At 41.6% G+C, this 72,089-nt stretch overlaps 1 protein-coding gene across 3 annotated transcripts; it reads right to left on the reverse strand.

Moving 5' to 3' along the window:
* Positions 1-459: 459 nt before the first annotated feature.
* RPS6KA1 (ribosomal protein S6 kinase A1) lies at positions 460-51,546 on the reverse strand. 3 transcript variants are annotated; one of them, XM_081335040.1, is made up of 22 exons: positions 51,466-51,546; positions 40,511-40,561; positions 27,810-27,926; positions 27,583-27,664; positions 27,170-27,250; positions 25,523-25,602; positions 23,257-23,363; positions 20,912-20,949; positions 20,623-20,765; positions 17,741-17,811; positions 15,977-16,065; positions 15,537-15,601; positions 14,672-14,774; positions 13,826-13,953; positions 12,821-12,946; positions 11,171-11,260; positions 9,633-9,791; positions 8,643-8,804; positions 7,052-7,128; positions 5,123-5,240; positions 3,239-3,376; positions 460-1,529 (listed from the first exon to the last, which is right to left on the reverse strand). In XM_081335040.1, the coding sequence occupies exons 1-22, from the start codon at positions 51,490-51,492 to the stop codon at positions 1,407-1,409; spliced, it is 2,175 nt and encodes a 724-aa protein (XP_081191166.1). In that variant the 5' UTR covers positions 51,493-51,546; the 3' UTR covers positions 460-1,406. The 3 variants fall into 3 exon arrangements, with proteins under 3 accessions (XP_081191166.1, XP_081191165.1, XP_081191164.1); XM_081335039.1 differs by lacking the exons at positions 40,511-40,561; positions 51,466-51,546 and adding an exon at positions 35,722-35,956 and having other exon boundaries at positions 14,672-14,771; XM_081335038.1 differs by lacking the exons at positions 40,511-40,561; positions 51,466-51,546 and adding an exon at positions 35,722-35,956.
* Positions 51,547-72,089: the final 20,543 nt, after the last annotated feature.

Here is a 72,089-nt window from a genome sequence, read left to right on the forward strand (position 1 = left end):
AGACCTCTGATATAAAACAAGGGTTGGGGTTTGCTTACATTAAAGATTGACAGAAATGAGAAAGCAAACTTAGCCTTAACTTCAGGCATCATTGTTCCAGCCAGAGTGGAAAAAACATTGGCTGGAAAGTTTTGACAAAAGCAGGTTCCTTTCTCTCCCCCACGTATGGGCAAATTAGACAGCCAGACGATTAAACAAACCATACTTCTTGCATCTTTTCTAGTTCAGGCCATATCGGGGAGGGAAATATTTTAGGACATGCTTCATTTTTCTATTGAAATGTCATTAAGGAGTGTGATTTACTATTGACACATGATACACAGGGACCATAAATGGAGATTGTAAGAATATGACCATGTACTTAGAATATAAAATATTATATTAATATAAGGAGCCCAATAGCACAGATAATCATCCAGACAGGGAAATGCAAGGTTAGTCAGTGAAGTAACTTCAAGCTGCATGATATGATTTATTTCAAAATTCAGACAGAAACCCTGAGTTACCAGCTACACAATCAGTTAAATTAAAAAAAAAAGGAAAAGAGCAACAAAGACTTTTTTTGGTTGGACTTAGCATCATGGAGATGCTGGATTGTGCTGTTTGGCAGAGTTTAAAACAAACAAACAAATAAAGAAACAAACATAAACCCTCTCCCCTTTCTCCATCTAGAAAATCTCACCACTGAAAAAGCATTTTCTTTCGTTACACATTTAAAAGCTAGATACAATCTGGCATAGATTTCAAGAGTCCGCAGGATTTGAGGATTTAGAAAAAGTATATAATTCCAACCCGTTGGGATGGAGTCGTCTTCAGTCGCGTGATGTTGAAAAGAGAAAAGAGGGAAGAGATGAGTCAGAGTTGTTCAAAACCATCTTGAGTAGCAGCCACCTGGCTTGGATGATAAGGAGCAGGAAGTTCAGCTTGTGCACAGGTGAACTCACAAATCATGTAAAAAGTGTGTGTGTGTGTGTGTGTGTGTCTATACAGAGGGGCCTTTTAAAAACAAACAAAATGAAAACATCTCCACTGGAGTGATCTCGATGAGAGAAGCAGTGAGAGCACACTTTCAGCTGTTATCAAGTTTGAGTTGCTGAGATATCAAGTTGTCTAAGGCATTGCCATTTGCAGGTAGAGGTGTTTTGCAGGAAGATTACTGCATGTTCATCTTCTTACCTACATCTACATAGATTCCTTTTTAAATGGACTCTCTGTTCGTTTAAGAACAACACATCACAACAACAAAAAAGACATCCATGAGGAGAACAAGAGCTAATCTTTCTGAAGGCACTTGGCCCTGATGGACTTCTTGGTGGAGTGACACTTCCCTGTGCCTCTGGAAATACCAGGGGAGTTTGTGCAGAGTCATGACTTGGGGTGCTGGAGAATTACCCTGCATTCCCATATCACAGAGTGGTAGATGGGAGCTTCTTAACCCGCCTCTGGGCCAAGAAAGAGGCTTCAATAGGCTTCAGTTGGGGACTTGGCTTTGAGTTGTTCAGTGCAGAGTATGTGGCAGCCATGGCACCCTGGAAGAGAAACGAGCCACAGGGGTTTGCTTAAGAGACAGACATGTATAAGATGCATGGGCACCAGAGTTGACATCACTACAAAAAAATTATTTGCTGATCACTTAAGACCCCAAAGCACTAAACCATTCACTATCCCATCTAGCCATGCTGTTTGGAGACACAGCATTTTCACTCCAACGTAGAACTAAGGTGAAATTAATCAGTGGAACGATTTGCCTCCAGAAGTTGTGGGCGCTCGAACACCAGAAGTTTCTAAGAAGAGTTTGGACAACCATTTGTCTGAAATGGTATAGGGTTTCCTGCTTGAGCACGGGGTTGGACTATAAGAACTCCAAGGTCCAATTCTCTTATTCTGTTATTCATTCATTTACACATTGTCAAGAATCAAACCTTTTCCTGCTGATATCTGGAGGCATCAATTGGGGAAGGTGGCTTCAACATATCACTCCAAAGCGTGCTGTCTCAAGGCCCCACCTCAACAGGCAATGATGATAGGGACGATTGAGAGACAATTTGCTACTTCTGAGGCTCTTATTAATCTGAAAGGTTATCATTATCTGTTTCACTATCCATGGAAAGATGAACAATTTTATTAGTGCTAAGCCTCAATTGAGAAAGAGCAATTTAATCCTGCTTAAGGGAACAAATCAAGATCTTGAAAGAAAGCAATGATCACTTATGCGGTACTTTCTTCAAGGAAATATTGGTAAAAACAAGAATGGAGCCAGAATGTTTGCAGATGTCCATGGAGTAATGAAGTCCACTTCTCTGGGAGTCACAACTAAATTGGAGTTTCCCCACTGAATGTATCTGGGGTAGGAGAATCACTTATTGTGTGAAACAGCCTGACGTATTCTTAAAGAAATATAATGGCTAGAGTTCCTCAAAGGGGTGCAGCTTTTTTTTAATGCTTTCAAGTCAATATTAATTCTAGCAACTGCCTGGACAAGTCATTGCAGTTTTCTTGATAAGATTTTTATAAGTGGTTTGCCATTGCCTCCTTCCTAGAGCCGAGTGTGTTTGACTGATCCAAGGTCACCCAGCTGGCTTTGTACCTAAGGCAAGACTAGCCTGATAACTTTAACCAGTAGACCAAATTGGCTCTCTCTGCCTTCCATTTACAGACTAGAATTCCTTCTCTCTCTGACTGGTGTTTTCCTGCTAGAAGAAGGAGATTTAGCCAATTGGGAAACATTTCCCAAAAGCTGTATCTGGGAGTTTTAATCTAAACAATCTGAAGCAGCTTAGATATATTATAGAATGTCTGAAGAATTATTTCCTAAGGCTTTCCATCATGTACATGCACATACATAGGACAGGGAGAGAGAGAGAGAGAGAGAGAGAGAGAGAGAGAGAGAGAGAGAGAGAGAGAGAGAGAGAGATTTGCTACTCCTGATGAGTTTACTCTAGTATTTTAATTATTTTTTAAAATACTGTCAGGGTGTAGGAACACGAAAGTGCCAACTTTAAAGGACTTCTTCAGCCAAACTAGTATTGTGTACTTTGGCAGCAGTTCTCGTTTTTTCCCCCTTCTTTTCAAACATGACATGCCACAAATGGACCATGGATTTCCCACATGTAATATGAGTTGTGCCAACCTCTCTCTCCCATATTGTTTCTCTGTTTCCTCACTGACCCAAGGATACTGAGAGAAAATTAGGGTCGTATGACAGGATATGGCAGGAAACATGCAAAACTCTTCGTACCTTTACAAGCTGTACATCCTGGTGACTTAATTGGCTCTGAGGCAACTTGTCCTTCTGCGTTATCCACGGGTGTTGGAGTACCTGTTTGGCGGTCAAACGCTGATGCGGATCAACATGGAGCATCTTGGATACTAAATCCTGCAGTAAGTATTCAGAAAATATAGCTGCTGGATATCTTTTTTCCCCTTGCCAGTTTCTTGGCTACACTGAAGAAGACAGTGCTGTTTCTTAGTTAATTTGAAAGTTATTTCCAGATTTGTCATATCAGGGAACAACAGTGCCTAGTCAGCCAAGAGTGGTAAATTAATTCTTTAATTCCTTCTTCCTTCCTTCCTTCCTTCCTTCCTTCCTTCCTTCCTTCCTTCCTTCCTTCCTTCCTTCCCTCCCTCCCTCCCTCCCTCCCTCCCTCCCTTCCTTCGCTACATTTGGATATCATGTCTGAATCTAATCTATGGCTTGTTCTTCTTTACAGGGCAGTCATAAACTAGGGTTTGTTCTCTAAATAAACCATCATATGGAATCTCTAATTTGTTCAGGTACTTGTTCTAGCAAGAGAAGCCAAGGAAGCACAACCACATGGCAGGCATTGACATCCTTTTCATTCACACAACAAGGTGCAAACAGCTTAAGGAATCCATAGTTTTCTTCATTAATAATTCCTCTTATTTCTTTCCTTATCACCTTGGTCTGGTCAACTAACTCCAAAAATTAAATCAGAGGAGTTAGCTTTAGACTCAATGAATTCCAGGGCTATTGCAGCCTGAATTAATTCCTGGTCAGCTCAGAGTTAATGGACTGTTGAGTCTCCCTGTTTCTGAAACAAAGACGACCTGCAAAAATGGGGCTTTATGTACACCCCTTTTTTTTAATTTTCCATCTCCCACCTTCACCACAAGGGGATGGAAAGAGGACAAAAAGGAGAATAAATAAAGCCTCCCTCCCACAAATCTGACCACAATGAGGCTCACCCCAGTTGGACCATGATGATAATTTTGCTTTTCTTTCTTCATTTGCCAAAAAGGGAGAGAAAATGAACCCAGTCAAACTTTGGAGCTGCTGCTGGGCCTTTAAAAATAATTCCTACAGAAATGACCAGCTCATTTGCCATCGTGCACTGGCAATCAGGAAGCTGAATTAATTGCTCTAGGAGGAATAACTTTAGCCCATCATGTTATCCAAAACCAGTATCTCTGGTTTTCTATCTCAAAAAGAAAGTGAGTGAGTGTATGAGTTTGGGGGTAAACAACAGAGCTATATAAAATTATATAGCAGGTTGGAAGTTTTTTTTTAAAAAAAAAACACCGTTTCCCTCTCTCCCAAAATTAGACTCATTCAATCAAACTGAATTGTGAGAGAATTGGGACAGATATATAACTTCTTTTGTTATGGCAGAGCATAATTTAATCTGTGGGATTGGTTACCACAAGGAGGAGTAAAAACTGTTTAATCGGGCAGTTTTAGCATTCCTGGATGATGAGGTTATGAAAAACTCATAACCATAACCCCAGAGTCAAAAACTCAAAATTTTTAACCATATCGGAATGGTTAAAAATTACACTCCAGAATCAATGTTCCACATGAGGGTGTGGCGGCTCTCCTAGAAGCATCTGGCCAGCCACTGAACAAAAGAAAAATGGACTATTATAAACCGTAACGTTAAGCCAGAGGACTCTTGTGGTCGTCTGACTGAAGGTGGAAGCTGCTTTGTCACTGCCTGAGTTTAAGAAGCTAAACCAGGGGTCTTCAAACTTGGCCCTTTTGTGACTTGTGGACTTCCAACTCCTAGAATTCCTCAGCCAGGCACGCTGGATGAGGAATTCTGGGAGTTGAAGTCCACAAGTCACAAAAGGGCCAAGTTTGAAGACCCCCTGAGCTAAACCTTACCTTGGCTGCATCGGAAACGGTGTTCCAATTTCCTCCTTTGAGGGAAAACTTTCCTCCGCCTATCCGAACAAGGATCTCTTCAGGGGTATCACTGGGCCCATTTGCAAATGGAGTATACCTGCAAAAGGCAGAAGGGGGCAGGGAGAATGACAACAACCACATATTTAATACATGCAATATCAATGTCAGATGAAAGAGAACATCTACAGAAAGAGGTCCCCAACCTTTTGGGCACCAGGGACCGGTTCCGTGGAGAGAGGTTTTTCCGCAGACCGGAAGGTGCGTGGTTTTGTGTGCTGCCTGCATCCCATGGATGGGGGCTTTGCTTGTTTGTGCGGCCCGGTTGCTATCATGCCACGGCCTGCTACTAGTCCACAGCCCAGGGGTTGGGGACCCCTGATCTAAAGCATGGGGTGAGAGTAGACATGGATACAGAAGACAGGAGGACTGTCAAGGAGAGAGATTCCTCACTAACATCTCAACAGCATCCAATTCCCAGAAAACTCGTTCAACTGCTGGTAGAGATTTAAGTACAGATTATTTTCGCTATAAGGTTTGGTTATGTTTTAACACAGAGATCTACACATATGCTCAGCAGAAGCTGGGATTCTCAGGAGACAGAGACAGACTCTGAACTAAGAGATTTCATAATTCATTATAATTATGAGCATGTAATAAGTCACAGTGCCCTATTATGGAGCTGAATCATATGGTCTAGTCTGTTAATGATTGGTTGGGAATGGAAGATTTGCTGTGGGGCAAACAATTGGCCGGTCTGACCCTCAGGTTTGTTACAGTTCTCTAGTTTAACAGTGACGGCTAATAAAATGCCTATAGCAGCTTGGAAATGTACAAGCGTTGCCTAATTCTTAAGCAATATTATAATGTGCCTGGCTGGATTTTAGTGATAGCCAATGTAAGGAGAATTTTGCCCAAAGAGGAGAGAGTGAAAACTCCAAGTGAATCAGTTTTTTACTCATTGATGGGAGAGAATGGCTTAACATGTTGCGTGAGCTCATTTGTGTATAAGTTAAGTCTCCACAACATGTTAAGCCAAACCTTCCAAATATCACTGTGTCTTTTGTGACTCTAACTATTGTGCTACATAGGGCATGACTGCTACCTACAGGTGATGTGAACCCAGCAATTTTAACATACCCAACAAAACAAACTTAAAGAAACCATGGCTTAATAATAGCGAAGTTGTCAGTAGCAGGGCAGAGTACAAAATACAGAATACCAGGATTGGAAGGGACCTTGGAGATCTTCATGTCTAACTGAGAGACCCCCAACCTTTCTAGACAAATTGCTGTCCAATCTCTTCTTAGAAACCTCTGGTTATGGAGCACAGCTTCTGGGGACAAGCCGTTCTACTGATCAATCGTTCTCATTGTCAGGAAATTTCTGCTTAGTTCTAGGTTGAATCTCTTTTTGATGTTTCCAACCATTACTTCTTGTCTTGCCCTCAGGTGCTTTGGAGAATAAGTTGTGGTCCCCCTCTTCTTTGTGACAGCCTCTCAAACAATGGAAGACTGCTAGAATGTCACCAATTAAGAACGCAGCCCAAGAGGAGACAGATTCTAACCCCATGCTCAAACAGAAGATTCACTAAGCAATCGCAAGATCTTACTTGTGTTCATATGTTCTCTGCTAAGCATGGGTTGCTGGGTTCACATTGTGCATTAGACCATGACTCATAGGTTCACATAAAAGATTAAACCAAAGCTAAGCCATATGATGGCTTAACTCAATCGAATTATCTCATCTTATCCCGTCTCACAGAATTACTGTGAGATAAAAAGAAGAGCTAGAGGACCACCAGTCTCTCCAGCATTCTTTGGAAGGGGAATGGGTGGAATGAAAATTTAATAAGTTTGTTTAATAAACAAAATTCTTGTTCTCCCAGCAAACACAACGCATCCATCTTACCCTGCTAGCATTGTGTAGAGAAGGATTCCTAAGCTCCAAATGTCACAGGCCTCATCATAGCCTTGGCGTTTCAAAACCTAAATAAGAACAAGAATGGATATATAATTATCAACTGTAGGAAGAATAGGAAAAAAACATTAACAAAAAGTGAAAGCAATGAAGCTGATGGTACTCCTTGCTAATTTTCTTGGTTCTGGAAAAAAAAGAAAGAAAGGAGGAAAGAGGCATGGGTGACATCTCCAGCAATATAAAAACCACGAGGTATAGAAAGCAGCTCAGTTTTGAGTTTCTCCTCTCTCTTATCACTCCTGCACATCCTATTAAGGAGATGATCAGTACTTGTTGGTCGTCTTTACCTTTCCTTATCCTCTTTCCGTTTCCTGTTTGTGTCATTTAAGAAAAAGACACTCAGTTCCACTAATTTCCAGCCATTGGCTGTGCTATTAACCAAGAGTGCTTTAAATACTGTGTAGTTACAAAAAAGCAGTTGGTCTAATTAGCCATCTTATGTATGACTAATTTCTAAGCAAGGAGGACAACATTCTCCATACACAACCTTCCCCACGGTGGATCTTCCAGTTCAGGCCTTGAGCCTTTCGGAACCAGGCTGCGGAAGTGGCGGGCAAGCATGTGCACGGTCCATTTGTGCGAGCATGCGTGCATGCCATTCATACAAATGGAGCTGTGCATATGCACTTTCCCGCTGCTCGCACGGAACCATCCCCTCTCCCCACCCCCACCCCCAGGCTGCAAAGCCAGAAAGCTTGGGGAACTCTGTTCCAGATGAATTCAGATTGCAAGACCAAAGATTCCTAGGATTTATTCCTAGGATAAAATGGGAGATGTTTCACTCCATACATAAAAGGTCCTCCTTGCAACCGCAGAACATCCCATTCTTGTCTCCTAACATCACACTTCCCCTTTCAACATTCTTCTAACAACTTTTCTTGGGAGGTATGGATGACATCCCCTCAATACAGAATGATCATCATGTTGTAATCCTCTAAAACAATCTGGAGGGAGTCTGCTTGATGGGAGGCCAAGACCACTTCAAAAGGGTCCCCCATGCCTATCAGTTAAAATACAGGTAGCATTTGGAATTCCAGGTATATTCTGGCTTTCTTACCTAGAGGACTCTGTGAAAGTGCAAGAAAGGAAGCCATGAGAATCTGAGATAGTTACTAAAATTCAGATGCAGTTAGGAACAATCACAAGAGAAAAGATCCAATTGTTATGTTGGTCTGTATCCCCAAGCCAAACACGCTAATGGTGATGATCTGGGGGAAATCTGCGGGAGGAACATAACTCGGGAACTTCAGAAGATTTAGCTAAGAGCAAGAGTAGGCTTTCTTTCCAGTAGGCTTTCTTTCCAGATGCCAAGTGTCCAAACAACCTTTACACTTGATTCCATTGTAGCAGATTCTCCTACAGATATTTGCAGACACAAAACTACCAAACAGGTCTTTAATTCAGCCCAGTTGGGTGGAGAAAGTGATTGCAGAGACTTTCCTGAAATGGATGAAATTAGTAGAACAAGTATGTTTTACTTGGGGATTTAACCTCAACAAACTCAGGATTGTGAGCTGCTTACCTCTGGAGCAACAAAGTTGGCAGTATAGCAAGGGGTCATGAGGAGCCCATTGTCTGCCCTCAGTTGCTTAGCAAACCCAAAGTCACAAATGCGAATACATTCAGGGTTGCCAGACTCATCTACGTAGAGGATGTTGCTAGGTTTCAAGTCTCTATGGACCACCTGCAAAGCAAAAGTGGAAATTGCAGGTCATGAGTTTGTCACTGCTTCCTTTCAATTTACAGATATGTGCTCCAGTTCCAGATGTTAAACTTCATTCTGATCCTACAACTGCTGTGTATTTTATTTTCCTGCTTTTGGTTTACAGAACCCCTAATAAGGATGACAAAAACATAAGCAGAAAAAGTAGGGAAAAAGGGTGTAATAAAACAAAAGTCACAATACATTGATAGAAAAGGATTGCTAAAATAATGTTGCAATGGAGACTAAAATCAACCTGAGACTGAACCCACAGATGTTCACCACAAGGACGTTCTAGAGATTTGGTACCACCAGAAAAAAAATAATAATCCCTGGGTCTGGTTTGTAGGTGTCAAATCTCATGTGACAATTGAACTTATAGCCAAGACCAAGCAGAAGCTATTGCTTTGCTTGAAGGCAGGCATATGTGACCTCCTTCAAATTCAATGCAGCACCACCAGTCAGGTACTAACACCTGTAAAATACTTGATCTCAGTCTCTCCTGATGAATCTCCTCTGACATTTACCTTGTACTTCTTCCATACCCTGATGATACTTCGTCCTGATTTTTTTTTAAAATGAACCCAACTCTAGTGGATTTACCCTGGCTTTTCCTACTTTTGACATTTTTTTTTTGCTTCAACACAGGTGATAATTTATTTGAGGAACAAATTAAAACTTGCCCTGTACATACAAGTTTGATGTGCATAAAACACAAAGGACCGTTCTGATGTTGTAGGCGTACACCCTGGCACAAAGGCAGGGAGGGCCAGGGAAACGGGAGGGTTCGTGCCAGCCTCTCCTACTCACCCCTTGAGAGTGAAGATATTCCACGGTCTTGCAGATCGTGTGCAGGACGGAGCTTGCTTCTCTTTCTGAAAAACACTTCTGCTTGAGAATCCTGTCTAGCAGCTCCCCACCTCTCATTAGTTCAGTCACCAGGTAAACATGTTTGCCATCATCGTACACCTGCGAAATGGATATTTCTAAGCAGGTCTGAGAAAAAATGATTTAACTTGTTTCCCCAAACCATCTACCAACTTCACATACTGTACGTCCGACTTGAGGTCTAGAAATTGCACAGGATGCAATTCTGCACAGGGTTCAAGAGTTCTACAGTACAGAAACAGCATTTCAACAACCATGGGGTTGTCAAAGAGGCTTGTCTCTCTCTCTAGCAGTATTATGCTGAATCACAGTTGACATGCATGCCAGCAGAAATATGATGGGACTACAGCTTTTTAGGGCATCGGATGTATAGGGTCAACTCTTTTGCTGTAACCCCTGCTTGTTTTTTTGTTCTACTTCAACAAACACCCCCTGTAAAAAGGAGAGTCTACTCTGGCTACCAGGAAGGAAGTCAGAACTGCCTCTGAATATGGCTTCAAAAAGTCTGTGCCTTTTACGGATCTTGCAAGGCCATGACTGTGAGCAGATCCACTTTGGCAGCGAAAAAGAGACCAAAGGGCTGTTTATCTACAGGGTTGCACTTTTCACCAAGGAACTACAAGTAATTCACCTAACTACCCTACTTGAGATTGGAATCTCAGTCGTTGAGCAAAGCAGTCATTAAGTGAAACATCTTGTGATTACTTTGCTCAATGACCGCAATCTTAGCACTCCTGGTTGTTCGTTTAGCAACCTCATGGGTCATTAAACAGATGGGAGTCCCAGGTAAGTAGCACGGGGTGCCTCAAGGGCTGGGGGTGGGTGGGTGCCTGGAATGCCTAGTGCAGGCCGTGCACAAGTATTTTCTCCATTCAGGAACTGAAAATCCTCCCTGCTGAAATCCAAGCAGGATTTTCAGATCCTGAATGGAGAGAAATGTATATATGGCCTATGCCAGGCCTCCCCCACCCCAAGGCACCCCAGACGCTGCCTCTCTGCTCTGGAATTGTAAATCCTCTGTGACTGAAAATCCTGATTGGAATTTGGGACAGATTTTTTTCAGCCAACTCCTAGAAGAGGGAGTACTCGTGGCAGGCAGCTTTCCCTGCCAGCTTCCCCATATTGATTTTCCGGGAAAGCCCATAGGGAAGATGCAAAACGTGATCCGATGATCACGGGGCGCTTGACAATGCACCGTAAGTGCAAACCAGCTGCCAAGCACCCAGATCACAATCATGTAACTGCAGGGGCACTGCAATAGCCATAACCTCAGCCATGGGGTGTAAGTGCTTTATTCAGCACTGTTGTAATTGTGAACAATTGCTGAATGAACAGTTGTTAAGCGAGGACTACCTGCACAAATATTCTGAACTACTGTCCTGCCTGAGTCATGAATGAACAACTGCTTTTCCCTCATAAGCACTGTCTGTCGATAAGCTCTATTCCGCTATGACACTCACGTCCTTCAGCGTGATGATGTTGGGATGCTGCCCGTAACGCAGGAGTATCTCAATTTCCTCGGAGGGATCTCGCTTACTCTTGTCAATAATCTGCAAGAAGTATATGCCGTCTTATTACTACTTGCTACTACTTTTGGGGGGGTTGGATTATGTTTAAAAGTTGAAAACACAACATACGCATTGAATTGCAATCTCTCCAATAATCCTGCAAGGTTTTATTACTTATTCACTGTACCTCTCGCCAGTTCCAATAGTGTTGAGGCACGTACAAAGCAATTTAAACATACTATAAAATATATATTAAAGCAATATAAAAAAGCTTAATTTATAAAATTAAGCAGCAGAAATCATCAGCATCAATGTAAAAGTCACCATCCATAAAAACAGCAATAAATACAGAATAAAAGAATAAAGTTTTAAAATCTCTACAATATATTTTTTAATTTCTTTTCTATTATAGGAAAGACAGTCCGAGGTGTGATGCAAGAGTGTAAAACAGGGGTCTTCAAACTTGGCCCTTTTATGACTTGTGGACTTCAACTCCCAGAATTCCTCAGCCAGCGTAGAAGTTCACAAGCCAAGTTTGAAGACCTCTGGTGTAAAACATCATTTACATGACTACACACAAATTATATGATCTACAATCCCATCCAAGATGTCTGTGCAGTCAGCAAGTGGCAGTAAGATCAGGGACTTTTCAGCTCATTCAACTCCACCTTACATCAATTCACCCCCAAGATTGGCAAATATACTTTGAGCAACCAAACTCACACAAAGTCAAGGCTTTCCTGCGTACACATTCCCAACTTTGCTCCCCTGCGCTATTATCTACCAGGAAGCGTCTCATTTAAACTAATGGTGGGATGTTTGAAGATTTCAATAATAATAACAACAACCATCGCGACCTGGCCATTGAAATGCGTGATTATGGATGAAACGTGTAACAGTGATACCCATTGTCATCAGGGCACTGGGAACTATGTCCAAAAACTTTGCAAAATACATCAAGAAATTGCAGCTTCCTGCAATAACTCCAGCAAAGCTACAAAAAGCTACTGAGCCTTGGTGGAGCAGTGGGCTAATGCCTCCTTAAGTAACACCAGCTGCCTGCAATTAGTGCAGGTTCGCATCCCACCAGGCTTAAGGTTGACTCAGCCTTCCATCCTTCCGAGGTAGGTAAAATGAGGACCCAGATTGTTAGGGGCAATAAGCTGACTTTGTAATATTTTTTTTTATTTTAATTCCATTTATATCCCGCCCTTCTCCGAAGACTCAGGGCGGCTTACAAGCTTAGCAATAATGCCGCTTGGGGGGGGGGGCGAAAGCCCTAATAAGCAGGCATATACATAGAATGAAGGCTATTGCTAAGCACATTGGTTTGTGCTTAAATTGTAAACCGCCCTGAGTCTTCGGAGAAGGGCGGGATATAAATGGGATAAAAATAAAATAAAAAACTGCGCTACTCGGAACATTTTACATTTTAAGGAGATACCTGGTTGATACCTAGGATGCTGGCAACAACCCGTGTCAACCATTAGTGCCAGTCAAATTGAGTGTTCAGTTGACTGAGTTTCATGTTTTATGAATAAAAGTTTTATATAATAATAATAATAATATGTTCTTGGGTTGGACAAAAGAGGGAACTCTCACCTTGGCTGCATATTCTGTGCCGGTTGCCTTGTGAATACACCGCTTGCACACCGAATAAGAGCCCACACCGATGGCTTCTTTAATCAAGTAACCATCATTAAACTGGAGATTCTTCCCATGCAGTTGCTATAAGGAAAGAAAATGAGGGGGAAAAAATCAAGTTTGCTAGATTACATACAGAGTTTCTGAAAGTCTCTCTCTGTTGCTGAAACTGAACCAGGATGGAGAAATCCAGGTGAAGTCGTGTATGCAGGTAGTCCTCGATTTGCAGCCATTCATTTAGTGATGTTACAAAAGCACTGAAAAAGTGACTTATAATAGTCCTCATGCTTAAAACAGCTGCAGTATCCGGACAGTCATGTGATTCAGAATTTGGGTGCTTGGCAAAGGTTGCAGTGTCCTGGGAAGGGGGGTGAAATCACGTGAACCCTATTTGCAACCTTTCCTGCTTTTTGCCCGCAGGCAAAGTCAATGGGGGAAGTTGGATTCACTTAACAACCACTTGATTCACTTAGCAACTGCAGTGATTTGCTTAACTGTGGCAAAAAGGTTGTAAAATTGGGCAGGACTCACTTCACCACTGCCTTGCTTAACAACAGAGATTCTGGTCCCAATTGTAGTTACAAGTCAAGGACTACCTGTATGCTATTTTCAGATACCTGAATGTTGCAGAATGATTTTCCTGGTAAAATTCCCCTCCTGACTAATCTAAACTGGCACTGAACATCCCAGGACAAATAGCAGCTTTGGAGAAGATTAGATTCAACAGATGCGAAGAGTTTGTTGAAATTCATAGATTTCATAGAACAGATACAAATCATTTTTGACAGATACATAAATTGGCAACAGTACCTTTGTGTGTGTACACAATTTTGCTAGAAGACAAATTTGATATGACTTTTAAATTGACGAATTTTTGCTTGATTTGGGAACAGCCCCTCTCCAAGTGATTCTAGGGAGCACTGAAGGTTTTGAATTTTCAGGAATTCTCCAGCCTTTTCTTACCTGAACGACAGAATGCAAAGGCATCGGTGGTGATTTAGCTTTCTCATCCTCTATCAGTCCAGTGGCCACAAAGCTGAATCCTCGGAAGAGTTGATGGGCTCCTGCGCTAGGAGGAATTCCAGGTGAATCTAGAACAAAAATGGGAAAAAAGACTAGAACTCAACTCTCTGGAACAGCAGCATGTCAGGAACTGACCACTGGCTATTATTCCTTCCCCAAACATCCATGACAAAGGCTGGACAAGAGCTGGCTGGGGAATTCTGGGAGTTGAAGTCCACACATTTTAAAGTTGCCAAGTTTGAAAAATACTGCACTAGCCAGCTCTAATATTGAGACCGGGATGAGGAACCCGGTGGTGTTGGACCAACTCCCTTCCCTCTCACCACTGCTGGCTTGGGGGTGAGAGTTCCAACATCTGGAGAGCCATATGTTCTTCATGTCTGCTATTTCTTCAATTTCATTAACTATAGGAACATAAAATGCTCATCCGAGATGTATAGTAAGGAAAGCATCGTATAGAGAGCCTCCGTGCATCTTTTTATATTTATTTTGTGAGAGGCCACTTTTCAGAGACAAAGTACAATTTCTCTATATCAGGAGAGTGTACAGGATCCCAAATCTTTCTGAACCTTATATATGCAACAAAAGCCATGAGAAGGGGTCCAAAAATGTGCAAAAGAACAGGCAAGAATCTGGTTCTTGTGGGTATGAATGAAATGATTTAAAAATGGAGGCAAGGGCTATTTCTGTGTCCCATGAACAGAGGTCCATAGGTGTTCATAAAGTGAATACAGGTACATACACAGCACCCTCGTGTCCTTAGATTATTAAAAGCCAAACACCAACCTTTGGGTGTGCGGGAGGTAAATTCTTTGTCAAAATAAAAGGTATCATCTGGCTGGCCCACAGCAGGTTTGAATGGTGGCTTGATTTCTCGACGGAAAAGCTTCTGGAGGATGGAAATTCATACAGAAAGAGGAGGGTTAGGGTCAGGGTATGGATGCACCAGGAGAGCCAAAGACACAAAGAAATAAAATTAGCCACAGGCTGTTTTTCATGGAAATGGTACCCAAGTATTTGAGCAGTACCAGTCTGGATATTCAGGAAGACAGCAAGCTGGGTTCTAATTGTTTAGCTACCTGCAAAAATTTGGAAACCAAACAAAATCATGCATCCTGGGCTCCGATCTGTGGTTCCATGAAATAGCCAGCATACCCAGAGTTGATCTATCTTTGTATGCTCCATAAACCAGCCAAATCTATATACAGATAGTCCTCAACTTACAACTGTTTGTTTAGTTACCAAAGTTATAACGGCAGTGAAAAAAAGTGACTTCCTTGCATTTCAGATTATAGCAACATCCGCATGGTCACATGATCAAAACCGCTATGTTTTTACAGCTATTTGCCGTGTCCCGCCATTTGTGACGTTCCCACTGATGTCCAACAAGCTATCAATGGGGGAAGCTGGATTTGCTGAACAGCCGCATTATTCTCTTAACAACTGCAGTGATTTGTTTAACTGTGACACAAAAGGTTGTTAAGATTGGGTGTGATTCACTTAATGATGACCTTGCTTACAACACAAATTCTGATGCCAATAGTGATCATAAGTTGAAGATTACCTGTATTGTCCTGGGCCTGAAGCCTGAATTTTAAGATCTTACCAAATGAAACAGGAAACAGAGCAAAAACAATTCTACCATACTCACATTCCAATCAATGGTAGAGTAGAAAGAGTGACGTTTGATTTCTTCAACACCATCTGGGCCAGATCCTGCAAAGTAAAGTGCGCTCTTTTTGACAAGTTCTACACACAACATAGAGTTAAATGCATACAGTAAAGAACAGGGGTGGGCAACTATGGCAACTTTACGAGTTGTGGATTTCAACCCCCAGAATTCCTGCTGGCTCAGGAATTCAGGGAGCTGAAGCCCACAAGTCGTAAAGTTACGTACATGTCCACCTCTGGTAAAAGAATGTGTCTCTCCACCCAGTAGCAAAATCCTATTTGTTTGTGTCCTACGATTCAAACATCTTGATTGTTTTTAGTTTTGACAAGTTTTAACAGTATTGTGCTATGCAGAAAACCTGCTGAGAGAGTCATGGATGGGCACATTGCACGGATGCAAAGCTAGCACAAAGCTCTTACCTAACCTGTTGATTGGGTTCCTCTTGAAAAGGGCTCGCAGAAGGCTTTGGGCTTCACAGCTTAGAAACTGGGGCATGCCCAGCTTTGCTCTAAATGAAAAGATATATATGTAGACATGAGACAGCAAAGGGGGGAAAACCCCCCACAGTCTTGGCACAGACAATGCTGTTGAACTAGCCAAGAGGTTCCAAATAATAACAACAACAACAACAACAACAACAACAACAACAACAACAACAACAACAACAATAATAATAATAATAATAATAATAATAATAATAATAATAATAATAATAATAATAATAATAATTTTATTTATATACCGCCCTTCTCCCGAAGGACTCAGGGCGGTGAACAGGGCAGATATATAAAAAATACAAAAATACAAAAGTTAAAAGAAAATTAAACATATGCCCAACTAAAAACAGTAGATACATATATTAAAAATGACAATAAAAACCCAACCCATCCCCCATCAGGCCAGGCCGGCTTGTTCAAATAAGAGTGTCTTCAGATACCCCTCAAAGGCCTGATTTAATACAAAGCAGGGGCCACTATCTATAATCCCTGAAACAATTTCATCTCTGAATCAAGTGATGGTTTCCACTTGTATCAGAGGTAGGCAACTTTTGGGGCCCACTAGGGATTGTGAAAGTCTCTTTTTATATTTGCACACAAACACAAAATTTATCCTGAAGTGGGGAGTCGAGTGAGGGAGTTGAAGGGGGAGGAGTGGCAGAACCTGAGAGTTAAAAGAGGGATCAGCCGAGAATCCCTACGTAGCCGCAAGCCAGCTAAGTCCAACCTTCCTGGAATTCCGTTGACCCTTATCTAACTCCAAACAGGTGCTAACCATGAGTTGAGAATATTCCTGAGCATAGCAATAAATCAGCTTGTTTGGACCTTCATGCGTGGACCTGGTCTTTCACGTCTGACTTTTGCCTATTTATCTAATGGCTTCCATGGCCAGGTGCATCCAGTTATAAAACAAATATTTATACAAGAGAAAATGGTGGGGATATTCACCATCACTTTCACAACTCCAGGATGGTTTCTATATCTGTGTCAGCTTTTTTTTCTTCTGCCCCCCCAGCTCCCCCCATAAAACTACAAAGCACTGGGCTGAGGGCAGCTTCCAAGCTTGCCTTCTAATAATGTCAATATAGTCTGTGGGATCGAACACGTTCCCAGAAACAAAAACGATGCTGCAAGGGTTTTGCAGCCTCACTTCAGTAAATAAACACATTTCCTGAAATTAAAGTCAAGTACAGCAGAGCCTAGCAGATGCCAAGGCACATTGGCATCCATAAACACCCTGATGACTAGGTCTCTCCCATGCTGCTGTGCATCTGGAGAAGATTACAGCTTGTCTCCATATGTCCAGCTTCTTGTGAGAAATGAAATTCAACATATTTAAAGAGCACTTGGATCAGCACAGTTGGAACGAATCCACCATTTTGTGGCCATGAGATTGGCAGTCAATAGTTCGGGGGGGGGGGGTTATGGAGATTATATTGGCTTCTTTTAAAGCAAATATCTCAACCTCTCCTTTTGGTGTTTTGACAGTAGCCAGGATGATCAACAAATTTCCTTTTAACTACGGATATAAAATCTATTAAAGCTTAGAGGGACAAGTATATAAAAAAGCATCAAATAACTTCATCAGCTTTGATCTCTTTACAAACAGACACTTTCCAAAGCAATTCACCAACCAAGGGTCAACCTGAGGCAAACCCTCTCCGGGATCTGCATGCTGAGACTCACTTGAGAATGAGTGTCATTGTTTCCTTCCTGTCCTTTCCTTGGAATGGCAGGGCCCCTGTCAGCATCTCAAACTGCAAGGAACAACACACAAGAAAATCAGCGAGCCAGGCAGTTCCAGCAACAGCACTCACCATTGTTATTTTCTTTAGAACACAGAACATAAAATAATAGGGTTGAAAAGGAGCTTGGAAGTCTTCTAGTCTAACCCCCTGCTCAAGCAGGAAGCTTTATACCAGGGGTCTTCAAACTCGGCCCTTTTATGACTCGTGGACTTCAACTCCCAGAATTCCTCAGCCAGGCACGCTGGCTGAGGAATTCTGGGAGTTGAAGTCCACGAGTCATAAAAGGGCCGAGTTTGAAGACCCCTGCTTTATACAATTCCAGACAAATGGCTGTCCAGTCTCTTCTTTAAAACCTTCAGTGATGGAGCAGCCACAACTTCAGGCGGCAAGCTGTTCCAGTGACTAATTGTTCTCACTGTCAGGAAATTCCTTCCTTATTTCCAGGCTGGATCTCTGTTTAATGATCTTCCACCCATTACTTCTTATCCTGCCCTCTGGTGCTCTGGAGAATAGATTGACCTCCTCTTCTCTGGGAGTGCCCCTCAAGAACTGGAAGACTGCTATCGTTCACCCAAAGTCTTTCTCTTTATTAGACCACACATACCTAGTTCCCTCAATCGCTTATCATATGGTTTAGCCTACAGACCCCTCATCATCTTTGTTGCTCTTCTCTGTGTTCTTTATAGGGTCTCAGCATCTTTTTGTATCACAGGGACCATAGCTGGATGCAATATTCCAAATGTAGTCTCAGCAGTGCATTTCCTCGTTTTGAGTTTTACATCCAATGTTGCTTTTGCTACCCAAGGAAGCAAAATGACTTCACCCTGGCTCACCAGATGGGAAGGACCCTTCTTATTGGTCGGGACAAAAGCAGACCATGCCAACATGCAAGACATGCCTGTAGCATCGCCTTTGTTTGCCGTTGGTCTGTTTGCATTAAGCATCAGTCTCCTTAAAATAGTTAAGCATCTAACCCCAATTCCTTCTGATCGACAAGCTCAGTTAAGTGAAGTTTGCCCCATTTTACGACCTTCCTTGCCACAGTTGTTAAGCGAATCACTGCACTTGTTAAGTTAGTAACACAGTTGTTAAGTGAATCTGGCTTCCCCATTGATTTTCCTTGCAGGAAGGTCGCAAAAGGTGATCACATGACCCCGGGACCCATCATAAATATGAGTCGGTTGCCAAGCATCTGACTTTTGATCACATGACCACGGAGATGGTCCTAAATGTGAAAAATGGCGATACGTCCCTTTTTTCAGTGCCGTTGTAACTTTGAACGGTTGCTAAATGAACTGCTGTAAATCGAGGACCACCTGTACTACTTAAGGAGCTTCTCCTCCATAATTCAAATCCAATAGAAACTGATCGGTTTCAAGTCAGGCCACTTTTGCAGATAATCACCACAAGAGGGCAGCACGTTTTCAGCTAAAGACCATCCTTGCTTGGATTGCAGGTGCTTTTACAAAACCAAAGGATTCCAAAACTCTGCTCAGGGGCTCTGCTGCTTGAGCTGATTTCAGGGGATCTTAGGTGTGGTGTGGCGGATCCCAGGAGGACCATCTAGAGAGTTTAAAATACCTTATTGGAGCAGGACTTCCACGTCACTACCCAGACCTGTTCTAATGTCTCATCAGTCTTACTCACTGGAAGTCGCACTCTTAATTTAACATTATCCATCAAGACAGAATGGCAATGCCCTGTTCGGGGGAGGGGGGAGGGGAGAATGTTTTTTAGGTTATTTATTTATTAAACTGCCCACTAACTGAAGCGCTCTCTGCAATTTGCACTAAAACGTGCTCAGAAATACAAGTTAAAACATATGCAATTTAATAAAAAATAAAAAATACCACGTAAACCAGGCAGCTGCAAGGCAGTCATTCAAACACTAAAGCAAGATGAGCTAAAATACAATTAAAAGCCTATTAAAAAAAGCTGGGAAAATAGCAAAGTCTTGACTTGAAACCAAAACAATGTGGTGAGCTGAGCCTCTCTGTGGAGGGAGTTCCATAAATGGTGTCCCACCACAGAAAAAATCCCTCCCTCCCCCCCGGGTAGAGATCCACCTCACCTTCTTTGGGGAGGAGATCTGAAGAAAGGACTCAGGAGCTGATCTTAAAAGTTGGGGGCATTTCTCTCCTGCTCCAGGATTACAGCCGGGTGGACTTCAACTCCCCACCCCCCCATTGTATCATTACAAGGCCTACAGCAGACATTTTTTTGGTAATATATGCCCCGGCTTGCTTAGCAACTAACTGCCAAGGAATATTCAGAAAGGTATTTCCATAGGCATGTTAACTAGCAGTGGCAGGATAAAATTGGATTTAATTTACTATCCATTTGTCAAACCACTAAAGATTGACCAGCCAGCTCTGGGAAGCAGCAAATGCCTCTGCAATCTTTCCGGGGGGAAAAAAGCCTCTTGTGACACTGATGAATGCTCCTATTGTTGACCAGTCAGTGCTTGAGAAGATAAAAATTAAGCAACGCTACCCCTCTTGGACCGAAATCAATTTACTTGCAATCCATTTCCCAACCTGGGTTTCATACCAAATTAGCTTGGGTCACCTTCCCTGAATAGTCTTCTCCACATCCCCCTTTCAGGGCAAACAGTGATCCAAGAGAAGGTCTTCTCGGTGGCAATGGTCAACCTCTACAGTTGGTTGTTTTCTGATTCCAACGCACTTGCTAGTGGACATTTAGCTTCGAGGTTTCAACCTGCTATCCGCCTATTTCTACTTTATCTTTCGACTAAAGACGGAGGCTGCCAGCTCTCTGGGAGCATCTGAGGTAGTAGCAAACTGACAGAGGGAACTGTACCATTAATACTCCGTAGGACCACCAGTCTGCACTCTGGGTGTGTCCCTGGCGATTCACTACTTCTGGTGCCATGTACTCCACGGTTCCGCAGAAAGAGTAAGCCTTCTTCTCGTGATCAATGGCTTCTTTGCTTAAACCAAAGTCTACAAGAGAGACAAGAGTTGGGGAGGGAGCAAGGTAAATTGATGGTGGGGAATGAAGAGCACCAGAAAAGAAGGGAAAGGATAGGTCGTGGTTTTTTTTTTAATCAAGTTCAAGAAATAACAAGAAGAAATAGGAGAGCGTATACCTGTAAGTTTGATATGTCCTTCATCATCTAGGAGAATACTGTGAAAGAAAGAAAAATACACAATTGAACACAACAAATAAGCTACGGTAGAATAGCTGAAATAAAACCAGGAAGTAAACGCGACTAAACATCGGCTTCCAAAGCAGAATGCAACTGCATTCCTAGAAGACCGAGACTAGAGGTAGCCAATATTGCTAGTTGGAGCCTAATCGTTGAAATCCATCATGAGGGAACTCACATTTTCAAGTTCTCAACCTGCTCTCCAGTCTAGGAAGCCAATAAGGCAACCACAACAGAGGGTTGACCAGGTTGAAATCTCCCTTGTGTCACAGAAGCTCTCTAGGGATTTGGGGCCAATCTCTCTTAGCCCAAGAGTCCAGGTGGTGCATTGATGAAGATGTTAGACTAGGAGCAGGGAAACCTGGATTCTACAGGTATTCCTCGACTTACAACCATTAGTTTAAAGACTAATCAGAGTTATGATGGTGCTGAAAAGAATAACTTATGATTCTGTCCTTCCACTTACAATTATTGCGTGGTCATGTGACCAAAACTCAGGTGCTTGCAACCAGCATGAATTTGTGACAGTTGCAGCATCCTGGGATCACATGATCACCCCTTGTGATCTTCCCAGGGTGTTTCCAATAAGTCAATGAGGAAAGCTTAATGACCAGGTTGGAATCACTTAACAACCATGGCAAAAAGACCTGCAAAATAGAGTGCAACTCACTTGTTGACCACATCGCTTAGCAACGGAGGTTCCGGTCATAAGCCAAGGACTATCTATATTCATTTTACAGCCATAGAGGCACACTGTGTGACTTCAGGCCAACTTCTCCCTCTTGGTCCAAAAGCCAATATGGCAAAGGTGTTGGATTAAGAACAGGAACACCAAGGTTTACGTTCTTTTTCAACCATGTAAGGACCCAAGAAGCTTTGGGCCAGTTGCAGCCTATATCACCTGATATTGGTGAGTGTAGGAGAAGGAGTGGTAGAACCTGGGGGCGGAGTTAAGAGGAATCAGTCTAGAATCCCTGCATAGCCACAAACTATGTCCAATCCCCTCAAGTGGCATTTCCCCTTATCTAACTCTAACTCTAACTGACCATTAGTTGAGGAGGTTCCTGTGTATAGGCTGTTTAGCAATAAATCAATTTAATCGGACCTTCATGTAAAGGCCTGGTCTTTCATGCCTGACAAGAGGGTGCTATGTATGCCACCTTTAACTCCAGGAAGATGGGAAAAGTGGAATACACATTTACCAAGCCCATAAATAAAATAAGGAAATGAGAGGACTTGTCAATAATTAGGATTAATGAAAAATCTTTGCAGAGGAAGAGTGAAGCAGAGCTAGAGGGCAGAAGGTTGGGGAAAGCTGAATTGTGCAGGAACTAACGGTTTTCTTCTAAAGATGTAGGCTTGGCTTGCAGGATGGAGAATTTCACTTGTATTTTCTCCACTGGGACCACAAACTGGGGTGATCCGATACGTTTTTGGTTTTGCAACTGGACAGGCTGCAGCAGTTTGGGTCACAGTGGAGCTAATTGAAGGTGGTTATATCATAATTTGGGAGGTGGACATGGTTAAAGGGCCAGGGCCCACTACTCAGTACATCTCCCAGGAAGCCCCAAAGTAATACGATGATATCACTGGAAAGGGCAGAAATAAAACAAAATATTTTAGCTTTTTTTTTGCACGGGGAGGATAGAGATGAGAAAAATACTGAAAGATAGACCCCCCCAAAAAGGTGAAAAATGAGAAGAAGTCGCTGAAGAGCAAATCACTCCAAGCACATTGAAACACACACACACACACCGCTCCCATTTGGGGGTGATTGTTTATGTTCTGGAGAAGCTCAGGGTAAGACAGAAGTGATTTAGCCCCTGTAGGCCTATCTTTCTTTTAAAAAAAGGAAACAAAAATGCATTGACAAAATTGAACATTTAGCGACCAAATCACAAGGGTGTAATCTCTGGCTTCTGGAGGGCCGTAATGGGATACTGGGTAAGGCCTAAGGTTGCCCAATTCTCATTCAAAGCATTGCATTTCGCCAGCATTCTTATTGTAAGCCGAAACCACCCCAGAGAATTATGTTGTTCTCTTACATTCCTTCTAGCACTGATGACATTACCTAGTTTGGTAACGAAACGTCTGCAAGAAAACCACCAAGCACAAAGAACAGCACTGGCCCCACAGTTCAACCCTGAGCTACGAACTACGTCATATGGATGAGTTAAAGGTCTCTTGAGTGTCCATTGAGTAAGCCCATCTACAGCCAACGTGTATTTGCCACCCAATAAGATCCCTGGAGGAAGCCAGTCAATGAGCTTCTGGCCAGGGCATACTTCTCTGGCTTGAGGTCCCTGTACACGATTCCCAAGCGATGCAAGTGGCCAAGTCCTAACGCCAGTTCTGCAAGGTAGAACTTCACATCTTCCTCTGTGAACATCACCTGAAAGAAAGAGAGAACTTGCCCGTTCAGGTCAAGCAATATCGAAAAGAAAAGCAAGACTATCTATATGCAGATAGTCCTTGACTGACAACCATTTCTTTAGCAACTCTTTGAAGTTTACAATGGCACAGAAAAAAATGTGTCTTATAACTGTTCCCCACACTTATGATCATCGCAGCATCCCCATGGTGATTAAAACTCCGGCGCTTGGCAACCGACATGTATTTACAAGGGTTGCAGTATCCCAGGTCACATGATCACCATTCTGTAATCTTCCCAGCTGGCTTCCAACAGGCAAAGTTAGTGGGGAAAGCTGAATTGCTTAAAGACTTCCTGATTCACTGAACAACTGCAATAATTGGCTTAACCCATTATGGGAAAAAGGTCATAAAATTGGGCGCGATTCATTTAACAATCACCTTGCTTAGCAATGGAAATTCTGGTCCCAACTGTGGTCATAAGCTGAGGATTAGTACTCCACGAGGGAGTAGAACAGGGGTCTTCAAACTTGGCAACTTTAAGACTTGTGGACTTCAACTCCCAGAATTCCTGGCTGAGGAATTCTGGGAATTGAAGTCCACAAGTCTTAAAGTTGCCAAGTGTGAAGACCTCTGGTGTAGTGCTTGTGTGTGTGCAGGACCATATACAGGAAGGGTCATAAAAGTCAAGAGGGCAGCTGTGATGGCCAGAAAAAACCCCACTGCTTTCTTACGTACTGCGTAGAGTTGTGGTTGTCAGCTTGACCTTCTTAACCCTTCCCATAATGTCTGCATCTGTGACTATAAGGCTGTTGAATAAAGGACAACTCCGTACTTTGAGTTGAATTCTGCACTGTGAGAATCCCTTTCCTTTTTTCTTTTAAACAATGTTCTTGACTTCTTTATGTGATGCACTGATTGGATTAATCACAAACCCGATTTCTCAGCAATGACTCTTTTTTTCTGATATTTCTGTAATGGGGGGGGGCAGGCTGAGAAGGGCAGAATTCTTAGAATACAGTTATTTTCTGGAACACAAGATCAAGATTTGCATACAACTTGTTTGTTGTTACAGAAACTGGGCTGTCTTTCACCAAAACCTGTGTCTTGCATCCTGGACCCATTGCCAGCATGATTAACTCGAGAACCCAACCCACTCTCTCCATCTTTTTTCTATCTGTTTTGTTAAAGCTCTGTAGTCTACTCACTTGCCTCTATTTTACAGGCAGGTGATAGAAAATGCATCAATTTTAAAAGCATTGTTAGAAGTTGCTAAGCAGCTGGAAAGAAGGGGGAGAACAGGGTAAAGAGAACAGAGTCTTCATTGAAAGCTATTCTGTTTTTCCCCTGTTACAAGTAGTCCCCAACTTATGTCTGCATTTTGGGCGCTCAACAATCGGTCCCCATTTATGTCTGTTGTAGCACCCCGCAATCACGTGACCGTGATTTATGATCTTTTTGACAGAAATCAATGTTTGCTTCCAGTTTCAGGCAACAACCACCCCATACCAAATCATAGGCTCGCTTAATGACCATGGTGTTCGCTTAATGACTGCTGCTAAAAAGGCTGTAAAATGGGTCTGGTCGGGTGGTGACTGCTTTATAACTATCATGATTTACAATCGTAATTGCAGGACTCAATTACGGTCATAACTCAAGGACCATATGGTACCTCCTTGCTCAGATGGCCCTTTCTGTTATGCCATCGGGACCTCCCCCCCTTGCATTTGCTGCCCCCTGCCCAGCCCCAAGATATCCAGGTGCTGTGTATGAAGACAAGAGACTGTTAAGCAGGCACTACTATTTCTCAGTCCTTTGGCTGCACTTGAGAGGAGATGATTTGGTACTACAGGAGTCTATCAAGCCACTGCTGAATGCCAGAGTTTCAGAAAAGTTTAAAGGCTCAAAGTTATATTTTTTGCAAGGGAAACACAAACAGAATTATTACCAAATAGATATAACTGGAATTGAAGGAACAGTATTCATTCTATTTGTGATTCTCACCAAGCTGGCTGAGGAATTCTGAGAGTTGAACTCCAGTCCTCTTCAAATTGCCAAGGCTATATAGGACCTTGTTCTGATCAATGGTGCCAGTATCCTGACAGTGATGCATCTACACTGCAAATTCCAAAATCCAATATCCAATAGCCAGTAAGTTATGTGGCATGCGAATACACTCACCTCTTTGGAAAGGCGCATGAAGAGGTCCCCTCCTCTGAGAAAATCGAGGATGAGGTACACTTTCCCTTCTGTTTGGAAAGCTGAAATGCAAGGCAGAGAACAGAGGTCAGCGTTCCCTAAATAATTGTGGCAGCCTTCTGGTATGGTGGCCCCTGCATCATGGAAGTTGGGATAGGCCGAGTCAGCTGAACTTGAGGCATTCTTCTCTAAACTGCATGGCTTCCAGATGGGTGATCCTCAACTCCCCAAATTCTCAGAAATGGCTATGTTGACAGGGGCACTCTAGGAACTGAAGCTCATGGTGAAAATACATATGCAATGACATCAGTGATGCCATACATACAGTCCTCGACTTACGATTACAACTGGAACCAGAAACAATGTGGTTGTTAAATTGTATTGTTCTATTAGAGGGGTGTCAAATTCGCAACGTCATGTGATGTGTCGTGACATATCGCAACTTTTTTGCCATTGCCGGCAATGGGGTGGGCACGGTTTTGCTATGATGCATCCGGCCCGCGGGCCGGATGTTTGACACCCGTTCTATTATCTTACTTTTGTTCTATTTACACTCTTTTCATTTCTTCCTTTTTATTGTTCTAAGCCGCCTAGAATAGCCTCATGGCAAGACAGGTGGCAAATAAATTTAACAAACAAACAAACAAATAAATAAATGAGTCATCACAAGACCACAGCTGATTTTATGACTGTTTTGCTGTGGTGGTTAAGCATGACTGTTAAGTAAATCTGGCTGCCCCTGTTGACTTTGCTGATTGGAAGCCAGCTAGGAAAGTTGCCAATGGTAGTCACATGACCCTGGAACACCACAACCATTGTAAATACAAGCCAATTGCCAAGCACCTAGACTGCAATCACGTGACCACAGGGACGCTGCAACAGTCATAAGTGTGAAGACCACTCATAAGTCACTTTTTTTCAGCACTGTTGTTATTTTGAACAACTGCTAAATGAATGGCTGTAAGTCAAGGACTACCTGTATATATGATGACATCATCATGCAAACATCATCATTATAAATTTGTGGTGCCTGTGGCAAGTAGTTTAATGTTAGTATGACAAGGTTATTTAAGCTCCTGTCATTTGTTCCTCCTAGTCCCACATCCAGAGATGCCCATGTGAGCAGTTTCTTTTAAACTTTTAATCAGCTTTTGTTGCAACATATTTGAAATATATATTGCTTTGCATGGAAAATTCCTAACATATTAATTTTGTGCTTTTAACTTTCTAAATTTTGTTTCTAAAAATTGTATTAGAGTTCATGTGTACTTGCTTGAGCAGAAAAGCAGAGCATGCTGACCCAAAATCTTTTCTGCATATTATATAAATCGTGGCAACTTTAAGACTTGTGAACTTCAAGCTCCCAGAATTTCCCAAGAATTCTGAGGAATTGTGGGAGTGGAAGTCCACAAGTCTTAAAGTTGCCAAGTTTGGAGACCCCTGTAGTTAATAAATAAATGCCTCATCCAGCTGCATCTATGCTCGCAGAGTTTGAGAATGTTGAGTAATTGTCATCTTTTTATACTCTGCCCAGCAAAGCCCCACAAGGTAGCCTACAAAAAAATATATATAACCTGCCTGTGACCTATATTGCTCCCCCAAATCAGGAAAACAAATTCTTGTACTCACCATAATGGAGTTTCACGATGAATGGGTGGTTTACTTCAACAAGAATATCTCTTTCCATTTTGGTCCTTACACGATCACGCACTATCAACAGAGAAGAGACCAATTCAGTGGAGTAAAGCTAAAAAAATGCACAGTACTAGCCCACATGAAACTCAAAGCCTGCAACTCTTGGGCCATATCAGTGAAGCACAGAGGTCTTATAAGTTGATCAATTGTTTAAGAGAACATTATCAAATAGAGGTTTGAGCCTTGTAACTATGCTGGCTGAGGAATTCTGGGAATTGAAGTCCATAAGTCTTAAAGTTGCCAAGTTTGGAGACCCCTGGGCTAGAGGAAAACCAAACTAATGAATGTCCCTCACGTATTCTGCTGGCCAATACATTTAGATTCATAAGCCTGTAGGACCACCTCACCTTTCAGAGTTGCCTTCTTGAGGACCTTCATGGCATAGAGGTGGTTGTTATCCGGTGGGGTGATTTTTCTGACAAGGAAGACCTGTGCAGAAAAGGTCTAGATGAGAAACAGCAACACATCTAGCAGAATTGGGGGGGGGGGGGGGAAACAGAAATGGGAAGTAGTTTTGGAGCTAGGTAATATAAACACACATAGTTTACATCAACTATGAAATATATAGCCTCACCTTGCCAAAAGAGCCCTGTCCAAGAACTTTAAGGAGCTCAAACTGAGACGGGTCAGCCTTCTCGGATCCTTCTTTCACAAGATATGTGATTGTATATTCTTGGACAGAACCTTCGTTCTGAATGCGAAGGAAGGAAAAGGAAAACAAGAACCGGGTAAGCAAGGCACACACACACATGAAGACAATAACTGCAAATAGAAAGAGAACAAGCATCCGAAGATGCACATTGGCTCCAGGTTTACAAAAAGTATGCAAATTCTTGTGACCCTAAGAAACAGCCAGATGTTAGTAACAATACCTACTTTTATAGACTTGTAGTGAATTGATTGAACTTGTGTGTATGAAAATGCTTTGAGCATTTAAGAAAAGAAGGCAGGAACATTCAGTGATAAATGAGAGACATATCAAGGCCGAAAGAAAGCACAAAGTCAGATAGAGGAGTGTGTGTGTGTGGGGGTTTCATCCATTTAGCTTATGTTACTATGTGACCCCTTCTGCCCACAGGCAAACAGGAACACAGTGGGTTTTTTAAAAAATGAATTCTATTTTGCATTTCTTTTATTTCTTCTAGTTCAGAGACCAGGTGCACTATGCCAAAGTAGGTAACAATAAGCTGCAATTAGAATTAGAGGGCACCAAGCTGCAATTTTAAAACAAGCTTAGGTAAATGCATCTGTTTCTGTTTCCCTAGAAAGGGTTGATATAAAGGTTAAGCGGGACAGGCCTCTGGCTGTGGCACAACATTTAGAAAGGGCAATTTTGGGAAGATTGTACTTTTGATCAGCATCAGTAAAGTTGACCAAAAGCTTGCCTTAAACCTACCACTGGAAAATCTTATTGGCACCAGATATAGCAATGGTGTGGAAGGTCTCTAGAGTAGGGGATCTCAGCCTTGGCAACTTTAAGACTTGTGGACTTCAACTCTCAGAATTCCTCAGCCAGCTAGTTGAAGTCCACAAGTCTTAAAAGTTGCCAAGGTTGGAGACCCCTGCTCTAGAACAGGGGTGTGCAACCATGGCAACTGTACAACCTATACAACCCAGAATTCCACAGGCCCTATAGCTACCATAGTCGCCCACCCCTGCTCTAGGGCTATCTTTGACTCCAGGTGGTGAAGCTTAGCCTCATAGGCTGACCTGGCAGATGGCTTCAGTTTCTGAAGAACTCTGAGTACTTAGATGTCCAACTAAAAGGTCCTATATTGCCTCAGATCAGTGGTGGGATTCAGCTGGTTCTCACCACTTCAGCAGAACCGGTAGCTACTTTTGTTGCCCAGGCCCAGAATGGACTTCCAGAAGCGGCATCCACACAGAGAACCGGTTGTTCACCTATCTGAATTCCACCACTGCCTCAGATTAATGTCATGTCTGTGGCAGTGTAAAAAATAAAAATCAGGTCATGTCAGAAGGAGTCAATTCGTTGATTTCATTATGTGCTATCACAGTGGGATTGTCCTTTTCAATAACATAAAAGATTATCCTGGAGAAACTCTTATCTCCATCTGGTGGCTTTCGGGCTTTGTAATAGTGGAACCACTGCTACAGTAATTGAGTCCCCTTACCCTTCTGTTGGTTGTCCTCTTTATTTAGTTCTATTTTTCCCTGCATTATACACTTCTCAATAAAGATAGGTCTTTCAATAATGTATATACAAAATGTGATAATTTGAAAATAGTAATTTATGCCTCACAGGAGAACTACGGACTGCTTTGTTCTGTGAGCCATTTGTTTTATTTCCCCCCCCCCTGGTTATCTATAGAGTTCTCGGGAGTCTTCTGCAACACCAAAGTTTTAAAAAGTCAATACTCTTCCTCGCCCGCTTCGTCAAAGTTTCACTTTCACTTCTATTTCAATGTCACAACTTAAACTGATGCCTCTGTGATTATGACTTTTGAAGGTATAGAAGCATCACAGCATCTGCGTATCTTCTCCAAGGACTTCATTGTTATCCTTTCAAGTGCTGGCATGGGTAAAGCGTAAGAAAGATGATCTTGATGAAAATATGGAACAGCCATTTCCTCCAACGCGTTTTTTTAAAAAATCCAGAGCAACAAGATAATATTCAGAAGCCGCTCAAACAGTGGCCTCCCTGATTTACTGGAGAATAAAAAAAGGGAAGGAGGTATAGCACAATCATACTTACAGGGTCCTGCTATATATTATAGTAAATGCTAATAAAGATAATTTTAGCCTTCCTGTGGAGTTGATTTCCTGGTCTGGTCTACCTAGTGGGTAGACTAATAATCTGTATCACATTTCTACTCCGTGAGCTGCATTGGCTTCCAGTTGCCCTCTGGGTGAGATTCAAAGTGCTGGTAATGACCTATAAAGCCCTAAATGGCTTGGGTCCGGGACATTTGAGGGAACACCTGCTGCCAGCATCAAGTTCCCTTCGTCCAGTGCGCTCGCAGAGGGAGGGTCTTCTCAGGGTGCCGCCGGTAAAAGATTGCTGGCAGATAACACCCAGGGAGAGGGCCTTCTCTGTGGGTGCGCCTGCCCTCTGGAACCAGCTGCCCGTGGAGCTCAGGACTGCCCCTGACCTGCGTTCATTCCGCCGAGACCTGAAGACTTGGCTCTTTCAGCTCTCCGGCCCAGGCTGAGAATTTTAACTGGGGTTTTATTTTCAGGGATAATTTAATCTTTTAATTAAATAATAATAATAATAATAATAATAATAATAATAATAATAATAATAATAATAATAATAATAATAATAATAATATAAAGTTGGAAGGGACCTTGGAGGTCATCTAGTCCAACCCCCTGCTCAGGCAGGAAACCCTATACCATTTCAGGCAAATGGCTGTCCAGTCTCTTCTTAAAAACTTACAGTGTTGGAACATTCACCACTTCTGTTGTTCCACTGGTTAATTGTTCTAACTGTCAGGAAGTTTCTCCTTAGTTCTAGGTTGCTTCTCTCTTTGGTTAGTTTCCATCCGTTGCTTCTTGTCCTGCTTTCGGGTGCTTTGGAGAATCATTCTCTTTTAACTTTGTATTTTATATTGATGTGATTTTAAAATGCCCTGTAAACCGCCCTGAGTCCTTCAGGAAAGGGCGGTATATAAATCTAATAAAATCTAAATCTAAATTTCTTGAATGGTAGTTCTTTACTGTTGACAGTTAAAAGTCAGAAGTTATCTACCACTCCAATAACTTTATTTTCAGTGCTGGTTGCTGGACCTGTTGATCAGTTGGGATTTCTTTATATTTAACTTTAACTCTAGAAACTGAAGGCTTGATTTTGGCTGCTTAAGCGTTAAGCTATTCAAACTAATCCCATCCAGTGCAGATTGTGCCAGACGCAGAAGAAACAATAGATCATATACTCAGCTTGTGCAAGGAGATCACACAAACTGATTATAAACAAGTCAAAATGATTCACTGGAACATCTGTAAAAATTATCATGTGCCAGTAATGAAAAAGTGGTTTAAAATAAGTAGATTAAAATATTGTGGAATTTCCAAACATAAACTGACAAAAGACTTGGATCATAACGTAACTGATTAGTTGCGGTTGAGAAGAAGAAAGTCTGGATAATTGATGTGGCAACACCAGAAGATAATATAGTATAGAAGACAAAGATTTACAGAAGATTACAAAATATCACATTCTGAAAATTGAAAGATTATGGTATAAACGAACTGTGGTGTTTCCAGTGATTATTGGCATATTGAGTGACCTACAAATATTGGATGACGTGTAGAAAATCTGCATATTGGCAACATTTCCATCTGTCAGATACAAAAAGCCACACTGCTTGAATCTGCATGTACAATACACCAATTCATTGTGTCATCCTTGGTTCTTAGGAAGAGCTCAATACATATGAAGGACAACACTAGCTAAAGAACTGTCAGCTGTGATTTCACATTTTTGTGTATATAATAATATTTTTATTATTTTTAACAATTTTTTTTAATGAAATGTGATTGTGGGCAATATTTGTTGTTTTCATTGTACATGCACATGGTAGAATTGCAAGCTGCTTAATGCTGTCTGATAACTGGAACAGCATATCAATGTAAAAAATAAAAAAATGAAATTGTTGCATTCTTGCTTGGAGCATTTTATCCATGAAAAGCCAGAAAGAAAATTTAGAAATAAAGAAGTCTCTGCATCGGATAGAGACCTAGATTTATGCTCCTCCAGTTTTTTGTTTCCTTGTATCCTAAAAGCTTGAAAAAAATATCCCTTCTCCTTCTTTCTCCTTTTAAACTACATTTATATTTATCTAGTGCAGGGGTAGGCAACCTTGGTTCTTTTATGACTCGTGGACTTCAACTTCCAGAATTCCTGAACCAGCATGGCTGGCTCAGGAATTCTGGGAGTTGAAGTCCACGAGTCATAAAAGAGCCAAGGTTGCCTACTCCTGATTTCTAGTGCCGGGTTCCTAAATTCTATGCTGATTGGGGAATTCTGGGAATTGAAGTCCACAAGTCTTCAAGTTGCCAAGTTTGGAGACTTCTGATCCAGTGAATAGTAAAGATGCAGGTGAGCTTTTTGGCCTCCTGTCTTTAATAACAACATTCCCAACTCTGGACCTCCACAGAGGTGTGCATTTTGTATACATACAAACGTATCTTCATATCACTTTATGCATCTGGCAAAGCAAACAACATATTGGCCACCCTATGAGTCTTGAAAAGCTCCAGAGTCCTGATCCACACAGTTGACAAGTTGCCAGATCCACAACCTGATAACTTGCAAGCATTTGCTCTTTTCCTCTGATCCCATATGCGTGTTTTCTGCTTCCTATTCCCCACTCAAAACATCGCTCTTTTCTTTTGCCATCTTCTTCTCATTCCTTTGGGTGGGTGGCAAAGAATGGGAATGTTTATGCCATCTAAATTACCCACTGTATCGCAAACACAGGCTCGGGTTTCTTGCAAAACACAGTTTGTGTGGCTGGCACAAACACCACAGGCATCCTGCCAGCTTCCCCAAACCATCTGTTCAGCCTCCTGAGCTGTTCGGTAGACCCCCACCCCCACCCCCATCCCTTGGAAGCCTTTGGCCCAGCAATCCTTCCTTTCTGCCTGGGGGAGATTGAGACGGTGCCAGTGCTTGCAACTGGCATGAGCTGAAAAAGCCTTGCCTAGAATCAGATTCCAGTCAAAAACATGCTTCCTATTGGAATCCTAAGAAGGAGTAAGTAACCTCAAACTACACTCACAGAGGATGGTGGGGGACAGTTTTGCTGATGACCAAAAGGATGGGGAACACTTTGCCGAGTACCACTTATAAAAGTCCTGGGCAGTGTGGAACTGTTTGAGCAAGACCAGGTAGAGCCAAGTTCAATTCCAGCATTAGCCAAGGAAGTTCCCCTGGATTTGGGGCCAATTACGTTTTCTCAGCCCAACCTGATTCATAGGGTGGTGGTTAATGAGAAAAGTTGATAGAGCACGGGTGTCAAACTGCCGGCCCACGGGCCGGATGCGTCATGCCAAAACCATGCCCACCCCAGCTCCAGCAATGGGGGGAAAGCCGCAATACGTCGCGACACGTCACGTGACATGGCGAGTTTGACACCCCTGTGATAGAGGGTTTGTTTGTTGCCTTGAGTTGCAGAAGGAAAGGCAGGGTATATATCTAACTATGATTACTATAATAGAAAAAAACCCCTCAGAAACTTAGAAATGGTTCTGCTAGGTCAACAAAGGCCACCCTAGTTCAGCATTTTTCAGTGAATCAGAGATTTGGAAAAGGCCATTGGAGTACCTTCTGCTCCAGACGAATTAAGTACCTTCTGCCTCTGAATTGAGGCATTCCTAAGAAATACCTCCAGAAATCTTATAGATAGGATGTGAAATTAAGAACTCATTCCCAAAGTGATATACTATCCATGATCATGCCAACATCTATTAACTATCACAACTAATTAACTGCTTATGGACACCAAGTCATGGTTTTTTGACTTTCTTGAGAAAGCTGGAATCAATCTTGCAGTTGATCCAAGGCTTGTTTGCCCAATTCCTGGTATGATTTCCTTCATATTTTTGCCAGTTTTATTTCATCTCCCTCTGAATTGATTAAAGGCCTAGACAGAACACAAAAACTAGCCAGGGAACAAACCAGATATCTAAACCATGACATCATTACTCCACTACATAATTACTCCTTATCAGTAAGTCAATAACAACATATGATGCCAAACTGTGGTTAGCTGTCGTGAAAACAAACCATAATATAAACACTGATTTTCTTCTCACATTACACTAACCCAAAACCAAACTTTATAATTTAATCTGTATTTACTATGAAGTCATAACCATATCTAGGAAAGTATTAACTAGAATACTTTTTAACCTGAGCATCTTCTAGAGCTGTAGACTACAATACCAAGAATCCCGAGCACTGGCTATACTGGTTGAAGGATTCTGGGGTCCACACAACTAGAGGGTTTCCAAATTGGGGCAAAGGAATTCTAGTTTTTTGCAGAAAATAACTCTTTCCCAACTTTTGCCTGAGGTCATTGTGGGCAATGAATGTTGGCTGCATTTCTGCAGAAACGTCCCTGGGGACACAGAAAGAAAGCTTCCTCAAGCAAACTACTGTGATAATTTCCAGAAATATGATGTGTGTAAGCCATCCCAGGAGTTCATCCAGGTCAAGATGAACTGGCTGGTGAATTCTGGGAGTTGAAGTCCACAAGTCTTCAAGTTGCCAAGGTTGGAGACCCTGATCTACAGTATTCCTCCTTCCCCAGCTAACATCCACCAAGTGTTAGACTATAACTCTCATCATTTGTCCAGCCACTGTGGGCTAACTTAGGATGAAGGCAGTTGCCATCAGATATATCCAGATGGCACCAGGATGAAGCAGTCTCATCCGTATTCAACCCAGAAAGTTTTGCAGCTTCACTTGAAGATGCCAAGGATTGCTCTGCTTGTGAGCTTTGCCCTTTCCCACTTCAGCTGGCACAGCCTCTTCAGTCAAGTAGCCTTAGTCTACTCCTGTGGCCATTCAAGCTTTTTCATTGCCTGTCTTCAATCATTTCTGTTTGTCTCACAAGGTTGGACAGGGTGGAGATTTCCATGCCTCCTCTATTAAGCAAGAACTGAGTTTACAAAACCAACCAGCTGATGTTCTTTGTTGGATGACATTCTGGTAAAGTAATATTATTCTTAACATGACAAATTTCCACATGTCTAGTTCAACGTATCTGAGAGACAGATTAGGTTTACTGAAAGTGCTATGCCACAATCCAACAACACCTCTATTAAATGAAGCAACAGTAGCATGGAATTACGGTAAGGACGTTTCTGGAGCAAACTCTAAACATCCTTGTCAAATTAAGTTAAGGTCGCATGGAATGAATTCTGTAGCAATCCGTCAGACATGCACAATCAGACCCCACATGTACAGCATAAACTAGCCGCTTCATTGCTCAGTGCCTATTTCACAGCAATCTTCCCAGACTGGCAGTTGCCCCTGGGAAAGGCTAGAGATAAGATCCAAAGAGGTCAGATTTGCCTTCTTGTGTCTACTTAATGATTCCAGACTGATTCCCCACTTGACCTCTCCTCCTGACTGGGACCGTCTCTCTCCAACACAACCATGATACATCTAGCCCAACTGTTCACCTAGAATGAAATTTTGGTCTACGTTCCTCATCACTACAGTTTTTTTTCCAGGCTGTTATCCTTTTATTGCACTAGTGGAGAAGTCCCACAATTTCAAGCCACTTTGCTAAAGAGCAACAATTGTAAAAGCTACAGGTCAAGATACCCAGAACATGCCAGCCTGGAGAAAGCTGAAATAAAGACCCTCCTATACAGCTGAGAGAACTACTCAAAAGAAGAATTTTTCCAAGCCACCCCACCATTCATCCCTGAAGTTGCCTTGTTGCCCCAACAAATGAGCAAACAAGCAGACATGCGTAACCAGAGAGGAATTGGCCTGCACTACTAACCGGTTTACTGACATTGCTAGCAGAAATCAAGGGCAGATTGCAGGCTTCGGCACGCCGTTTCCCCAGAGCCAACTGTGTGAGAAAGGCAAAGAGGCAAGGAATCTTGAGCTGCTTAGCCATTTCCACTGTCCCATCCTGGTCAAAACAGCCCATCTCCAGCTGCAAGGTCTCTATGGGAACATGGTTGAAGACTGCAGGAAAGCCATCCGATCAGGCACACTTGATTTCACAGAGGACTAGCTACCACCATAAAAGCAAACCCACCGGAAGCGCGGGGGCTGCTTAGCTGTCAATGCAAAGAAGGTTAAAACAGAGCTTCCTGCCTGCATCTCTTTTGTACCATGAGTTGTGGTATGTAAACGTGAAACACTTCAACTCTCTCACACCCCGGTTTTATTTTTATTTAAGACCAAGCTTTTACCCACAACTTCAGTGATTTTACTCCCTGAAAGAGTTAATTTCCTCTCCAATAACAGCAAGATTTAGTCGCTTATTTCAGGATTAAGCAATGGGATGAACCTGGGCAGTGGTTTGCTCTCCAAGCTTTCCATTTAGCTCCCAAACATTTCGTTACCAGGCTAGGTATCATCATCCCTGGGGCTTCAGTAGAATTCTCTTGGTCTAGTCTTCTTTAGCTTATATACATTCAAGCTAAAGAAAAGATAGAACAAGACAATTCTATTGAAGCCCCAGGGATGATGATACGTAGCCTGGTAACGAAATGTTCGAGAGCTAAACGGCAAGCCTGGAGAGCAAACCACTGCCCAGGTTCATGCTTCATCCTGAACGGGTGTGACTGGCCGTTCGTTTGGTGCTCTCTTTAAATTCTGAGAAGTTGGTTGGTTCCACTGTTGATTGGTCGCTCGAATAGGCAACCCCTGGTTTGCATGTGTCCACAAGCACCCTGTATGTGCTCACTTGATTCCCTGAAATTGTTCCAGTGACATTTGGCATTAGAACGGGCAATTTTTGGTTGACACCATTTTTTTTCCTATTTTTTTTAAAGCATGTACAGTAAATGGTTGAAGAAGGAGAGTGCAAAAGTTGGGTTGAAACTTAACATTAAGAAAACCAAGATCATGGCATCCGGCCCTCTGAATTCCTGGCAAATAGATGGGGAAGAAATGGAGGTAGTGACAGATTTTATTTTCCTGGGCTCCAAGATCACTGCAGATGGGGACTGTAGCCAAGAAATTAAAAGACGCTTGCTCCTCGGGAGGAAAGCCATGGCAAATCTAGACAGCACACTAAAAAGCAGACACATCACCCTGTCAACAAAAGTGCGTATAGTCAAGGCTATGGTCTTCCCAGTTGCAATGTATGGCAGTGAAAGCTGGACCATAAGAAAGGCTGAGCGCCAAAGAATTGAAGCCTTTGAACTATGGTGCTGGAGAAGACTCCTGCGAGTCCCTTGGACTGCAAGGCGATCAAACCGGTCAGTCCTAGAGGAGATCAACCCTGACTGCTCTTTAGAAGGCCAGATCCTGAAGCTAAAACTCAAATACTTTGGCCACCTAATGAGAAGGAAGGACTCACTGGAGAAGAGCCTAATGCTGGGAAAGATTGAGGGCAATAGAAGAAGGGGACGACAGAGAATGAGGTGGCTGGATGGAGTCACTGAAGCAGTAGGCGTGAGCTTAAATGGACTCCAGAAGATGGTAGAGGACAGGAAGGCCTGGAGGAACGTTGTCCATAGTGTCGTGATGGGTCGGACACGACTTTGCAGCTAACAACAACAACAGTAAATGGTACGGAAAGCTCTCTCAGGACCTCACTGTTGTTCTCAAGAATGCTTCTTCCTTTCCCCCATGGCCCCAGAAACATCTGTAGGAATAAAAATAACACAAATAGGGAACCATGGCAGCACAGACAAAACAGAACACTTTCATGGGCAGAGCATTTAACTTCTTGGGAACTCCAGCTTCCCTATGCTCTTTTTAAAAGAAGGTGTTTTTCCCCCGTTTGTCGGTTGAGAAACTAAGCTTCAAAATAATGTGGGCAAGATCTGGAGTTCTTCCAGAAATAAGACAAGCTGCCCCTGAAAAGTCAGACTGCTTCTGTGTGTCTTCTTGACCTTAATCCTGGTTTTTTAAGGAAGGAGGGAAAGATGGAAGAAGGAATGGGTGGGCAGGGATGGACAGAGGTTGTTATAGAGAGCCTCCCCATAAAATTCTGCACTGTCCTTAGTGCTCTCTGAGCTTGGTGGCCATCAGGCTCAGAACTCAGAGAGCACCAAGGACCCTACAGTTCAAACCCAAACTACCAATATTCTCTTCTATTGGTACCATAAACTTCTGCTGTGTGGTAGGGTCACTGGATGACAAAAGCAACCCCAAGAACATCTCAGAAACCAGAAATACAATGTTATATCTTGGCACATGTAGATCAGTATATAGGAAATATGGCAGGGGGATGGAGGCAAATAAGGAAGTCTGGATATCTTAGAACAATTTCATGTTTCAGCTTTGAGGGCTCTTCCCCTATGCCTATTTTTGGACCCTTGGAGACTCTGGTCTACAGTTCTGTTATTTGAATTCTAAGTTGGGTTGTGCTAAGATATCCATCATGCATGGATGGATCTGTGGATGAGAGGGCTGATCTGGACATGTATAAGTGAGACCTAGTTGAAAGCAGAGTGAAGGATTCAACTCTCACAGATGTACCATCCTGGATTTCAAGAGTGGCATCAGACACGTCTCCAGGACAGCACTGAAAAACACTGTGCACCCTTTCCTAGATATGAATGGCCCTGACTTTGAGAGCCTTTAGTAAAGGTAGTCCTTGTCTTACAGCCATTTGTTTAGTGACCATTCTAAGTTACAATGGCATTGAAAGAGCGACTTACAACCGTTCTTTGCATTTATGATTGTCACAGCATCCCCATGGTCATTTGATCAAAATTTGGGCGCTTAGCCACCGGCATATATTTATGACAGTTGCAGCACCCCGGGGGTCCTATGATCATCATTTGCAATCTTTTCAACTGGCTTCCAACAAGCAGTCAACGGGGGAAGCCAGATTTGCTTAACAATCACCGTAGCTCACTTAACAACTGTAGTGATTTGCTTAACAACCATGGCAAAAACGATCGCAAAATTGGAATTCTAATCTCACTTGTGGTCCTAACTCAGAGGTGAGGAACGATGGCCCCTTTATGACTTGTGGACTTCAATTCCCAGAATTCCTGAGCTAGCATGGCTGGCTCAGAAATTCTAGGAGTTGAAGTCCACAAATCATAAAAAGGACATCATTCCCTGCCTCTGCTCAAACTCAAGGACTACCTGTAAACCAGTGAAGAGCTTATTCTTCCCCCAGGCTATTGGGTGAGCCATTCCTGGGCTTCTGGTTCTATGTTTTTGAATTGCTCCAAACACATTATATTGTTTTGACCGTCATGGTTCCGACAAATGAAACCCTTCAAAGAACCTCGAGGCATTGTTTACCTTAAAGAATCTTTATTCGAGTAGCATAGCTTCTGCGTACATAGGCAAAGCCAAAATCTGAATTCCCTCCCCTGAGCACATAGTTCAAGCACAATTCTCTCCTCTAATTAACAGTCATAAATCACATTCTCCAATTAGTTTGAAATGCAGGCTTTCCCTCCTGTTTTCCAACCCACAATTTCTTATCATCTCTTATTTCAAAAACAGTTCTCACACTTTTACAATATTGTTATGTCTAACTCCCATACACATTCCTCCTCCCCCCCCCAGTATCAACTAATTCTAACTCTAATTCTAAGAGTAAAACATAAGAAGGAAAATGGCTGCATCTCCATATGTTGTCAAAGCAAGAGCATCCAATGTTAGCAGTGTTGGTATTGACATTGTCTTTCAAATGGTCTTTATTGTTGGTTATTTTTAATTGACTGTTAGCCAGCCGGAATCATGTGTTAGGTGGTTAGCCATATAAAGTGAATTTAAAAGCCAGCTGGGTGACCTTGGGCCACTGATTCTCTCTCAGCCCAACCCACCTCACAAAGTTGCTCCTATGGGGAAAATAGGAAGAAGAAGTGTTGGATATGTTCGCTGCCTTGAGTTATGTGCAAAAATAATAAAAGGGGGATACAAATAAACAAATAAAAGCTAACTAACTAAAGAAATGCAATTCAGATCTACCATTCACAATTTGGGGTGCTCTATTTTATTAAACGCTCAGAATATGCACAGAAGCAAAAGACTTAATACATTTAAAAGACACCAGGTTATGGAAAGGATGAGTATTTTTTTTAAAAAAATGGTTAATTTATAATGTTTGAAAAGGGAACCACAATTTTAAGGGACATCCACCTACCCACACCAAAGCCCCTTAAGAATATTTCTTTTAAAGGGCCCATGCTAAGATTTTCCAAAAGCTAAAATCACAAGAAATTTAGCATAGGTCCTAGAGTTGCAATCTGCTTCTTTCATGAAATAGTAACCCCACATTTTTAGCAAGGTGCATCAGAATAGTAGATTAGCTTCATCTATCTCGCCAGGCTGATTGGTCTTGAAAATCAGCATCAGTCTCCTCTGGTTTGGGGATGAAGCAAGAACTCAAAATCCTCCCTCCTTTTTCTTTTTACACAAATGCACCAGTCTTCTGCATTTCCAAACATGGGCTCAAACCGAGCATCAAGACAGCCTATAACCTCAGAAGGAAAGAATGCAAAATGTCCTACGTTAATTCAGCTCCAGTCCAGTGCAGAACTACACCACACCAATCAACTCTCAGCATTTGCCCTCTCTGAAAAAGTGAGATGCAAAACAAAGAAACTTTTCTGAGAAGTGGGTGAGAACATAAATCTTACCTTCTCTGTGGTTTTCATGTCTCTCTCAATCCAAGTGGGCTCCCGTTTTGCCTGCAAAATAAACTGGATTTAGCATTTGAGCAGCCAAAACAAGAACAGATAGCCAAATAACTTTTCCCCAAGATCATCAAAGAAGATTAAGACACAGGTGAATTCCTATGGTTTTCAGGTCTGGCTGTGTGGTGCAGAATGCAGGATCTGTTACATTTTAAGTTCCCTTTTTTTAAAAAAAAAATATCTTTATTAAATTTCAAAATCAAACATTAAAATAAAAAATAATATAAAAGGAAAAGGGAATAATGGGAAAAGTTAAAAAGTGACAAAAATCATCAAATATATAATAATAGTGGCCTCTGATTTTTTCAACACAGAAACAATAATACCACCTCTCTCTAAGTTTAAAGAATAATACCAATACTTAAAATATCATAAGATACCAATGCTCAACGTTCTAAAGAACCAATATTCATAGTGCATTCTTGTCTTAATTTTAATTTAATATATATTGTCAAATATGGACAACCATATTATTTTAAATCCACAATATTTCTCTGGTCACCTCAAATCTAATCTTCAAAATCAGAAGTCACACGTTGCTTTTTCTCCTTGTCTTGTACAAAATCTAACAGTGGTCTCAAAATTGTAAGAAATATAAAATGCAGATTTACATTCACAGCTGAATTTCTGTTGCTAAGTAAAACATTTGTTAAGTGAATTTTGCCCCATTTTAAACCTTTCTTACCACACTTGTTAAGTGAATCACTGCAGTTATTACATTAGTAACATGGTTGTTAAGTGAGTTTGGCTCCCCCAGTCACATTGCTTGTTAATAGGTCACAAAAGGTGATCACATGACCCCGGGACACTGTAACCATCATAATTCAACCAGTTGGCAAACATCTAGATTTTGATCACGTGACTATGAGGATGCTGCAATTGTCGTAAGTCTGAAAAACGTCATAAGTCATTTTGTTTACTGCGCGGTGGCTCAGTGGGTTGGGACGCTGAGCTTGTCGATCAAATGGTCAGCAGTTTGGTGGGTCAAATCCCGAGTGCTGCGTAACAGAGTGAGCGCCTGTTACTCGTCCCAGCTTCTGCCAACCTAGCAGTTCGAAAGCACGTAAAAATGCAAATAGAAAAATAGGGACCACTACGGTGAGAAGGTAACAGAGTACCGTGCACCTTTGGCGTCTAGTCATGCCGGCCACATGACCACGGAGACGTCCTCGGACAAGCGCTGGCTCTTCGGCTTTGAAACAGAGATGATCACCAGCCCCTAGAGTTGGAAACGACTAGCACACATGTGCGGGGGAACCTTTACCTTTAAATATCAACAGGTTGGGGGTTACTCGTCCCTGCTTCTGCCAACCTAGCAGTTCGAAAGCATGTAAAAATGCAAATAGAAAAATAGGGACCACTACGGTGAGAAGGTAACAGCGTACCGTGCGCCTTTGGCGTCTAGTCATGCCGGCCACATGACCACGGAGACGTCCTCAGACAAGCGCTGGCTCTTCGGCTTTGAAACGGAGATGAGCACCGGCCCCTAGAGTTGGCAACGACTAGCATGCAAGTGCGGGGGAACCTTTACCTTTACCTTACTGTAAATTTGAATTGCCACTAAATGAATGTTTGTAAGTTGAGGACTACCTGTATTGTCAAGGCAGTCAATTTCACCATCTCGGCTAGCAGCATTAGTTTTAAACTCCATTCTTCCACTGTGGGTCTGTATTCCTCTCTCCATCTCTGTGCATATAGCAAACTTGCATCTTAACCTTCCATTCTGAACGTAACATTTCTGGTCTGTACCGAGGCAGGCACAAAAGGGAAGGGTGACTTCTTCCTTGCCAGAAATGCATCTTGAATCTTACAACCAGAAGCTACTAAAACAAATAGAGTCAGGGTAACCACAGATTAAAGAATCAAGACGGCAATAACAACTTTGCAGCTGAAGCTCTACTTGGATTTTAGGTGGATTGCAGAACTTTGACTGCACTGTTGCAGTGGCCATCTTAACAATTTTGACCATACCCAGCAGACAACTGTAATGGCCAGAAGCTACAGAGTTGGGAATAGGGGTTAGCTAGATATAGTTCTCTTGTCTGGCAACAGGCAACAGATGAAGTCCACAAGTCTTAAAGTTGTCAAGGTTGCAGACCCCTGTCCTATGAAGCCACTTCACTATTTGTGAAGCCGCAAAAGTTTGTTTTTGTTTTGAGAAACTTTGCACACAAAAATGGAAGTAAATATCCTCCCTCCGCCCCAGACATTAGACAAGTTATTTGCCACCCTTAAGAAAAAAAGAGGAGTTTTTCCTTCCAATTGTACAATTCACATACTTGCAATTTACGGCACAGAGAACAGAGAATTCAGTTTTGTTTGTTTGAAGTAACTAATCTTTCCACAGGCGAAAATATTCCCCTTCTAACACTCGGGAGGCAGGGCATATTTTTGTCAAATGCTTCCGGTTGCAAAGCACCCTCGGCTATTTCAGTCTGTACAGGCAGTCCTTGACTTACGACCACAATTGAGCCCAAAATTTCTCTCGTTAAGCGAGACATTTATTAAGTGAATTTTGCCCCATTTTATGACCTTTCTTGCCACAGGTGATCACATGACCCCCAGGACACAGCAACAATCATAAATATGAGTCAGTTGCCAAGCATCTGAATTTTGATCACATGATGATGAGGATGCTGCAATGGTCATAAGTGTGAAAAATGATTATATGGCACTTTTTTCAGTGCCGTTGTAACTTCGGGCAGAAAATGAACTGTCAAGGATTACCTGTACGAACTTTCATAACCTTGGTTTCTCGTCTGGTCTACCATGTAGGGCTAACAAAGCCTCTGCCTTGCTCCAGCAGGGCGAGAGGCCACAGTGAGAACTGGATGTGTTTGTTTGAAATAGGACTTTGGAGCCGAGCAAGCAGGAGATAATTGTGCTTAAATAAAGTGCCTTGATTTCTTGCTCTCTGCAAAGAGCGAGCCCTGGGGACAAAATGACATTTCAATAGCTACTCATGGAAAACCAATCAAGAGTCTGTAGTAGCCTGTAATATCATTGTTATTATTATTATTATTAAAAGTCAGACCAAAAGGCCTCTACACATATGTGAATAGACGGCTATGCCTGTAAACAGACTGTAAAAAGTGCTCACATTTCTTTAGACATTGGAAAGATGCATACATCAGTTCATGCACAAGAGTTTCCTTATGCAAACAGAAGTATTCTCCTCTTTCACATCTCTCTTCAGCAATTTGGAGAGGAACCACCTGGGAACACGAGTAGTAGAAATTTATTCTACGAATTGTTAACCAATGTTTCAACAGAAGAGAAGTTGATTAGAGGAGCACGTCCTTCTGACTAGCAGCCAGAAGACACTATGAAAACTCCTTAATCTCATAACGCACAGACAGGCTGAACCATCGTTTCAACTGGGAACCTGTGAGCATCCTAAAAGGTAAAGGTAAAGGTTCCCCCGCACATGCATGCTAGTCGTTTCCGACTCTAGGGGCCGGTGCTCATCTCCGTTTCAAAGCCGAAGAGCCAGCGCTTGTCCGAGGACGTCTCCGTGGTCATGTGGCCGGCATGACTAGACGCCAAAGGCGCACGGAACGCTGTTACCTTCCCACCGGAGTGGTCCCTATTTTTCTACTTGCATTTTTACGTGCTTTCGAACTGCTAGGTTGGCAGAAGCTGGGACGAGTAACAGGCGCTCACTCTGTTACGTGGCACTCGGGATTCGACCCGCCAAACTGCCGACCTTCTGATCGACAAGCTCAGTGTCCTAACCCACTGAGCCACCGCATCCCACTGAGCATCCCACTGAGCATCCTAAACCAAGCTAAAACCCAAAATGGTAGGGAATTCCTAAAAGCTTGGCATTTAGACAAATCAGCCATCAATAGAGATATTAAGAGATAAATCACATTTACCTACTATTAAAAAAACAATAAAAAAGCTAAGAAGGGAACAAAAAGACCAGAATGCATTGTATCCAGCAACCAACATCCAGATATGCAGGCATTAATACCAAGAAATAAGCAGAAAACTATACTAGTCAAAGGACTATTCCCCACCAAAATTGGCAGGGGAAGCTATTTTATATAAACAGGGAGTAAACTCCAACTCACTAACACTGATGATATTATCTAGTTGGATAATGAAACATCTGCAAGCAAACAACCAAGTTCAGGGAGCAGCATAAGTAATGTTCTGCCTCGTTAATGGGGGCAGAAAGCCAATTCTTCTAATGAAGCAGAGGTAGATAAGAATCAGTTTCACTGCCCCCGCGTACTCAAATTTCCCACTATTCTATTTTTAAGTTTCTGAAGATTCTGTTTAATAGTCTAGATATCTATGAACATTTTCCCCAAATGGAAAATACTAGTTGCTTTGTACTATTTATGAATGGGTGGGAGGATGGCAACAGCCACACTTGTAAGCTATTTATGAAATATTTCTCTAAGCTGGAACTATCAAGCTGGTCTAGGAATTATCCAAGCTACTTTCTGAACACACCTCAACATATCAAGTTAAAGAAGACATATTGAGAGCATCAGGAAGAAGCAATATAAGGGAATTCTAAGGATTATCAATAAACTGGTAAAGGTTTCTATCCTTCCATACAAATTCAGATCATCTTCACAACACCCAAAACATTGGAATTCTCACTCCACTGTCTCAGTCCCAAATTCTAAGTATTCTACTAAACAGATCTCCATTATGGATTGCTTGTTTTAAGATTCCCAGTCAAGTATGTTTCAAAATTCCCAGCCAATCTGGCTATAATTGGGGGGAAAAATCTGAATAATGTATTCATTATAAATTTCTCTGTTCCTCTCATGCAGGGCTGCTTAACCAACTGTGCGAACTTGAATGGGAAAAAATTGCCTTTACTATATAACTTCTAACTGAAATTTAGCTTGTCTTGTTATTGATTTAATGGCTTGATAAACGCATTATGTATTTGTTATTTTTACTATTTAAATGTTAATTCTTCAACATAATATTCCAGGGACAGGAACTTGTCATTCTTTAAGAGATGATGACTACAACTCCCAGCAGCTGCATCTAGAAGGGCCAATGAAGAGGTTTGCTGGGAAGTGTAGTTGTTCTCTTTATAACTTTTCGGTTGCACCTTTCACCAATAAATGAACCCCAGCAAAATCTTTAATTTATGGCAAGGTGAGCAATTCCTTCGATGTGGCTCCTTCTTCCTTAGTGTCAGACCTATTCGCAGGCTTAGGATGGTATCAGGATGGTGGGAACGTAACATGTAGAGGTGAGCTTGATATTAAGCTAAGCCTGAGAAGTATTTGGGAATTAACCAGCTTTATTTTTCACCTTGTATGTTTACTAATGTTTTCCAATGAGGATGAGAAATGGATTGTTTGCTTTTCAGACATATTTATTTTCAGTTAAACAACAATTCCACTACTTCCGGTCAATGGATTGAATTTCAGATTTAATTAGAAAATGGTATTAATAGCGGGTTCTTTGGCGCAGGAATGAAGACGAGGTAACTGAGTACAGGGAAACTCATATTTTATTTCGAGCAGAATCTGTACTGAGCAAATGGCTGCAACTAGCTACAATATATAGTCTAGCAGCCCCTAGGCGGCAGCCAATAGATTTGAAGCAACCATTGCCGCCTAGGGATAGCCAATTGTAGCGCTGGAAACTTGTAGTCTGGGTTGCTGGAGAGCCATTAGCTGCTCCAGCAACCCACGTGGTATTACTATGAGCCCAGTACATAACAGGTATGATGAAAAACTGACCATGCTTGTACAAAATCCAAAGCTCTGTTTATAAATGTAGTTTTACCTTTTGCAGCATTGGGTGGAGGCAGGGGCAAAAAAAAAAAAAAAGCAAGGGTTTGATCACCTCATTTTGATATTAACTTTTTGATCTCTCTCCATCCCATGCAGATGACCCTGATGCTATGAACAGCATTCTGGGCGATGTTAATTAAATATCAATTGAGACTTCCAAAAGAAAGAGGTTGGATACCTATAGTAGTTATTCAAATGCTGAGAGGAAGTACAGGCAGTTCTCAACTTACAACCATAATGGAGCCTGCCCATTACGGTCGTAAGTCACAGAAGTCATAAAGCAGATCACTCACATGACTGACTCAATTTTACAAACTTTTTTTGCAGCAGTTGTTAAGCTACCACCGTGGTTACTAAGCAAATGCCGCAGTCATTTAGCAAACCAAGTGTTCACTACAGGTAGCCCTTGACTTACAACCATACAATGGTGCTCAAAAAAGTGACTTAGGACTGGCCCTCTCATTTATAACCTATCACAGCATCCCCAGGGTCACTTGATCAGAATTCAGGCCCTTGGCAACTAGCAAGAATTTATGACAGTTGCTGCAGCATCCCAGAATAATATAATCCCCATTTACAACCTTTCCTGGAGGCTTCCAACAAGCAAAGTGGGGGGGGAAGAGGGGGATTCATTTAACAACAGCATGACTCCGGTAACAATTGCAATGGTTCACTTAACAATTGTGCCAAAAAAAGATCATAAAAGCAGGCAAGACTCATTAAGTAACTGCCTTACTTAACAACAGATATTCTGGTCCTAAAATTGTGGTCATAATATGAGAACTATCTGTATAGGCCAGTTGTGCCAAAATCCAAAAATAAATACTGGTTTATAAAATGAGATCACATGACTGCAGGGACACTGCAAATGGTCATAAATGTGGACGGTTGCCAAGTGCCTATAATGCAGTTATGTGACCATGAGAAGCGGGGGCAGCCCTGGGAACTTCAGAACCAGGTCATAAATACTTAAATTCACTTGTAGGACAATGTTTTTTCCATTACAAATAATCTCTGGATAAATGAGAAAAACTGAAATGGAATCAAGCAACTCTACAATCATTGCTTACCTTCTGAACTTTGCTGAATTCTACAAGATGCTCTCAAACCCCGCCCCCCACAAGGTTATATGAAAATTTCATTTGATTAAAAATATGTACGTGGCAGGGATGTGTGCCTAAGACTTTTGCAAAACCAAATTATGCACAAACATTAATAAGTTTGTGAATTTATACAAATTAGTGTATCCTGATTTTTTATTTTATTTTTTGGTTTTGGATATCTGGTCACCCTGCATGTCACTTGACTTCTTTGGACAAGGAATGGAATTAAACCACAATTCCAAGATGGAAAAAGAGAGACTCTTCCTTCCGTTTGTTTGTTTTTTTCCTGAAGTTTGCCCTTACAACGAAGAGCCTAAAGGAAAACGGACAGCACAGTTTCAACAGTTAATGGAACTATTTCCCTGTATGCTAGTAAACTCTGGGCCCAGGATAGACAGAGAGGGACCTTAAAATATTAAAGCCTGCTCAGGTATCTGTTGAGATAAGACCTAACGGAAGGACACAGCAAGCATCAATCCAGGCTTGACCAGGCTCAAATTTTCCAAGCATGGAAGAATTCCACAACTCTGCCTGGTCTCTTCTATATCTGCATACACACTTAAATATTTTGGCAAGAAATACTGTAAGAGTCCAGAAAGAAGCTACAATTGTCAGAATTCCCCACTCCCCCCCACCCCTAGGAAAAGACAGGGGCACTACAGCTTCTGGAAAAGAATTGGGCTTCCTGTCAAGTTACAACTTTGCTCTCAAATGGGTGCATTCAAGAGATACTGCCCACAAATCTTGTTTCCTGCTGAAGGATGGAACAACACACCCATAAATTTTGTTGCTTTTCTGCCTTTCGTGTAGTTTTAGAAACCAAAATTTCCTTTGCATTTTAGATGAGGGTGTAACTAGGTGGGTTGCTAAGAGTTTTAATCCACAATATTTTAGGATTATTTCTTCTAAGGAGGGAAGTGAACTGCAGACAGTGTATCTGAGAAATACTTGCTAAACCTCAAAAAACACACATAAAGAAAGAGGAGCAACTTCCTCCTTTGCTGAACTTCTTTGATGAAGAGAAGGGAAGGAAAAAAGGGAAGGGAAGGGAAGGACAAAAGAAAGGGAAGGGAAGGGAAGGAAAGGGAAAGGAAAGGAATTCAGCAAGGCAAGCGGAGCTTCTGAGATTGCATTCTGTACTTGTAAACAAGCTGTCATACTACAGGAACTACACCCATGTTTTAGCAGAGCTTGCTTCTAGAAAGAAGCAGAAGTGCCTGTGCTTAATACACCTCAGAGCTGTTCAACATCATAGGATTAACCAAAGATATGACTAAACATATAAATGATGTTTATCATTTATATAAATAAATACTGGAGGGAGCTTGGTGCTAATTTCTCAGATATCCTGTAGGTTTTATGGGAGGTCATAAAAGAAAACTGTACACTTTTGCGTTTTGAAATGAGAGTTGCTGAAAAGCTTCGCCGGTCCAAAACATTCTCCATGAACTTTGAAAAGTGCTGCTGAGTTCTTCAGATTCCAAATCCATCTCCAGAATTCCCTTTTCCTCTCTCATCCCCTCTTCCATGATGATACCTGAAGCAGGTTGGTTCTCTGCAATGTGCCAGGTGAAGCTCTAAAGCAGGCCCAGTGTGGAGTTTTCGAAGCCAGCACTTACCACACTTGAAAGAAGAAGTAGGATCAGATACCCTCCCATATCACTGCACTCTGCCTTTGCCAATACTCAAACATCATCTGTTAAATATAATATTTTTTAAAAAATTGTTTTTAACTTTTGTATTTTTGTTTTTAATCACCCTGTAAACCGCCCTGAGTCCTTCGGGAAAGGGCGGTATATAAATGTAATAAAATAAATAAATAAATAAAATAAATTTATAGCTTGGCTTTCCCTGAGAACCTCAAGCAGTGTCCATAGCTACATAGAGCAACCACCCTGAGAAGAAGCTTGGGCTCTGAGGGAGAGTTTGACCCAAATCTTCCCAGTGAACTGCAGGTGGTCCTTGACTTAAAAAAAAAACTGCAGGTGGTCCTTGACTTAATTTAGTGACCATTCAAAATTACAACGGCACTGGAAAAAGTGACTTGTGACCGTTTTTCACACAACCGTTGTAGCATCTCTATGGTCATGTGACCAAAATTCAAACGCTTGGCAATTCACTCCTATTTATGATGGTTGTAGCATCCCGGGGTCATGTGACCACCTTTCGTGACTGACAAGCAAAGTCAATGGGAAAGCCAGATTCACTTAACAGCCATGTTATTAGCTTAACAACTGCCGTGATTCACTTAACAACTGTGGAAAGAAAAGTCACAAAATGGGGCAAAACTCACTTAAGAACTGTCTTGCTTAGCAACAGAAATGTTGGGCTCAATTGTGTAGCTTTCCCCAGTCTTTGTCCAAGAAGTAGAGGTAAGCATGTTCCATCTGTGGGCTATAAATCAAGCAAATCAATTCCATGTTATCCACAGAACAAGCCTGCAGGGTAGGCTGAGCTAAGAAAGTGACTGGTTTAAAATCAGTGAGCATCTATACCTTCTGGTAGACCAAACTCTTCCCAGTGCCATCCAATCTTAACCACTATTCCACAGTCTTGGGGTTGGGGATTCTGAATATGTCTGACAGAAATTCTGATTTCAGCTTTTGTATAATTAGGTTAAGAAGTGAATAAAAATTACAGTATAGGAATCCAATAGAGACTTTAAAAAAGGATAAATGCAGTAAAGTACGAATGAGTCTTTTGTTTTTCATCACTACATTAATTCTACCCTTGTAACTCAAGGTTCATGCAATGAAATTAGTTCCAATACATTACACACCAGTAGACATTCATCTTCTTATTTAGGAAATCTATGCATCAAAACAGTATAGAGGTTTGATTTCTTGTGAAATTCCTAAACTTCATTCAAAATACTTTGGGCTTCACACATTATGTATCCATGTTTGTCTGTTCGTCCTTCCTTCCTTCCATCCATCCATCCATCCATCCATCCATCCATCCATAAATCCACCACACAAAATTATCCCTTTCTCTTCTATTTTCCAAATGTAAAAATATCTCAATAAACACACTAACTGAATAATGTAAAAATATCTCAATAAACACACTAACTGAATAATGATGAATAATAATTTTATAAAGAGTTAGTCACATGAGTCTCCTGCAACAAAAGCAAGCATGAATGTTGTGGCATCTTAAAGACTACTGAAGTGGATTTATTATGAGATAAGCTCTTGTGGACCACAGCCGTCTTCGTCAGTGCTTGAGAATATTACCCTGAGAAAAGAGTATATTTACACCCATAGATTGAAGGTAGAATAAGAGCAAAATAAGATCAGATACAGGTGAAGCATGAATAAAAATACATTCATCTGAAAAGAATAACCAGGATTTTAGATTTTTTTTGTCATCAAAAGAAAGGCTGCACAGAAAAATAAAATCTGTTCATCTATGTTCCTGGTTAATCCAAAACAATCTCCCTCGTATCTTAAAGATTAATAAATTGGGGGAAATCTTTGCTTTCATTTCTGGAAGGAAGTGCAATTCTGATAAAGAAATCAATCCTTTACAAATTCTTCTTACAAAAACAAAGTGAAAGAACAACTAAGAACCAAGGGAGGGAACATATAGGAAGCCACGAGGTTCAGCCCTGGGCATCCTTGCCAGATAGTAACCAAGGGAAGAGAGTTCTCACTCTCTCACTTGCTAGACAGCCATATTGGCGTAAGACAGATCTAAAGGGACAAGTTCCTTACTAAGAAGCATGGAGAAGCCTTGTGACTGTTTGCGTCAAGATTATGGTCCAGAATCTTATCAAGGCAGATTCCACATGCCCCATAACACTCCTTCCCATCCACTCTACAAAATGTGCAATAATCTCGGCTAGAGAATGGTCCCATTCTCTCCTTCCACTGGTTCCTCTTCACTTCCATTTCTGGTGGTTGCACACGGACTAGCTAAGATAGACCAAGCTTCTTGTCATCACCCAAGCCAAGCTGAGCTGAGCCAAGTCAAGCTCAGCCAAGCCCAGCCAAGTGCAAAAGACAGCCGCACTTGCCTTGGTGCGAAACAGCAGCCTCATCATCCTCTCCACAACTGCCAGGGAGCTCTCCTCCCATTGCCCGCCTGCTACCAGAGCCTGGACATCAAAGCAGAGCACACTCCCAGCAGAAGCTCTCTCTCTAGTCGGTCATTTGGATAGAATTCAAAACTTACAGCAGAAAGGAAACTGTAATTTCCCCACTGATAAACCGCAACAAGAGTTTCCAGCATGCAGCCTGGTTGATGAATCAGATAGGTATTAAAAGAAAAAAAGAAAAGAAGCAGCCATGATTTTTGGGGGGAGGGGGAATGGAGGGTCCCAGATCACCCTATTTACGGGATAGTAGCCAAATATATTTTTCCTGCTGTTTCCTGTGGAGCACAGCTTGAAGCAGCTAAGGCTAAAAAGGAAGTGAAGGCAACCACAAGATATTTTTGCTTTCTCTGTCTTCCTGATTTAGCAAGTTCCAACCAGCTTGCTTTGTTCTCCTAAGCCCATCCTAACTCTCCTGCTGGTGCTCAGTGTCCTACAGCAATGCAGGGAGTCCTCAACTTACAAAGTGATCCTTCGAAGTTATAATGACACTAAAAAAAAATGACTTTAGGACGGTTTTTCACATTTATGACCACTTCAGCATCCCCAGGGTCACATGATCGAAATTCAGAAGCTTTGGCAGCTGGTTCATATTTATGATGGCCACAGTGTCCCGGGGGTCACGTGATCCCCTTTTGCAACCTTCGGACAAGCAAAGTCAATGGGGAAGCCTGATTCACTTAACAACCATGTAACTAACTTAACAACTGCAGTGATTTACTTAACAACTATGGCGAGAAAGGCCGTACAATGGGGCAAAACTCATTTAAGAGTCTTGCTTAGCAATCAAAATTTTGGCCTCAATTGTGGTCATAAGTTGAGGACTACCTGTAGAGACATAGTTTGTGGCATGAGGACAAGAGGAAATACTATATGTTTAGAGTGTTTTTTTTAAATATATTTTTGTGGATACTTCTTGTGCCTTCTCTTTCTATGTCTTCACCTCTCTCTGTGATCACCACCTTTGTTTGCTATTGTTCAGTTGTCTTCAGATTTTTTTCCTTCCAGGATCTTAATAATAATAATAATAATAATAATAATAATAATAATAATAATAATAATAATAATAATAATAATAATAATAATAATAATAATAATAATAATTAGTAGTAGTAGTAGTAGTAGTAGTTGGAAGGGACCTTGGAGGTCATCTAGTCCAACCCCCTGCTAAGGCAGGAAACCCTATACCATTTCAGACAAATGGCTGTCCAGTCTCTTAAGGCTGTATACATTCCTTCCCTCCTATTTCTGCCCCCCCCCACACACACACACACTAAACAGCAAGATGTTGGATTAAGAAATACAGAGCGGTCGAATGTCACCTATTAAACTTTTAGGGCTAAGTATTAACTGTAGGTAATGAAGTTCTATAATCTTAACAAATTAAAAGTGCATAAAATCCAACTAAGGGATTTTGGGGTCCCCTCCATTTTGTGGTCCTGCCTTTGCCCCTTTTGGAGCGCACACCAATCAAAAGCCCTGGACCCCAAAAAGCTGAAGAGATCCCCAGGAAACAATATTGGGTCTGGTGGACACAGTGTCTGAGGAAAAAAATATTTTATATTGCATGTCCCTGCAGGAGTGTTCAGTTGCTGTATGAATGGGGAGATTATCTTAAGGTAAAAGTAACTGAGAAATAGGTGGTGTTTTGAGAAACATAACTTATAATCTTCTGTTTACTCCCATGTCTATCCTAGATAAACCTGGATCAATCATGGTCTATTAGCTAAAATCATCTTCTGTCTGGTACCTTCCAGATATATTGAGACAGCCACTTTTGAGAACTGGGTTGGAATTCTGGGTGTTATAATCTCATTTGGCAGAGAATATCTTGGAGAAAAATAATTTAATGCATCCTATAGGACTGGTGAGATGATTTAACAGGCTAACTCCATATGAACTCCTTGCAAAAAAACTGTGATGAGCCGAAACCTGTTAAAAATAATTTAGGCAGTATAAACTTTATAGATTGCTGGACCAACAGCACACAGGCACTACCTACATATTAGACTTCATGCAAGCATTTTTAATGTACAGGTTGGATTTGATCCCAAATCAGTCTTGGCTGGTACAGGACTAGCCCTGCCATTAGGCAAAATGAGGTAGCATTTGAAAAAAGCTGATTTTAGCTACCATACAACGTATAAATGTTTTATAACACTTGATATATTACTATTGTTTAGTCCCTTGCAGAGAGACTTCTGAAATTTTCGTTCTGGATGCCTGAGAGGCTGAGGTCTCCAACAAAAGGGGAGGGCAAGCTAGCTCTCTTCCTATCAGCAGATAAGCCACAGTGTTGGCTACAAGCCGAGTTGCAAGTATAGATCGGAGTTTCAAAAACAGGAAACTGATATTCTGGTAAAGAAACTTCAAAAGAGCAGCTGTTCTTACCTGAGGTGAAAGAAATGGTCTCTAGGTTTCAGAGTGAAGACTGCAAACGATGACTATAGGTGCACATCTTGCGACTTCGACTTCCACCCCCCACCCCACCCCCATCACATGTTAATCCCCCTGGGAAGGTATAAACTAAGTTTTTTTAAAAAGGATTTTCTACCACGTTATCCCGAGGAATAGCGTCATTGAGAGATGAATCAACTAATTTTCTAGTGCCAAGTAGAATAATTTTCATTCCCCAAGGCATTTTAACAAAAGAACGTACTAGTTACACTCTTGATCTATCTGGCTTGCAGTTTACCACACTCATTGGCAGAGTTGCAGACAGATTTCCCATCAGTGACTGCCTTGCCGACGGCCTGCAGCAATTTATACAAAGATATAATAACTTGACAATTGAGGCTTCAGAGAGCTGGTTTTCCACCAAGAGCAAGCCTAGAAATGTTAACAGCCTGCTCATGTCAAAATATGCCGGGTCTGAAAATGTTGGAGATGCCTTAGTTTGCATGCAAGAAAAACTCAAAAGCAACTTTTCCAAAAATCTTTGGCAAAACCTTTTGAGAGTACCAAGTGTTATTAAAAGGCAAACATTTTCCTGAAGATTTTGTACCTTTTCTGAAAAGAGGCTACCAGATTCTTTCAGTTTTTGGCAGCCATAGATCAATGTTTCTCAACCTTAGCAACTTTGAGATGTGTGGACTTCATTTCCCAGAATTCCCCAGTCAACATATGCAACATCCATCAAGGATACTGTATATTCTACCACTTGGGGCAGCTGACCCACCAGGTTCACCACCCCACAGCTGTTATTCATGACTTTAGGCAGCAGGCCTTGGGTAATCTTTCCAAGTAGGACTCAACCACCAATGGTCCTTCCCCATTTAAAATAGACTTCTAAAATGTTTACAGATTAGATGTGTTTATACATAATCATCAACTTATATATTATATCATTATAGTAGCTGTTGATGGCTTTTTTAAAAAAATAAATTTTACAGTAAACCAACCTAAAAACTGTGAGAAGATGGCACTCAAACGTTTTAAACTGGCCAAGTGGAAAGATCACATTCCAGGAATGGGCCTGCTCTAAAATGAAAGGGTCCGATTCTCATACTTGGACAGTTCACAGCTTGCCAGCTTGCCAGAAGAAGTGAAGCAACAGGTCTGGAATAATGATTCAGAGGTATGTATTGTAACCCTAGATATTGTAAAACCTTAAAGTGTAGAACATATTGAGACATGCTTTGAACACCCTTCAGTGCTTTAAGCCAGCGTTTCTCAAAACTTGGCAATTTGAAGATGTGGGGACTTCAACTTAAAAGAGTTCTTAGCCATGGCCATGCTGGCTGGGGAATTCTGGGGATTGAAGTCCACACCTCTCAAGTTTGCCCAGATAGGGAAACCCTTTTTAGACTACCACATGCACTATGTGCATATTGTAGGCAACTATACATATAGAGCAGGGGTCTCCAAACCTGGCAATTTGAAGACTTGTGGACTTCAACTCCCAGAATTCCCCAGCCAGCATAATCCACAGAGTACTTAGGCTTCAAGACCAAAGTTGCAACTGATGTTCCACCCATATTTTATGTGAAATGAGCATAAAAAACAGACTGATCAGATTGGGAGAGGTAACTTTTTTGTGGAGTGGGGGGGGGGGGATGGGGACACAGACAATACTCTGTGAACAAATTTAATTCCTGGAGAAATTCATGGATACATCCCTGTAGTTTTCTTGGCAATAATATGCAAGTGAATTATCACAGCCTTGTTTCCAGAAAGTTTTTGCTGTCACTTGTTGAGATATATAAATCTATAGATACACAAAATGCTGACACCCTGTGGGCAAATGATCAATTTTATTTTTGCAGAAGCAATGCATTTGCCTCTGCAAATAGAACATATAGAATATAGAATATTGCTCAGAGGCTGCTTGACAGAAATGGAGAGCACCCATCATTCTTGGCCCAATTTGTTGGGCTGTGCAAGTAACCCTTCTTCACACAGCACCCCCCCACAAAAATTTTCCACAACTCTGCATGCTGCAAGAGATTAGTAGAGATTCAACTGCTGTTACCATTGTGGTGTTTTCTCAAACATTTAACTAAGTTCGGCCTTCGTGCCGTGTCTAGAATTTTGGGATGATAGGTCACAACCCTTCCTTGGTGGCACCTTTCCAAGTTCTTGAAGAGTCCTAGCATATCCATTTTCCATTTCTAAGACTTCACGTGCCCGTTTCCCCTGTTCCTCTCAATAGGATTTCTTTTTTGAATCCCCGGATCATTTTTATTGCCCATTTGGAACCAGATCAATCTGACCAGAACAGAATAGATTCCAATTTATATATCCCATGATTGGGAACGTTGTCCATAGGGTCGTGATGGGTCGGACACGACTTCGCAACTAACAACAACAACAACAATTGGGAAATTATACTTTGAATTAATAATGCCTAAATTATCACTCAGCAGTGACTGAGAAGAAAACCTCTCCTTGGTGCCTTCCAGGAGAATTTTAAAAACAGCATGAGAGGCTGGCACTGTGACCCTGTGTTAAAAAGTACTTGGTGTTTGCAGCAGTGCAGTTGTTAGAAATCCATTTATTAAACATGCCCCTGGCCCCAACACAGACTGAAATATAGTTAAGTTAGGCAGGATTAGTTCAGTTATGGTATGTTGCATGTATATATAAATACATAGCTTTCAAAATCTGTCACAGCATGTAGTCTTCCATTTCCCCCCCCCACACACACACACACAATAGCCTAGGAGGGATTTTAGCCTGAGACAGTAATTTGCCTCAAGTAATTAATTAATTAATTTGCTGCCCATCCCATTTTGAAGCAATTCTGGGTAGCAGTCAAATTGCCCAGTAAGGTCAATTTGGAATGTGTTTGTGTGCTTGAGACTTAAACATGGGCTTCATCCAGTCCATCACAGCTTTAACATTCAAGTGGCCATCTAATTCCAGAAAGTCTCACAGAAGGTCTGACTGTATTAATTGTTAAGAGGAACGATTATTATAAAAATATCCACGATTCAGAGAAATGGAAGGCGCCATTTCCATTTGAGATTAATCTTCTGCATTGCTTTTACTGATCGGTGTGAAGCTTACACCTGTCAGCAGTGGATATAGGATTAAAACAACACCTCCTAAAACCTATGGAATATTTCCTATGAGAATGCCAGATGCCTCTCTTGGCAAGACGGCAAAGATGGAATTTCCTCCTACCGTAGTTAATATTAGAAGCTTAGCCCATAGCTTTGCTCTACTCCAGTGTTTCTCAACCTGTTGGCTGAGGAATTCTGGGAGTTTATGTCCACACAACCTATAATTACCAAGGTTGAGAAACACTGCTCTAGTCCATGAGTTTTGCACAATGAGCTTTTCTCCCTTAGCTTTTATTAATTTGGGATAACAGGTGTGTGATGTTTGTGGGCTTTTTAAACAGTCTTATATTTTTAACACAGTGGATATTGAAGAGAGAGGAGGAGGAGGAGAAGCAGAAGCAGAAGAAGAAGGCAGAAGAAGAAAGAGAACAAGAAGGAGAAGCAGAAGGAGAAGAAGAAGAAAAAGAAGGAATAACAATAGTAATAATAATATGATGATGATGATTTGGTTGTTTTGATTGCCTTGAGTCAGGAAAACAAGACGAAGTATTACAAATAAAAAGTAGTGATGGAAACAACTGAAGGGCGACTGCTGAGATAATTCATTGAGTAAATAATGTGGGAATGTTAACTACATATGTGGGTGCCATGCAAATCAACATGTCAATAATTCTGCCTGCAACTATCTGTGTCATTCAAATGTTTGTGTGTGTTTGTAACATAATCACCTCTATATTCTTACTAAGTGGCAAATAAGATCTGGAAACTCAACATTTTCTGATGAGCTTCCTGCATTTCAGCTGAGAAAGGTTGAGAACAATGTTACAAAGTGAAATGGGTCCCAAAAATAATAAGTAAGGGATAAAATTAAAAACAGTTACAAATACAATAAACATGCATAAACAGAAAATGTGAAAAACAAAAAAGGTATCTAAAGAAGTGACTTCCTGTGTTCTTTGCAACAGTTACAAATGTAGTAATTACCATTTCCAGCTTCTGAAATTTTTCTTTATTCCTGTTTCTGCATAGTCTGGACAGTAGCAGGAGGGAATATGAAATTCATCTGAACAAAATAAGTTATTCATGTCTCAATCTCTTATTACAAGGAAGAGAGTTGCCACAGGAAGGAAGTTCCCCCCCCCCAAAAGGTATGAACTCCAGCAGATCACAAATAGCATCTGCCTGTTGCTGGCAACACTCTGATAAAACAATTTGAAAGGCTTTATTTGTCTTTATCACAGGTTAATTGGCAGGATTTTTTAAAAAACACCTTTTTGCCTATGCCCTCTTCCCTGCCCTAAAAACTGACAGGAAACATCAGAAATAAAGTTTCTACCAATCCAGTAAGACCAACGTCCTGTACAAGCCATGATTGTATCATGGGCATCATGAGAGATATGCAAACATTCTAATTATGTTATTTCTGCAATTTGCAGCATGCAACTAATGCAAGTTATTCATTCATTGCACTATAGCGATATGGTGAACATGTCGTGTGTCCCCACTTGTCCTTCCTTTGGATAGTTATGAATATCACACTCAATCTGCAATGTTAAAGAGATTCTCAACCCCATTCATACCATGAATGGAGAGCCATTTTGGTGTTGCAATTAAGGTGCTGCCCAGAAACCAGGAGACCGCGAGTTCTAGTCCCACCTTAAGCACAAAAGTCAGCTGGATGACTTTGAGCCAGTCCCTCTTTCTCAGCCCAACCCACTTCTCAGACTTCTTGTTGTGGGGAAAATAGGAGAAGGGAGCATAATATAGATTTAGATTTAGATAACCTTTATTGTCTTTTTTTTTTTACTGTGGGCACAACGGCACACATCAAAAAATGAAATTTAGTTGCCTGCTCTCAAAGTGAAACACATACATGATACACACCTATATTTTTGCCACCTTTAGTTACTTGTAAAGTAATAAAGATAGGATACAAATCTTTTTTTAAAAAATGCAAAGGGTTTTCAACCTGTATTTAAAAGAGGCGGTAACACTCCATCTTCAGCAGCCCAGCCCAGCTGATGAAGGACATGAAAGAAAATTAAAGTTACAAGGCAGAGTTTCAGATTAGCAACTAAATGCAGCAGGAAGTGAGAATGCACCACATGTCCTCTCTTGTACTTCTGCTTTGTTTTTAAAAGCTGGGCAGTTCCACATTCCTGGCAATTTTCTGTACACATACACAAACAAACAAACAAACACACACACACACACACACACACACACACACACACACACACAGAAAGTGTTACTCAAGAGCTCTGGCCGAGTCCATACATGCAGCAGAGTAAGGAGCATACCACTTGAGATGAGGGGGGAAAGAGGGAATGGACACATTTTTGAATACTCTGTGCATAACCAGAAAACTAGGAGGCCCAACTGGTTTTATTCCAGTGTTCCTCCTTGTTGCACTAAGCTGTTTTGGTTTTGTGTGTGTGGAGTAAGAAGGGACATTCAGAAGTAGAATCCTGCATCTTCGACTGAAATGGTACAGTATTAGTCCCACCTTGGAAGAATAGCAGATGATGGTTACATAAAGACATGCTGTTCAGCTGAAGTGTCTTCAGGCAATCCAACATGGTCTTCTCACAATACACAACCAGGGGACTGTAAAGCCACTCATAAGCAAGAGAGAAAGGGGTACACCCTTGTTCCAAAACAATCGATATTAAATTGATAGAGCAATATCACGAGTCCAAAGTCTCCCATCCCATGCATCTTTCTTGGTTCTTGCTATATTACCTACCACAGTTTCTGTTTAAATTTTAAAACAGAAACAATAAAAACTGGTTACCTGGAACTAACTTTCTTTTCTTTTCTTTTTTTTTTTTTACAAAAAATGTCTTTGAATCACAAGAGGAAAAATGGTGAGCAGTTACAATCTGATGCTTTCGAAACAAGAAAATGGTCAAAAGTGTGCTAGAAGCCATGGACCATCCTGAGGGGGAAACATTACAAAATTGCCTTAAAATAGCAAATGTTTTGTTAGAGAGCCTACAGTCAAGTCTTCGTTCCAAATTTGCTCAGATGTTTTCTATAGATTTGTCTGATCCCCCTTTGAAGATTTCCATGGTGATGTCCATCATCATCATCATTATCACCATCACCATCACCACACAGCAGACTCCCTCCAGCCTTCCCCAACCTAATTTATTTATTTGTTAAATTTATTTGCCGCCTGTCTTGATGTGGGGCTACTCTAGGAGGTTTACAATAATAAAAAGGAAGAAAAATGAAAGGAGTGTGTTAACAGGATGGAAGTGAACTAATAGAATAAAATAAACAATGGCAAAGGAACACAATGAGAATCATACATCAATATGATAACCTGGATGGATGGATGGATGGATGGTAAGCAGAGGGCGAGGAATGGTGGGGAGGTAGAGTCTCCATCAATCCAGCTACCTGTAATGTGGAACTTTCACATTTTTTTTAATTTTAATTTTAATTCCATTTATATCCCGCCCTTCTCCGAAGACTCAGGGCGGCATTTTGTCCCCAGGCCAACTGGCAGAGCCAGGTCTTCAGCCTCTTATGGAAGAATAGGAGGGTGGGGATAGATCTTACCTTAGAGTGTAAGATAAGAGAATAACAGAGTTGGAAGGGACCTTCAACCCTCTGTTCAAGCAGAAGACCATTTCAGACAAATGGCTATCTGATCTCTTCTTGGAAACCTTTAGTAATGGCGGACCCACCTTTCTGGAGGCAAGCTGATTAACTGTTCTCACTGTCAGATGTTCCAAAGGGTTCCTAATGCTCATCAACTGTGTAAGGTTGCAAATTCCAACTTCCTTAACTCATTTACACAAGATATCCAGTTAATATTTCAGCATGTAGTCATACTGGATTGGGCAAAAATTGATTAACACCAACTTCCCAAAAGCAGAGTAACTTCCATTTCTTAGCATGGCTTGACAACAAATGGTAATAAACCACTGCAATGACAGTTCCATCCTCTAGGGGGCAGGAGAACGCCACAGACTAAAGAAAAAGGTTTGCAAATATTGTTTCAAAGAATTAGCTGTTTCCAACCAAAGATAACCCACAGCCTCCATCATCACCATTAGAGAACAAAAGCAGAGAACCACGGTGGACAGGGGAGGCAATAAAAAAAGGAATAAACAGAAATTCAAGAGAGAAACCAGCTGCATTTAGAATGGAATCTGAAAGTGGCAAAAAACATGTCCCTTGATGGGTATAATATTCTAGCAGGAAGTGCTTTAGACAAGATTTCCACCTCGCAACATCTGTAAGTCTCCAGAAGTGCCTTATCCCAAGGAGTCCATATCTCCCTAACATATTGCTGCAACTTTGTCATAATTCCTAATTCTACCAATTCCTTGGCAAAAAAATACAAGTGCAACATATTCAGTCATACTAATCCCAAAGAAAGGAATTTGAACACTTATCACATATTTAAAGCAAAATAAAAGTTTTATTTGCAAGCTTGAATTTTAATGCAAGACAAGGGCCTAAGAAATAAAGGGACACAAGAAGGAGCTGTTGAAAAACATTGAAATGGGGAGGCAGAGAAAGGCTGTGCTTGGCACAAAAACAGAAACGGGTGCGAAGTCAATGCAAGTGCTGTGGTGTATGGTGGTCCAGAGAATCCCTTTCCCAGGTCTGTTTGCTGCCCTGAACAACTGAACTGGTCAGGTGGTTCTCGACTTATAAATGCAATTGAATGCACAATTTCAGTCATAACTAGTGATGGTCATAAAGCAGGTCACCATGTGACTGCGCCCAATTTTTAACTTTTTTTCCAGCTGTTTTTAAATGAACCCATTGTTCGGTATGGGGCAGTTTTTGCTGGAAACTAAGTAAATGCTGGTTTCCAGCAAAGATTAATCAATCAATGATGATGTGACTATGGAGCACAATAAACAAACACCCAAAATGCAATTGTGTGACTACAAGGGGGGGGGGACACAGATGTTGAAACTTCGAATCTGGGTCGTAAGCAGCTTCATGTAACTTTGAACAGTCGGTAAGCAACCAGCCATAAGTCAAGGACTACCTGTATTTATTTTTTCTAAGGCTTTCAGAATGAGCCAATAATGGCAACGTCTGCAAAAAACCCAGGCTGGAACTGCATGTAAATTAACATGACTGATCACAAGGGTATTTGCAGGGTGTGGTCAAAAAAGTCAAGATGGCAGCCCTGATTGTGCAATGGAAGCTCCGCCTGGTTTTTCCAATGTGCAACACAAATGAAATCAGGTGGAGTTTGATAGCACCAATGTAACCACCAGTTGCAGACAGACCTGATTGACTGGCTTAATATTCTACCTTTCTTCCCCCAAAACTGGCACTTCAAAAGTCCCACAAGAAAATAAAATACAAAGCAGTAACGTGCGCTCACTTCATCCTTCAAAAAAATACACAGTAATTGCAATTGCCAACAATTTTTTTAAAAAAATATATAGAAAAACAAGTAAAAAAGTCCAAAATTATAAAAGCTATTGTTTATTCGCATTACTATTGTTGTATGACCCTTACATCAAATCTCGAGGCAGCTGAGAATACAGTTAGTCCTCAAGTAACAATTGGTCGCTTAATGACCGTTCAAAGCTACGAAGCATCCCAAAAAAGGTACTTATAAATCATCCTACGATTACATTTCGATGTTGCACACACACACACACCGTGGTGGCAACCGGTCTCCATTTATGACCATTTGCAGAGTCCCCCATTCATGTGACCACCAGGATGGATTCACCTAATGACTATATGGTTCACTCAACAATCACGATGATTCACTTTACAACCATCATAAAAATGCTTGTAAAATCAAATCAGGTTATGTGGTGATCCACTTAATGACCGCAACTACTTACAGCATAACTTCCAGGCTTAGTTGCAGTTGTTAAGTGAGGACTACCCATGCCATAAAACACTGGAGTCCTACAACACTAAAAGGCAATAGTCCTGGCATTTTAAAATCATATTATAAAAGTTCCTAAAAGCTTTTCGCAGTTATCCTACCATAGGAAATCCACTTTAAACCCCATGTTCCTTGCTAAATCACCATTTTCAGTTGTTTGAGCAGGAAGACTCTATGGAAGAGGCTCATTTTCACTGCCCTTGCTCAATGTTTGTAGGGAGGGAGCTGAGCTGAAGTCAGAGGCCAGGCAGAATGATGGACCAAGCACCTTCTAAAAACCAAGAGCATCCTGCATTTCTGCAGGGCCGGTAGCAGGCTGGTACAGAACAGTGGGGCACCTGGGACAGACCCTTCTAACTGGTCCCATCTTCTAGAAAAGGTTGGTGGTACCAACAAACCTCATGGTGATTTGCTCACAACAAAGGACTGACTGATAATTTATTCCACCCTCAGGTCATGTCCCAAATGCTACAAAGTAAGGGCTAGATCAGATATATGCCCCCCTGTGTAAATTGGGTCTGAGATGATCTGACATAAGCCTATGGTTCTCACTGAGGTCAGGATCTCCAAACTCCAGTCTGATTCCACCCACAAGTCATAGCAGTTGGAATCCCCTTTACGCAGCAACCCAGCAACCGTAGTAGACATGCCAATTGCCTGAATTTTGATCCCATGACTGTGACAGTCGTAAACAGGAGGAACAGTCGTAAGTCACTTTTTTTCCAGCACCATACTAACTTCAAACAGTTGTTAACCAAATGGTTGTACAAGGACTACTTGTACTTTGTTTCTATACAGTTTCTGCTTGACCTCACTTACGTAATCTTGCATTATTACTTAAACCAATAAAAACACCAACTGACATGCAACCTGCATTGACAGGAGGCACTAAAAAGCATGCGAGGCAGCCACCGCAGAGATACGGTACAACCCAACCAGTGAAAGCAGATCATCTGGAGCCCTGATGGTTGCAACCCAAGTCCCCAGCCACTGCATGTAGCCACAAATCAAGAAAACGGCTGTTAAAAAGCTTTCTGGCTAAAAGGTTTCTTTAAAAAAAAAAGAAGAAGAGGAGATGGGACACATTATCTTTCTAACTCTCATCGCACAGTAGGGCAGTAAAACTGGACACCAGCGGCAAAGAAATAGCCATCGTGCAATTTAAGAGTTCAAAAGCCCCTGGCCTAGGAAATGACTTTTGATCATACCAGAGTATTGGCCTCCTTTGGCCCATGGAGGTGCTCAAGATAACCATGCTGCCAGATCCGGCATTTTTTTTAAAAATAATAATAATCAGAAAAGCCAGACATGAAACTTTGGACTTCCATTGTGCAAGGCAGATTTCTCCAGTTACTTACAACCTCAATTAAGCCCAACATTCCTGTTGCTTAGCGAGGCAGTTGTTAAATGACCATTTTCTGCCACAGTTATTAAGCAAATCACTGCAGTTGTTAAGTGAATCATGCGGTTGTGAAGCAAATGGGGCTTCCCCCATTTAACTTTGCTTGTCAGAAACTGACTGGGAGGGTTACAAATGATCACATGACCAAAGGATGCTGCAACTGTCGGAAGTAGCCTCTAAGCACCCGAATTTTGATCATGTGACTGTGGAAATGCCACAATGGTCATAAGGGTGAAAAATAGTCATAGGTCACTTGAATGGATGGAATGAATAATTGCATTGAAAGGATGGAAACCAGTCAAGGAGAGAAGTAACCTGGAACTAAGGAGAAACTTCCTAACAGTGAGAACAATTAACCAGTGGAACGGCTTGCCTCCAGAAGTTGTGGGTGCTTCATCACTGGAGGTTTTTAAGAAGAGACCGGACAGCCACCTGTCCGGAATGGTCTCCTTCTTGAGCAGGGGGAGGGACTAGAAGACCTCCAAGGTCCCTTCCAGCTCCATTCTGAATTGAATTGAAAAGCTTTTTTCAGTGCTCTTGTAATTTCGAACAGTTACTAAACAATTATAAGTCGAGGACTACCTGTACTTAGAATGACCTGAAGTCTAGCTAGTACAGAATGGTCCCCAAAAAGGCAGCCTGTGGCAAAATATCACACCTGTCCTGAGGCCACTTCCCTGGCTATCAGTTTGCTAATATGCAAAAGTCAAGATCCTTTTACAAAGCCCAGTGTGGCTGAGAACCTGGATAGCTGGCAGAATGCCTGCTCCATTATAGGATGGCAATGCCCATCCTGTGCGGGGAGGGGGGGGAGTTCATTTATCAGCCCTCAAGGGGCACCTGACTAGAGAACCTTCTCAATAGAAATGCCTGTCTGGCTGTGGAATTCCTTCCCTGTTGAATTACTGCATGGTTATATTGGGCCTCATAAGCTTCCAGGGTTTTCCAGTCTTACAATGCCTGCATTTTCTGCGTCGCATGAGAAAATCACATCTTCCTTCCCCTGTCCTGACCACTTTCTGCAGGGGGACGATCGAGAGCATCCTGTCATACAGCATCACAGTCTGGTTTGGAAGCATCACTGCTTCGGACAGGAAGGCAGTGCAGAGAGTGGTGAGGATGGCTGAAAAGATCATTGGCAGTTCCCTCCCTCCCATCCAGGACATGGCACAAAAGAGTTGCTTGAGCAAGGTCCGCAAAATTGCCTGGGACGCTACTCATCCTCTTCACGACCTGTTTTCCTTGTTACCTTCTGGGAGGAGGGGGCTTCGTGGTATCCGCAGCAGAACATCCAGATTCAGCCACAGTTTTATTCCATACAGTGTCAACCTTGTGAACTCTCAAGCTTCCTCCGTTATGTATTCAAGATGGACAGTGTTTAATATTCATATGTTATGTATATGTACAGGTGTAGTAGGTCTATACATGTGTTGTATATAGTATGTATATGTTGTATATAGGTGAGTGTCATGTATGTGTTCCACTTTGAGAGCGGGCAACTAAATTTCATTTTTGATGTATGTCGTTGTGCCCACAGTAAAAAATGACAATAAAGGATATCTCATCTCATCTCATCTTCAGTTTCCTGGTACCGCTGGCTGTTTCTCTCTGGGTAGGATTCCTGCCCTGTGTTCACACAGTTTTAACAAGTGCATGCTTTTAAAAGACATTTTATGGGATTTATTAAACACTTCATTGTAAATGAAGTCAATATTCTTTACATTACAGGATTTTGTTTCATTACCCAAATTAGGACTAGTGCTGATGATGTTATCTAGTTTGGGAAAACAACCATGCTCAGAGAGCACCAAGGACCCCTCATTTCAACTTGAGTTACAAATAGGGGAAGATTGCAAGTTGGGGTCATGCAATGTCTGACTTAAGGACTGTGGTGATTTGCTTAACAACAGTGGCAAAAAAGTTGTAAAATCAGGTATGGTCACCTAGTGTCTTGTTTAATGACCGCATCACAGAACAGTCTCAATTGAGGACTAACTGTGCAGATGTCTTCTGTGAAAGCTACCAGGCCTAACAATGGTTGAAATACTACAGATGCCATTTCTGAAACCCTACGAACCCCCAACCTAGCTATCTCCAAAAATATACATATAACTCCCAGAATTCCCAGCCACCACAGCCTTTGCTGAGGCTTCTGGAAATTCCAGCCCTCACATCTGGAAAGTGTTAAAATCAGGAAGGCTGTTGTTCTACAGTAGAACATGAATCTGCTGAAAACAAAAGGCATCAGCAGTTACCAAGCCAGGAAGATATACATTTTCTTCTCACTCAGTATGTTTTTGACCTTGAAACAGCTCAGAATGCAGGAGAGGAATATTACCTTTCAAGACTGCAGGAAGCTATTACATCTCATTCTTAGCTCAGTAAATACCATAATGCAATAACAGCTTGAACATTTTTAAAATCACTGCATTAAGCCCTGCTGGAGCAGCTGTCACAAAAGGTATGGAACCCTTTCCCCCTATAGTGCTCTACAGATGTTTGGGGGGATCTCCAATCATCTTCTTGAACACCTGCTGACTCAGGATGATGGGAATCATAATCCCATACATGTTTTAAAAACATCCAGGCTAGCATCATGGGAAACAGCCCATTTAACTTAGACTAACTAAGGTATCAACTGTATCAGGCAGAGCTGACAGAGCTGTGGCTTTATTACCAATTTTCAGAAATAATTTCATCTCTGGCAATTTGCACGATCTGATGTGTCAGCAATGAGCAATTATTGGAAACCCCCCTTTAAAAAAAAGTATATAGCAGGGGTCTTCAAACTTGGCCCTTTTATGACTTGTGGACTTCAACTCCCAGAATTTCTCAGCCAGGCGGTTGATGTCCACAAGTCATTAAAGGGCAAAGTTTGAAGACCCCTGGCATATAGGAAAGAGAATAAATTACATATTCATAGGTCAAAATACATTTGAAACATCTGGGGGAAATTCTTTCTGCACAAAAGTCTTGCAACTTCTATATCCATGAAAATCAGCATGGGCAAAATATCTGCAGTCTTTCTGTGTACTGCATGGTTGAGCAGGCAAGGGTTGTTGAAAAATGCAAAACAGGAGTTAGAAAATTGGAAGACTGGTTATCATTGAATCTGCACAACATACTAGATTAACAAAGCAATTCATTTCAAAACTTTCCTAAAACTTCTATTTTCTTCTTTATATATATCCTAATTAAATTTATTAAGAAGACAGTGCAATTAATTCTAATGTATATATTTTACAAAATAAAGCTATAGCATTGAATATATTATTTATTAAACTCAGCTAAATTTTACAATTAAACTGAGAGAAGTTTAAAAAAAACAGCTAATCACCCTCCCAACAGTCCTAGGACCTAGATTAAATACAAATATGTTTAATTTTCTGGAGTGCAGTGCAAGTGATACAATGATTAAGATTATCATTAGATAGTAAAAATACGGGTAGTCCTCAACTTATGACCACAACTGGGATCAGAATTTCTGCTGCTAAGGAAGATGTTCTTAAATGAATTGTGCCAAATTTTACAACCTTTTTGCTATGGTTGCTAAGGGAATCACTGAGGTTGTCAAGGGAAACTCCTGGTCATTAAGCAAATCCAGCTTCCTCTGTTGACTTTTTGTTTGAAGCTGGCTTGGAAAGTCCCAAATTGCAATCACATGACCACCCAAGACCCTGCAATTGTCATATATATATGCCAGTTGCCAAGCACCCAAATTTTGATCAAGGGACCATGGGGAATGCTGTTAACAGTCATAAGTGTGAGAACCAGCCATAAATCACTTTTTTCAGTGCCCTTGACCATTGTAACTTTGAATGGTTGCTAAACAAATGGTTGTAAGTCAAGGACTCCTTGTATATTTATTTATTTATTTATTTAATTTCTATACCGCCCTTCTCCCGAAGGACTCAGGGCGGTGTACAGGGCAATAAAAATACAATAAAAATACAATATACAAAAGTTAAAAATAAGATTAAATAGAACTAGCCCATTACACCCCTTCATGGATTACTGCCTTGTCGTGGCAAAGGGGCTTGCGTAATTCAATGAAGCTATGAGCTATGCCGTGCAGGGCCACCCAAGACGGACAGGTCATAGCCAAGAGTTCTGACAAAACGTGATCCACTGGAGAAGGAAATGGCAACCCACTCCAGTATCTTTGCCATGAAAACCCTATGGACAGTACCAAAAGGCAAAACGATATGACGCTGGAAGATGAGCCCCTCAGGTCAGAAGGCGTCCAATATGCTACTGGGGAAGAGCAGAGGGCTAGTACTAGTAGCGCCAGAAAGAATGAAGCGACTGGGCCAAAGCCGAAAGGACGCTCAGCTGTGGATGTGTCTGGTGGTGAAAGGAAAGTCCGATGCTGTAAAGATTTTTTCTCCATAGGAACCTGGAATGTAAGATCCATGAATCAAGGAAAGCTGGACGTGGTCAAACAAGAGATGACAAGACTGAACATCGACATCTTAGGTATCAGCGAACTAAAATGGACAGGAATGGGTGAATTTAATTCAGATGACCATCAGGTATACTACTGCGGGCAAGAATCCCTCAGAAGAAATGGAGTAGCCTTCATAGTCAATAAAAGAGTAGGAAAAGCAATACTGGGATACAATCCTCAAAATGACAGAATGATCTCAGTTTGAATCCAAGGCAAACCATTCAATATCACAGTAGTCCAAGTCTATGCCCCAACCACCAGTGCTGAAGAGGATGAAATTGACCGGTTCTATGAAGCCCTACAGCACCTTATAGAACTAACACCAAAAAATGATGTCCTTATCATCATGGGGGATTGGAATGCTGAAGTAGGAAGCCAAAAGATAACTGGAATAACAGGCAAGTTTGGCCTTGGAGTACAAAATGAAGCAGGGCACAGGCTGATAGAATTTTGTCAAGAGAATACGATGGTCATAGCAAACACTCTTTTCCAACAACCCAAGAGACGGCTCTACACATGGACATCACCAGACGGTCAACACAGAAATCAGATTGACTATATGCTCTGCAGCCAAAGATGGAGAAGCTCTATAGAGTCAGTAAAAACAAGACCAGGAGCTGACTGTGGCTCAGACCATGAGCTTCTCCTTGCAAAGTTTAAGCTTAAACTGAAGAAAGTGGGGAAAAGCACTAGGCCAGTCAGGTATGAATTAAATCATATCCCTGTTGAATATACAGTAGAGGTGACAAATAGATTTAAGGAATTAGATCTGATAGACAGAGTGCCTGAAGAACTATGGACAGAGGTTTGCGACATTGTACAAGAGGTAGCAACCAAAACCATCCCAAAGAAAAAGAAATGCAAGAAAGCAAAATGGCTGTCTGAGGAAGCTTTGCAAATAGCTGAGGAAAGGAGGGAAGCAAAAGGCAAGGGAGAAAAACATAGATATGCCCAATTGAATGCAGAATTCCAGAGAATAGCTAGAAGAGATAAGAATGCCTTCTTAAATGAACAGTGCAAAGAAATAGAAGAAAACAATAGAATAGGGAGGACCAGAGATCTTTTCAAGAAAATTGGAGAGATGAAGGGAACGTTTAATGCAAAAATGGGCATGATAAAGGACCAAAATGGCAGGGACCTAACAGAGGCAGAAGAGATTAAGAAGAGGTGGCAAAATTACACAGAAGAACTATACAAGAATGAGCTTAATGTCCCAGATAATCACAATGAGTTGGTCACTGACCTCGAGCCAGACATCCTAGAATGTGAAGTGAAGTGGGCCTTAGAAAAGCTGAGCAACAACAAAGCTAGTGGAGGTGACAGTATTCCAGCGGAGCTATTCAAAATCTTAAAAGACAGTGCAGTAAAAGTGCTACACTCAATTTGCCAGCAAATTTGGAAAACTCAACAGTGGCCACAGGATTGGAAAAGATCAGTTTACATTCCAATTCCAAAGAAAGGCAGTACCAAAGAATGTTCAAACTATCGCACCATTGCACTCATTTCTCATGCTAGTAAAGTCATGCTTAAAATCCTACAAGCTAGACTTCAGCAGTATGTGGATCGAGAACTACCAGAAGTACAGGCAGGATTTCGAAGAGGCAGAGGAACTAGAGATCAAATTGCCAACATACGCTGGATCATGGAGAAAGCTAGGGAGTTCCAGAAAAACATCTACTTCTGCTTCATTGACTATGCTAAAGCCTTTGATTGTGTGGATCATAACAAACTGTGGCAAGTTCTTAAAGAGATGGGAGTACCAGACCATCTTATTTGTCTCTTGAGAAACCTATACGCGGGTCAAGAAGCAACAGTGAGAACTGGACACGGAACCACTGATTGGTTCAAAATTGGGAAAGGAGTCCGGCAAGGCTGTATACTGTCGCCCTGCCTATTTAACTTATATGCAGAGCACATCATGAGAAAGGCAGGGCTAGATGAATCAAAAGTTGGAATTAAGATTGCCGGAAGAAATATCAACAACCTAAGATACGCAGATGATACCACTCTAATGGCAGAAAGTGAAGAAGAACTAAAGAGCCTCTTGTTGCGGGTGAAGAAGGAGAGTGCAAAACTTGGGTTGAAACTTAACATTAAGAAAACCAAGATCATGGCATCTGGCCCTCTCAATTCCTGGCAAATAGATGGGGAAGAAATGGAGGTAGTGACAGATTTTATTTTCCTGGGCTCCAAGATCACTGCAGATGGGGACTGTAGCCAAGAAATTAAAAGACGCTTGCTCCTTGGGAGGAAAGCCATGGCAAATCTAGACAGCACACTAAAAAGCAGAGACATCACCCTGTCAACAAAAGTGCGTATAGTCAAGGCTATGGTCTTCCCAGTTGCAATGTATGGCAGTGAAAGTTGGACCATAAGAAAGGCTGAGCGCCAAAGAATTGAGGCCTTTGAACTATGGTGGTGGAGAAGAATCCTGCGAGTCCTTTGGACTGCAAGGCGATCAAACCGGTCAGTCCTAGAGGAGATCAACCCTGACTGCTCTTTAGAAGGCCAGATCCTGAAGCTAAAACTCAAATACTTTGGCCACCTAATGAGAAGGAAGGACTCACTGGAGAAGAGCCTAATGCTGGGAAAGATCGAGGGCAATAGAAGAAGGGGACGACAGAGAATGAGGTGGCTGGATGGAGTCACTGAAGCAGTAGGCGTGAACTTAAATGGACTCCAGAAGATGGCAGAGGACAGGAAGGCCTGGAGGAATGTTGTCCATAGGGTCGCGATGGGTCGGACACGACTTCGCAGCTAACAACAACAACAAGCCCATTACAATAAATAATTAAAAATTACTAAATAAAATACCCCAAACCTATTAGACCAGGCCGGCTTGTTCAAATAGGTAAGTTTTCAGATCACGGCGGAAAGAGCGAAGGTCAGGAGCCATCCGGAACTCAACTGGTAATTGATTCCAAAGGGCTGGCGCGCCCACAGAGAATGCTCTCCCCCTGGGGGGCTAGCAGAATGCATCTCCCCTGCTCCTGCACACTTTTGTATTATATGCAGGCATATAATTTAACATATTCAAATTCACTGGGGGAGCCAGTAATATAATTCTACATCAGATTCTCCCCTTACAACACACAGTAATTTGGCCTAATTCACATTCCGGCTGAGAATTGTTATTGATTTCGCTGGGGTATAAAAGAAATGAAGACAACCGGATTGGGACCAAAATGTTTTTGTGTTTAACTTCCCAATTCCAAATTGGCGTATACAAATGAAAAAGTGGGCTCCTAAGATTAAGATGTTAAGTAGAAAAACAAATCATAATGAAATCATTTTTTTCATAAAAAGAGC

This window comes from Vipera berus, assembly GCF_964194415.1.
Source record: "Vipera berus genome assembly, chromosome: 9".
NCBI classification, from domain to species: Eukaryota; Metazoa; Chordata; class Lepidosauria; order Squamata; family Viperidae; genus Vipera; species Vipera berus.

Excerpts from the sequence above, each read along its gene's own strand:
- RPS6KA1 (XM_081335038.1), bottom strand. The coding sequence starts at position 35,874 with ATGGGCTGTTTTGACCAGGATGGGACAGTGGAAATGGCTAAGCAGCTC. Across the intron at positions 11,261-12,820 it reads GCACAGAATATGCAGCCAAG|ATTATTGACAAGAGTAAGCG; the intron begins GTGAGAGTTCCC and ends TACTTCTTGCAG. Across the intron at positions 8,805-9,632 it reads AATATCTTCACTCTCAAGGG|GTGGTCCATAGAGACTTGAA; the intron begins GTGAGTAGGAGA and ends TTTGCTTTGCAG.